This window comes from Argiope bruennichi, chromosome 5 (genome assembly GCF_947563725.1).
Source record: "Argiope bruennichi chromosome 5, qqArgBrue1.1, whole genome shotgun sequence".
NCBI lineage: Eukaryota > Metazoa > Arthropoda > Arachnida > Araneae > Araneidae > Argiope > Argiope bruennichi.
In genome coordinates this window covers 46,799,165-46,871,253 of record NC_079155.1, presented here as the reverse complement: position 1 = coordinate 46,871,253, position 72,089 = coordinate 46,799,165, and the positions used below count along the sequence as shown (strand labels likewise).

General features: G+C 28.6%; 2 protein-coding genes across 3 annotated transcripts; one reads left to right on the top strand and one right to left on the bottom strand.

The window, feature by feature from the left end:
* The first annotated feature begins 22,332 nt into the window (after positions 1-22,332).
* Positions 22,333-31,011, top strand: LOC129968255 (G-protein coupled receptor 83-like). The gene is made up of 4 exons (XM_056082111.1): positions 22,333-22,788; positions 24,751-25,047; positions 28,799-29,017; positions 30,973-31,011. Exons 1-4 carry the CDS (start codon positions 22,333-22,335, stop codon positions 31,009-31,011), a joined length of 1,011 nt encoding a protein of 336 aa, XP_055938086.1.
* A 5,229-nt stretch (positions 31,012-36,240) lies between these two features.
* LOC129969619 (protein smoothened-like) lies at positions 36,241-61,540 on the bottom strand. Of its 2 annotated transcripts, XM_056084266.1 has the most exons (13): positions 61,195-61,540; positions 58,858-59,118; positions 57,992-58,222; positions 55,918-56,127; positions 52,532-52,704; positions 50,531-50,738; positions 48,926-49,043; positions 46,766-46,852; positions 44,973-45,081; positions 44,274-44,459; positions 41,756-41,889; positions 40,600-40,740; positions 36,241-38,202 (listed from the first exon to the last, which is right to left on the bottom strand). In XM_056084266.1, the coding sequence occupies exons 2-13, from the start codon at positions 59,104-59,106 to the stop codon at positions 36,743-36,745; spliced, it is 3,306 nt and encodes a 1,101-aa protein (XP_055940241.1). In that variant the 5' UTR covers positions 59,107-59,118; positions 61,195-61,540; the 3' UTR covers positions 36,241-36,742. The 2 variants fall into 2 exon arrangements, with proteins under 2 accessions (XP_055940241.1, XP_055940242.1); XM_056084267.1 differs by lacking the exon at positions 55,918-56,127.
* Positions 61,541-72,089: the final 10,549 nt, after the last annotated feature.

Genomic DNA, 72,089 nt, shown 5'->3' with positions numbered 1-72,089 from the left:
AAAATAATATCTATCAAACTGAACAACTTAATTATATATGTACTTATCTTTAAAAATTAATAAATCATAGTAAATTAAAATTGTTGAATACTATACAAAATATGAATTTGTACTTACTATCACCATCCATATATTAGCAAGAATAATACTAATGTGTAATGAAATCACCTTTATGTAATCAGAGGTAAAAAACAAATCTATGCATGATATTCTTTCCAATTTATTTTCAAACAAGTTCGAGTAATCCCTATCTGCGTGCTATTTTGAGTTAAATTACTGATATAATAAGTTATTATTTTATATAATATTTTCTGGAAATTACAGAAATTTACTATTTTTTGTGAGTTTATATAGTAAATTAATTAATACTGTTCTACATTTAAATAAATTTATTTGATATTTTTGTAAAACAATCACGTACAATTAAAAATTAATTTTCCAGTAAAACACATCGAATCCACAACGGATTTCGTAAATACATGAATACCGCAAAAATAACTCGTCCAAGGCAGAATGTATAGATTGTCATAATGAATGTTTACAAAAAGAATCATTCCCTAATCCTTCATATACCTGAAATCTTTAAATATTTTGATATCACAATTTCACATAATCGAAGCTGAGTTCTCCCGTTCTTTCATGAAACGTTTACAAGACAAAGGTAGCGCAGTTTTCGTCATTTAATTATTATGATTATTTACGTCATTAATTTATGATTATTTTCTTTATAATTAAATATTATAGACATCTTTAGCTTTTAAACTAAAACAGTATAAAATATAATTAAAATAAAGCTATTTAATTTGCCAGATTATAAATTGCAGACTTTTTCTGATTTTCTAAAAACAAAAAGGAAACAAGAAAACAAAATTTGAAATTTGTAGCATACTAAGAATTAATTCCTCCTTTTCATGCCTAAATTAAGTTTTAAAAAATGGAAATCTGCCATCGCAAATTTCAAGTGATCATGTGTGAATATTGTTATTTTTTTAAGTCACGTATTATCGATCCAGCAACAACATCATGTTCTCACATTACTCATACTTCGCAATCACTAGCTTTCAGAAAAGCGATGGTTTTCTGACCATCACAAAATCAATCGAGTTCTAAATTTTTTTTTCTTTGAAAACCCGTTTAAACCGCTTTGAAACAATCAGATTCGCATGCGTCAATGTTTAGAAAATGATGGTTGGTTTCATCTCAAAATCGTTCGAGTTCCAAAACGTACTTGCCATCTAGAAAAATTATATATATATACTCTTGCTATTTCGATACGTAATCACCTCATATGACATCTAATTAGGCATCTGATTCAATATCTCTTTGTTTTCATTAAAAGCGAATTCTTTTTACTTTTATCAAGAAATTTCAGACTTTTTTTCTCGTGAAATCTTTGATTTTTCTTGATAAATTAAAATAAATCACCTGATTTGGATAAACTAACTAATCTCATGCTCAATATTGTTACCTTAAAATTTAGTCTATATATTAATTTTAACTGTTATGCAAGATAAAGTGAGCAAAAGGTTCAAAAGTGATAAAGTGACGTCATTTTATTTAACTCACAATGTAAATAAATAAACACACATTGAACAATGAATGATGATTATAAAATTATGAAACAAATAAATATTTATTATTTACTTGATATATTCACAAAAGAAAGAAATGCTGATAATTCAGTCTAATGCTAAAAAAAGTACTTGTACGGTAACAGTATCATATTTATTATTAATGGCTAATACTATTTGATACGTATGCAATTTGCAACACTTATACAGTTTGTAATTGTCTAGTCCTTGATTCAATTAACTGGTGATACATTTCTAAGCTGAATTGCAGTCATTCCTTCAAAAGAATTTGCCTGTTTGATTCAGATAAATTTTGTTTGAATATTCTTATTTTCTCCATCAGAATACCCAAAACATGTCAAAAATCTAATATATAGAAATGAATGTTTGTTTGTTCGTATTTTTTGCGCTGGCATACCATTCATCCGATTGCGATAAAACTTTGCCAACTTATTACTTGCATTTAAGCGAAGGTTACAGGCATAGTACAATTATTAGCATTTATTTTGTAAACAAGGTCATAAAATTTACAAACAAATTGTTTCTTACTTTCAATGATTCAGCATTATTTTTAAGTTGACAAGAGACAAAAGACAAACAGTAAACAGCAAACGGCACATATCATTCGCACATATTTCCAACAAAATAAAGTTGTTATCATCGATGTCAATCAATGTGAGTGAAATGAAATGGAAAGTATTTAGTGCAGCGATTCTCAACCTGTGGGGCGCGCCCCCCTAGGGGGGGAGGGCGAGAATACTCAAAAGAAAATATTATTTTAAAAAAAATTATTAACTGACTGAAAGGAAAGCACACATACACATAGAAAGCGAAATACATTTCGACATATTTAATAACTTATTAAAGTAAAACAACTTACTAAATCAAAACTTACTTAATCAAAAAAAATTAATTAAAACAAACTTAATAATTATAAGTGATTTCATGGGGTCTGTCTCGCAGAGCAAAGTTTTTCGAAGGAAGGCTTAATATTAGAAATAGCCACTCTCAGTTCTGTTTCTATAGAGATCTATATTTTGTCTTCAAAGAAGCCACAGCAGAAAATCCAGTTTCACAAAGGTGGGATGTTGAAAATGGTAATGCGAAATGCCCTTGTTTTCAGTGCAGAAAAATCATCCTCTATTCCTGCTCAAAATTCAAATAGTGAATTATTGCTAAATTGTCTTTTAGTTTCGCCACTTGTCGTGAAGTCTATGAATTTTTTCTTCCTCATCAATTGAGAGTCCTTCAGGAGTCTTATGAAATGGGTCCCTAACTCAATCGTAACTAGCTATCAGTTGGTCGTCAGCAAGAAAATACTTTTTAAAATTCTTTGCTAGCATGGCTAAATGATTTTCAGTGGTTACAAAAACAACTTTTACATGTTCTTCTTCAGTCTTGTAAGTTTTGGTACAATCATCCATATTTGCAAACATTGTTAGATTTCTTTGCTTTAAATTTCTGCTCCACAATTCCAATTTTCTACAAAAAGCATTAACTTTATCACTCATATCCAACATATGTGTATTTGCTCCTTGAAGATTCAAGTTATTTAATTTCTCGAATATGTAGACCAAGTAGCACAATTTCATCACAAATAAACCATCGCGAAAATTCTCGGCCTCCGGTCTTTTTTCTTCTTCTAGGAAAATGCGATTTCTTCTCTTAATTCATAAACATGTTGCAAAAATTTCTCACGTGATAACCATCTTGCCCCGCAATGAAATAGTAACGCTGAATGTACTGAACCCATGTCTTTACAAAGTTCGGAAAAGAAAGGCACCATGTCTTTACAAAGTTCGGAAAAGAAAAGCACCATGTCTTTACAAAGTGCGATTTCAGGGGTCTCATTTTTATATAATTTAATACGGTTACTTCCGAACATTGAACGAGCACCATTGAAGCAATTTTTCCATTCTAAGTTTGCCTCGTTCATAAAATCATTTAAAACAGCAAATAATGCGAATGCCGTTGTTTTGAGTTCTATTGCTGTGCAGAAAAGTAGTTCTTCTGCTACTGACATATTATCACAAAATCGAACATAGGCAATTAAATGAGCATCTTTATTACTATCTGTTGCTTCATCAAGCTGTATTGAAAACAATTTGTCACGCAACTTCGAGAAAAGCTGACACTGAATATCTTCAGCTATATCACCAATTCGACGAGCAACAGTTTCATTTGAAACAGGTACGGACTGCAATTGTTTTGAAAAATTATCTCCAAACATAGTTTCTACAATCTCAATTGCTGCTGGCAAAATAAGCTCTTCACCAATGGTGTGAGGTTTTTTAAATCTGGCTATTTTATATGAACTTTGTAAGAAGCAATTAAAGCTTTTTTTATTCACAGACAAAGTTTCTTTAAAAATGATTTTTGCTTTTTATATGATTTTAATGGGGCGATGGAAATTATGATTGAAAACTGGGCCGTGAATACTGCAAGATTAAAAAACGCTGATTTAGTGCAAGCGCTAATTTTTTTTCTTTTCGTTAATGAATAGCCATCTACACAAATATTGTCATTCAGCGTATACAATATTGTTACAAGTCAGTAATTTTGGTACCCAGCACAAATAGTGTCATCGTGGAAAAACTATTGTAAGATCTATCCTGTGCGTGCTGAGCGGGTGCCGCGTCAATGACCTCAGCGCTTCTCGACCATTTGATTTGGCAATTCGGCGAAGAATTTGGCAAGTTTGACAACTAAATGGATAATACTGGAAAGTTCGAGAACTTTCTCGATCCATCCACTAAGAACCGAGATATACCCAGATACGCTCTGATTTGTCTGGAAGATTCTATAAAAGACAGGCATTCTCAAGCTGGAGAAGTCGTGTATTAGAGTATTCGGAGTCGCCGACAGGTAACAGAACTGGAGGACAAGACAGCAAGAAAGCTGCTGCACAAGCGATTAAATGCGCTGCGGTATTTGTAGAAAAAAATTTCGTAACATTTGGTGTCAGAAGTGGGACTGCCAGGACGTCAGTCTTTAAATACAGGAAAGTTCTCGAACTTTTCAGCATTTAGTCGCCAAATTCGTCGCAAAGCTCTGAGGTCATTGACGCGGCACCCGCTCAGCACGCACAGGACAAATCTTAGAACGGTTTTTCCACGATGACACTATTACTTTCACAAGGTGACACTGTCTATACTTATGATGACACTGTCTATACTTTGCCGTGGCCATCTTCGACGAGATTTGGAGATGGCGAGTGTCAGGACTCATTGTGATTGTCTGATATTAGGGTGAGGGTGCGGGGGTACGCTGCCGTTGGGCTTAGTAAGTTTTACTGCTTGTGAGCAGAATTGGCTATTGAGATACTGTTTAATTCGAGTTTGAAATAATAAAAGTTAGGAAGAAAAACTAGAGGACTGAGATAAATTAAAGTAGCATATTACGGGGTCTTCTAAAGTTTGTAGATGGTTTATGTTTAAGGATTTTAGCTATTGCTTCATTTTCATTCTTATCCATGTTTTTAAAGAAGTTAGTGGCTAGTTTTTTAATGAATTTTTTAAGAGGGGGATAGTCTAGGCATAAGTGCATATTTGTATTGGGCATGTAGTATTTCATATTGCAGAAATTTCTAATTAAGTTATTTTGCTGGCGTTCTATAAGTCTAAGATTAGTCTTGGCAGACGATTTCTCCAGCTTGAGAGTGTCTGTCTTTTATAGTACCGCTAGGCGGGGCTAGAATCTTCTAAACCAATCAGGGCGTATCTGGGTATATCTCGGTTCTTAGTGGATGGATCATGAAAGTTCTCGAACTTTCCAGTATTATTCATTTAGTCTCAAAACTCGACCAAATTCGTCGCCATGTCGCCAAATGGTCGCCAAGCTCTGAGGTCACTGACGCGGCACCCGCTCAGCACAGATCTTACAACGGTTTTTCCACGATGACACTATTCGTGAGAGGTAGCAAAATTATAGACTTGTAACATTGCTCCCTTCTTTAAAGACTGACGTCCTGGCAGTCCCACTTCTGACACCAAATGTTACAAAATTTTTTTCTACAAATACGCAGCGCATTTAATTGCTAGTGCAGCAGCTTGCTTGCTGTCTAATCCTCCAGTTCTGTTACCTGTCGGCGACTCCGACTACTCTAACACACGACTTCTCCAGCTTGAAAGTGCCTGTCTTTTATAATACCGGGAGACGGGGATAGAATCTTCCAGACCAATCAGGGCGTATCTGGGTATATCTCGGTTCTTAGTGGATAGATCATGAAAGTTCTCGAACTTTCCAGTATTATCCATTTAGTCGCCAAACTCGCAAAATTCGTCGCCAAGCTCTGAGCCAGATCAGCAGACAGATCTTATAAGATTTTATACAGATCTTATAAGTATACGCACAGCACAGATCTTACAACGGTTTTTCCACGATGACACTATTCGTGACAGGTAACAAAATTACAGACTTGTAGCAATATTTTGGCTACGGCGAACCATAAACATTATTCAGAGTTTACCATTAAACATTATTAAGATTTTATTTATACAAAACAGGATTATTATTACCGATGCCGATCAAGTTAAGTTACATACAATGGAAATTTTCCAGCACAAACTGTAATTTTTCTATTTATTCAGAGAATCGACAAACGATATTAAGGTTATGCACGCATAAAAAAATATGCCTTCCAAATGTTCGTCACTTGTAGATCTACCAGCACAGCAGGTAGAAATAAGCAAATTCGAAATTCTCAAACAAGCGAGGAACTACAAGTGAGCAATGAAGTAGATCGTTTACGAATTGCAAATTCACATGCTTCAAAATCTCAAAATCAAGATGAGGCAAGAATCGAAAAACAACGTTTATGAGCTGATCAATCACTCGCATCAGAATCAGAAGACCAACTTGCGGCAAGAATCGAAAAACAACGTTTATATGCTAACCGATCACGCGCAACAGAATCAGAAAACTAAAATACGGCAAGAATCTAAGTAACTATTCTTAAAGGAAAGTCGAATGGAGATGTGCTTATTCCACGCATTCCCATTATTCCCACCAATATGACTTTTGATTTCAAACTACTGCAGTTCCCCATTCGACTTATATTCCCGATGACCATCAGCAAGGCCAATAACTTCAAGTGTGCGGATTAAACCTAGAAAATCCATGTTTTTCACATGGCTAGTTATATGTTGAATGTTCACGAGTTGGACAGCCAAGAAATTTATTTGTTTTTGCTGAAGACAGAAAAACTAAAAGTAATGTCTACCTTAAAGCACTTGAATAATTAAGTCAACAAAGTAGAATAAATATTATTTATATTTCTCCTTTATATATCCTTCAATTTCAATGAATGTATTCATTGTCGACAAGAAAATAAATATTACACTTCCTATCATTCCTAATTAAACAAGATAGCTATTTCAAAGTTCAAAAGATATTTCCAAAATTATTTCTTCTGATGCTGCAATGCGGCTGGTACTAGCTAGTTCACAAATAAGATTGGCTGGAGGCTGAAAAAGTGCAATGATAATTAAAATTACACTTTTTAACCTGCTAATTCCAAAGAGTTTCAAAATTTCGAAACATAAGAATGCTGAAATATCCAAACTTCCCTACCCATTTCTTTCTCTTAAAAATCTCAAGACCGGCTTGCATTATATGGTAAAGGACTTTCATATAAACGATAGCTCTACGCAATAAATAACTAGGGAGAATTTTTTTACCATGTGTTGGATTTTGTCTTTGCTATAGAATAAAGTACAGGTCTTAAATATTCAATGAAAACACATCAACTAAAAAAAGTACAAATTCCAAAAGAAAGAAAAAAAAAAAAAAAAAGGAAAGAAACCTCACGTTGATGGCCGTTTTAGGCGAGCAAGTATTGCGGGTTCGAGCATTTTAAATTATTTCTAATGTTCCAAAAGAAACTAGCTCCAAAGTAACGACTTTAATTACAACTTTTCAAAAAAAATTATCTATGAATAAATGTAAACATTGTTTTTAAACTATTTCGAAAAAGATTATGTCCGGAAGGACAGTCTAGTCCAAAAATAAATAAATTTGTTCCTCTGCTTTCATACGAGTACAATTTTTTATTATATTCCACGCACATTTGCAAATTACATAATTGTATATGGATCGAAATAAATTTCTTTGAAAATTTAATTTTTTAAACTCTTCTTTAATTCTAAAAAATTAATTAGGGAGAATTGTTTTTGGTAAGAAAATAATGAAAATTTGTTATTTAGATTTCTTTATATGAAAATGTTTTTCAATCACTAGTTCATTTATATTTTTGCTTCAATAAAATGCATTAAGCCTTTTAATTCAGAATAATTTGGAATTAATGGAAATCTCGTCTGCTAAATACTCTAATTCTATAATTTCATTAAAGCGCATGCGCTAAAAAATAAAAACAGCATTTCCATCAATGAAATTGTTCGTCTTTGATATATATTCGGAGGTTAGTCGCGAGAAGTGTTAGAACACTCTTCCAAATTCGATTTTCCTGGATGAAGGGCGAAAAATTTCTTCTGGTATTTATATATCCGATCGCTGTGTTTGAAGTAAGAATTTTTAACTAAATCCAAACTGTCTTTTAAAAAAATATACACAAATATTTTTCTGCATTTGTGTTCGGTTTGAATTTATTCATGGTCATAGTATCATTTTAAAAGAAATGTGATATTTGATTTTGAAAAAAACTAATCATATAGTAGTATTTTATTTTTAAAATTTCTATTTAGAATTTGTTTTACTAGTATATTAATTTTAGAACTGCGATTTTGTTCTTTGAAAAACTACAGTGTAAGAACAAGTAAATCGCTTGTTGTTACAATGTTAATTCATTAAAATTCATTACATTTTTTTTTGTAGTTTTGAAGTATATTTGTTTAAAAATTCTTTTTAGAATATGAAATTTTAGTAAAAATACAACATGTAATTAATGTTTTTTTTTGTACGAATGCTTGTTCTATATGTATTCCAAAGTATTGTATGTTACAAAGTATTATAATATTATTTCAATACTTTGATTTTATCGGGTTTTTTTTTAACATGAATTTAATGGATATCTAGCTTAATTTTTACTATTGAAACGTTTTTTGGTGCAGCATATCTTAGAAAATGATTTTCTACCAGGGAAAATTCACATCCATTTAACAATACTAGCCGTCATCGGCAACCATTTGACTCGTGCGTTATATTAATTGTATTAATTATGTCAACCATAAGTATTTTAGTTATACAACTTCATTAATTTGTGAATAACTAAAATAATTCATTATCATTAAAGATACAGAGATGAATTAGAAAATACAACAGAAAAAAATGCTCAGAAAATGTCTTTGAATTTGAATTAAATTTTAATGCATAAGGAAAATGAAAATGTAATAAATGCTTACGATCTTATGAGGTTTAGGATGTTTTACTTATCTGTTTAAAAAGTGGTAGGCAACATGAAACTATAAAAATGCGAGATTAAATAAAGAATATTTCTATGCTGGTTTTTCAAAATTCTGATATAAATTACAGTAATTTCTCTATTCATAGCTAATTATAAAGTAATATTTTATTAATTCATGGCACCCTAATAAAAAAAACAAATTAATTTCTAAAAATAAGCAAAATTATTATTTTTTTTATGAAATGCACAGCTAAATATATTCAGAAAATATTAAAAAAAAAAAAATCATGATATCCATAGGAATCATTTATCCACTTACAAAACATGTTGTATATCGTATTATTCTAAGATACAAATTATCAAATGCTCATATAATATATATTAATATTTTTTTGAAAAAATCAGGAAGAAAGAAAATCTGATAAACTATAAAATAATTGTTATCTTTTCATAATATAAATGTAAAATAAAATTCTTGACTAAAATATATATCTGAAATATAATGATCGTTTTTTCAAAAAATATTGATTCATTCTTATTTATTTCAATTTACTTATTCTTTTTATATCATTTGAATTAACAAATTTATTGCAAACGATTTTAATTTCATTTGCGTTATTTAATCTCTAAATGTTATTAAAAATTTAGGATTATTATAATGAAGAATCTTTTTTTTTAAAGTTTTATGTATTCAAAAAAATAATAATTTAAATTAAAAATAAAAATAAAAAAGAACTTTTTCTTATCTATAAGATTTGTTAATTGATAAATAACATTTTCATATGCTTTATGTTCTAACAGTGATTACTGAGATTGGATTTCAAAACGATGAGAATAGTTTCCTGTAGATTTTCTCTTGTACTTAAGCAACATAACACGTTCAACTTTGTCATATACGAAGTACAGACAGATAAAATAATTAAAACATAAAAAATACGACCTCGAGATTTTGATTAATAATCACATTTTTAGTCTTTTGAAGACTAATTTTTTTTTTTCTTTAAGAATTATGTCTCTCTGCTGGGCAAATTTTGAACACAGTAACTAAAAATGCAAGATAGAATTAGATATGTAATCATTATAGAAAAATTATATAATTTATATATAAATTTATTTGATATATAATCAAATTTGAATGAAGTCCATTGATTGGAAGTCCGGCATGCAACACTAGCATGTGAGCATGATGATTCAAATACAAATGGGCTAGAAGAATAAAATTTGGTATGCGGGCTTTGCACTAAAATTTAGATTTCCTTCTAAATTTGATGAAATATTTGTTAATGTGCATACGAATTCAATAACTCTAAAAGACAATAATTTAAGTGTATGAACTTTAATAATAGATCTTTACATCAAAATTGTAGAAAAGTATCAAATTTCAACCAAATTGATCAAGATGAAGGGATACTTCTCCAAAATGCATAACTGATTCTCTCCACAGTGGAAATTATAAATTAAAGGCAAAATGCGCCATTTTGTCTTTAATTTATAAATTGGCCTGAAAATACAACCTGTTGTGTTATATAGGTACGTAGTAAAGAAATGAAATCAAGTATCAAAGATATATGAGTGCTTTACGGTGATTTATTTTGATCTAAAAAATAAATTTCGATAAAAATAAAAAAAATAATATTTGAAACAATATTGGGAAAAACACACACACACACACACACACATCGATGTCCATACCTTTTAAGTTTTTAAAAGAATTTTTGTTTTTATTTTGATATTCAAGAAAGATGTTCTTTAAAATTTATATTTTACAGAACATCTTTTCTTTATATGCTAACAAAGCTGAAAGAGAAAGGAACAAATTCGTTATTTCTACAGAATTCACATATTTTGGAAAATCTCAAATGTCCTCCGTCCCCACCAAAAAAAAAAAAAAAAAAAAATCCAAAATTTTTTCAAAATTTAAATTATTTAAAATTTATAAACTATCGTCAAAAAATACAACGAAATAGGGTGGTAAAAGTAGTTAAATAAAAAGTACTTGAATTTTAAAGTAATAACAGAAAGTGAGTAATACAGCCACTAGTGGCCTTATTTTTAAGTTTATGAAATATTTTGTAATTTATGTTAGAATCATAAATGATTTGAAAAAAAAATTGTTACATATTATTAAAGGGCATTCAAAATCTTTTAATATTTAATAGCTCAAGAAGTTCCTTCAATTTAATTACTACATGAAACTAGCTATGAAACCAGCTGGAATGGTCCCCTCGACATTTTCCAACAGACTCAAGTGCAAAGAGAACTTGTAACATCATAAATTACTTATTTATCAACGATTTTTACACGTTTGAAGGCCTATTGGAGTGATTTAAAAGCAAGGATATAGAGTGCTCGCAATTAAAGCCGAAAAAAAAACTTATTAATTGTTGCTTTGAATTGTTTCCAGAAGAATAGGGGGGGGGGGCGATAGGATCCTCGAAACTTTCCCACATACTCTTCAAAAAAGATTATCTTTTCTCTGTATAAAATTCTGACCCTGCGTAAGGTCAGGAATATCTCGCATGGAACTGGTGAACGATAATCATGAAACATAGATCTTTGGCACGATTCCAGCATTTTTACTGAATCTATCGTGAGAATATGTATTTTGGACGCCTTTTTTACCAGTCGATTAATTCCAATATATGACTCGAAACTATAGTTGTAACAACAAGATAACGTACCAAATTTTATTGATTTAAGTCATTGCATTTACGTGCATATGAAAATACGGGCAGACATTTGGCTAACCCTTTGACAGATTTGTTCCAAAATTTGATAAGAAACTATATTTTAGATGTTGAAACCTGTGTAATAAATTTTACTTGTACTTTTTTTAATTTTCGTTTTCTGGTTATCGGGCTGATTTGTTCTCAGACCTCCTCTGAATGGATTTCGTTTGAAATCTACAAATTTGATCATAATTCCATATACCGAATTTCTAGCTCAAAGCATTTTTTGAGTTATCGGATTCACAAGCAGACAAGTAAGATTCTGAAAAAAGCTTTTCCGAAATCAGGTAGGTCTGAAACGTGGAAATTCGTCAAAATCTTGAATGTGAATTGTTTGCGTTACACCATACACCCACTGCAAGCGAACTCGTTGACTTTACGAATCTAGTGGAAGAAGTTCCGCAACAATATCTTCCCACCAATGAGAGTCATTACTTTGAAAAGAGGGATCTACAAACATTCTTAATGAATTTCGAAAGAATTCAGATCCGATCCCCGATCTTGGCGATAAAAATGGAGGCTCTGTAAAGTGCAGGAATATTGTTGATATCTCTATTGGGGCTTGAAATTCAGATATTCTTCTAGAAAATTATATACTCTTATGTCAGAAAATTTATATAAACGTGAGAAAGTTAAATGAAGTAAGTCAGCCAAATGGAATCTTGAATACGGAACGAGTTCTCTAGTTGTTTTAAGCTGAGCACTGCTGTGCCGTCGCTGCTATTTAATAAGGCTTTATTATTTGCATTTGTATGATTGTATTCTGAGAGTGCTGTCTTTGTGTATGCTTCGGCTGCGTTTTGCTATGCGTGCTTCGTGCTTTCTTGCGGAATAAAACGTCGTTTTCCATTCTCCAATGTGTTGAAAAAATTTTCTTTGTACACACAAGGGATGAATTTTCTATAAAATATATATAAGTTACAGTGAAACTCGAAATCAGCCAACACCCGAATTAATTAGGTAAAACGCGTTTTAACTAACAGCGCTAGGGAGAACCCGAATTAACTAGCGAAAACGCATTCTAACTGACAGAGCTTAGGATAACCCATTATATTCGTGTTTTGCATGATTTGTAAGACAATATTACTTTTATCTATCCGAAATTATTGTATTAAACTATACTTATTAAGTTGTGCTTGTGGAAAGAACCTATCATTGAAAGAAAAAACAATACTTTATTTGGATATTGTTTAACAAAGCATTGTCAATATAACTTACTTATTTCGACAAGGGAAATTACTATGATGCTTAGAATTTCAAAAAGAATAATTTTTCATGCTGAAACATCTCTTTGAAAAACAATTTTTTTTACAAGTGACTTACATTAAACTTACGTACGGTTTTAATTGGACAAATCAGAATTAACTAGAGAAAATCGGTTCTCCCTACCGCTGTCAGTTAGAACGTATTTTAACTTGTTAATTCGGGTTCTCATTAGCGCTGTTAGTTAAAACGCGTTTTACCTAGTTAATTAGCGTTTTGACTGATTTCGGATATTCATTGTAACATATATATGAAGAGGAGGACTGACAGACAGTTAGCCTTTTGCTGGATTTCGTTCTACAATTCTGGTGAATTTGATGTATTCTACAATTCTGAAGATAAAAATATATGCCAAGTTATTATTATTTTTTTATCTCGCTGCATTTCTTATTTATTGTATCCACTTTCATATCGACAAATATAACGCTGTCCCATATCTTTGTATCCATTCCCTTTATGGACACTGAACAGTTGTATGGCAGACAAATAAACAATTTTCTTGGGCGGATTTTGTCTAAAATTTAGTTTTGGTTAACTGTTTCAGTGTGAAAGTCAGATTCCAAATTTCCTTCGAATAGGCTATTTGTATTGGGGCTATCATGTTCACAGACTGAACGTATCAATGAAAACTGCTGTAATTTTATATGAACATATGATTAATTAAAATTCAAGTCGAAATTTTAAAATAAAATGCTCCTGAGGTGTACATTTACTTTCTTCAAAGTATATCTTTACAAAATTTAGAAAATCACTTTCCAACAGTCTGCCATAGAGAATACCAACACACAATGACTCATATTTGCTTTTATTATTAGTAGTGATAATTATAAATTCAACTGACAGCATTTACTTTTATGTCTAAATGGTTGTATAAAATTCTGCTGTATTAAATTTAAGTTTTCTGGATATTTTCTTTTCCTTTCCTTTTTTTCTTTTTTTTTCCTTTTGCCTGATTTTTCTAAAAAGAAGAGTAAACAGAAATTGCTGTGTGTTGGTTTGCATTTGACAGAGAGTTTTAAAGGCAAAAATACATAACTCCTCTTTATAAATATAAATACCAATCTTTCCATAAAGCAGCTGACGATTTTATATTCCATAACCTTGTTTACAATTATTTGATGATGAAAACAAAAACCTTAACAAAATCTCTCAAACAACAAACCTCCTCTAAAATACTTTCATTGATACGGAAACACCTGTTACTATTTTTAAAATAGACAAGGAAGATGGGGCCTTTTACAGACTGCATAATGGTTATTGAAGGAGTCGATAGTAGATAAAAACAACTTAAGTGCCAAATTAACGATCTGCGTAAATGTTTCCATTTCAGTTACAGGAGGAAAGAAATAAAGAGTAAATGAAATTCTATGTTTAGACACTTGTCTATATATGCACTTGAGCTGAAGAAATGTAAAAATACGTTTCTGGACGTTCCAAGAAGCAATCAGAATTACAGAAATAGCCTTAGTTTATAGTGAGAAAATGAGAATATGCATTACTGCAAAAGATGAGATGGGCAGCAAAAACCTTTTTTAGGTGGTATTTTTAGAATGGAAACATCTAATAATTGAATGATAATTCTTCCAGACAATGGGTCGAAAAATTGTGTAATATTCTAATTTTTATTTAAAATAATAAAACATAGGATGTTAGAAATTTTGTGAGTCAATAAATTGGAAAATAAATAGAAATAACTCAGTTTCGATTTTTTTTTTTTTTTTTTTTTTTTTATGAATTTCTGTAAGTAATTTCTGACAGCACTTTTACAAAAGGATAAAATATTTTAAAAGTGTATAAAGATATTTATGGATCAAACAAAAGGGCATAATTCAAATCTTTAACTATGGTCAAATTTTTAAATTTTTCTTGTATTATTGTACATTTTGTCCATCTAAAAAGAAAATTCGAATGGAATCGAATCTTATGAAAACTTTTATTAAAACAGTGAATTGAAAATGTATAGAAAGTTTTCATTTTCTTTTTTTGTTTGTGAATATTTGTAAGAAATTCGTGAATAAGCATCTGCTGCTTTTGTACAAAAATTAAGTAGAAATAGGAAGTTATTTATCCATGGATCAAACTAAAGGGCAGAAATTCAGTCTTTAAGTATGACTAACTTTTATTCTTACATAGTTTATCACGTATTTTTTTATATCATCTTATATGTTCTTATACTTTGAAAAGTAATGTCGAATTAAAGAAATTGGGCTTCAACATTTTGCTTACAATTACAATCAGCGGGAATTTTTTCCACTCGATTTTAGCATATGATTAGACAATCTTGGACTTATTTTACATTTTCTTTCTATTTTTGTCTACATCCCCCCCCCAACCCCTCTTAATCCAAATAAGAATATTTATATTAAAAAATTTTGAGTGCAAAGTATATCAGTAGAGTGAGCTATCGAATGTTATGATGATTAATTAGATCAAGAGTAAATTTATAAAATGTGCGAATGTAGAGAAATAATTTTCACAATAGCGAAATTTTTGAAATTTTGCTTGAATGCGTGTTACATAAAAGGAAATACCTGGTAAAAATTGGAAATCGATATCTATATTATATTTGATATCGATTTGAAATCTTCATTATTTTTAAATCTTATTACAATATATTATTTTTTGAAAATTCTAACTTTGTAGGAAAAAAAAACAAGGTTAGAAATAGCGTACCGGGAAAAAGAGATATTCTTTTGAAAGTGTTAGTCTACGATTTCAAATGGTATCAAACTAGTCGATTCTCAAAAAAAAAAAAAAAAAAGAGAGAGAGAGAGAGAGAGAAATTAAATATGATAATACCAAAAATTACGAAAATTAAATATGAAAAATTACGATTAAATACGAAAATTAAATATGAAAAAAAAACACCAGAAAATTTTAAATAATCACGTTTACATGCATGTGATAGTGCAGACCGATCGACGGTCAATCGTTTAATGAATGAGGTTTCAAATCTGATACATATCTGTACTATATATCTTTATACATATACAGATCTATATAGATGTTAAATTTGTAAAGTAAATTTTATCTATATAGTTCTCATCGTTTTGCACTTATTGCGTAATTTAATTCCTATAGTTGGACGGAAAATTTTCCTCATAATGAATTTCGTTTAAAATCTGATAGAAATCTCTAAATCTGGAGTAGAGAGCGTTTACCATATTTCACCCATCTAGTTCAAAGCATTTTTGAATCATCGTGTTCACGGAGAAACAGACGAACATTGTCCAAACAATATGTTTGTTTTTTTTTCAAGTAAATCTGAAACTTGGGGATTCGTCAAAATCTTGTCAATATATGTTTATTGCAATCTCTCTCTCCTCCTTTAAAATTTCTGATGCTCTAAAATGTGTTATTTTTGAGAAAATCGTTAACATTGTAAGGCTACATTCAAACAAAACAAAATGGACTGAAAAATTTGGAAATATATAATTAATTTCCAGTAGAAGAATTGTCAGTCGAACTATATTAGTAACCATAAAAGGCTGTTTTAATTTTTTGATTAGAAGATTCATAAAAGGCTATTTTTAACATGATTTTTTTTCAACGTTTTATAGCATTCTGACTTAAAGACAAAAATAAACTAAATTGTTTTATTTGATCATATTTTTGAATTGATCCAAAATTTCTTATACCTTTAAGGAATCAGTAGTGCAGTTCTTTAATAAGAAGATTAGTGAAATAACGAAAAATTAAAAATTCTTGTATGAATACAAATTCTTGATTCCCTTAGGAAACGCAATTTGTCCAATTCCAATATGTGAAACAGATAATAATAATCAGATTTTAATTTTAAATCAAATGTTACAAAATTTAAAAAAAAATATTTAGTTATTGTAGAAACTTTTGTCATCAAAGTTAATCTTCATTCATATTAAAATAAAACTATTAGCTATGAAATAAAAAAGAAACAATGTTTCTCTCTAGAACTGCTAAATGCTTTACAAAGAAAATTAATGAAACTCTTGGGTAAATGAAACAATAAGATTAATTTTCATAATATATATAATTAATTTTTCAATAATTAATCTTATATGTCAGAAATAATTATCTTATTAAAAGGAAGATGATTTATTTTTTTTTTACTTTAAGAGGATTGTATTTCTCTTTCTTTTTTACAACTGAAAGAATCAATCTTTTGAGACACTTTTTTTTATAATAGTTTTAAATTTTTGCATTATTTTTACAGAAAAATGGTATTACTATTTTTTTTCTTCCAAATTTAGTTTTAACTTGAAATCCAGTTAGAACACATATTTCCATTATTGAAAAAATTTGTTTATTCAAAAGCAAAGATTTAGTTGAGTATTAATGAAAAGATTTGAAATTACAGCTGTTTTGCAGACGACGAACGTCAGCTTAATAAACTGTACTTACTATTCTTATTCGCACTAATTTAATATTTGTTCATCTGCTCGTATATTTTCTGGATGTTTACTAAATTAATTCATGTAAAGAAGGATTACTAGGTTTTTTTCTTTCTTCTTACCAGCTAATTGGAATACCAATTAGCTGGTAAGAAGGAATTAAGAAGGAACCAGCTAAGAACCGGTAAGAAGGAACCAGCTAATTGGAATACCAATAACAAAAGTTGTTCTTCTTTTAATAATTTGCTTTTAATCGTAACTCTGATTATGGACCTTTTTAATTAGATATTATACAAAGTTTGATGCACGAAATTTATATAAACTCTTAGAAAAATATTTCAATTTTAAATTATATGAAATGTAATGTGAACTGCAAATGACAGCGCATAACACCTGCTTCACAGACGAATGCATATTAAATGAATGAATATAATACATCTGCGCATTTTAGAATTATAACAATAGCCCTATGAATTTAAAAACTATCGTTTCAAAAAAGAGCTTTAATGTACAAAATATCGTAGTCCAAAGTAATATAGCATGGTAAAATCTATTTTCATTTTATTTTCAGAATTTACACTTAACCTAGTAGTTGTCACGATCCTCATTTGAGGATTTTGGTATTTTACGCACGCCACTCGATGCCAAAAATAAATTTGGTGCACTTGGCATTTTAATTTCATTCTATAAACATCAGTCAATATTGTGTGTAGCAGAAAGTGAGCATTCAGTGCTTCGTTTCTTTAGATCAAGCGAAGAAATTGGAAATTCGTCTGTAATTTGAACAAACAGAATTGCATATTTGAAGCATTACATTTTTGGTTTGGTTTTTACATTGTAATGAAATACCGTGCTTAAATATATAATTTAGTGATTATAGTAACAATCTGCTATTCAGTCTGCTAATACCCTCTTTCAAAATTTCAAATATTTTCAAAATGAAACATAATTTGATTATAATTATACTGCTTCACAACTTTTTGTGCATATATATAACTTATCCAACCAAAAATTTACAAAAATAATTGTTTAAAGTTCAAAATTAATAATTATGCATGCACCTAAAAATATATTTAATATCGTTCCAAAAGGCTTGAATATAAAATCAGTAACTTAATTATTGTAAACTGTCGTTTCAAAATACGCTTGAAGAACTTATATGCAAATTTAAAATGTTGAAAAATTGTTTTTATAGCAATAAAAAGCTCTGAAGTTACAGAAAAATACTTTAAATTTTGATTAATATAGATTAAAAATCTAATTAAAATCTTTAAAACTTTTCTTAATAAACACTTATTATGTTAAAATTAACTATTTATGTGACAAATTTAGTATCTAAATTCAAAATCTGCTCTACAGATAATTTGAACGATTTTCTTATCATTTAGTGCAACTTACAGATAATTTGACAGCCTATAAAAATAAGGCGAAATTTTCCTTCGAAACATTTTATTTATTCGTCAATTTTTTTTACTCTATTTTCTGAATATGGCCGTTGGTGTGTTTTTCCAAAACTTCGGGTGAAAAAAACAGAATTGCGATTTTTCTTGCAAATGATAATAAAAAAAAAGAAAGAAAGAAAAATTTTAAATCAATTAATTTTAAACTCAAGCTCAACAAACTTTGTCTCTGCAAACACATATTTCAACTTTGAATAGGCATTATTTTTTTTTAACTTATTCTAGATATTTTTATACGCACTATTCGAAGCTAATGTTCTTTGATCTTTCAGATAGAAAGGGGTCGCAAAATAAATGCGATAAAAAAAAGAAAGCGAACGAATCGAATCGAATATTGACTTTAACACATTCTATGAGAGACTTGCTAAAGTTGTTTTTATATTTGCGGGTGACATAATTATTTGCCTGGAAAGTTAAGAGATAGCATAGATCTGAGATGATTCCCTCTTGCAAAAATAGAACAACCAGAAATATATTATATCTGTTAAAGCGAAAAAAATAACATTCGCTTCTGAAAGACTATTCGTTTTTAACATATATATTTATAAAAGAAAGTGCCTTTATGATTGTCTGAATTGCCCAAAGAATCTATTTCACTTTCATTTATGGAATTTTGAACACCTCGATACAATATACCTCGATGCCAAAATTTTGAAATTTAAGGTGGAAAATTTTTATTGAATATTTTATGTTGTTTTGGATGATTTTTGAATCATTTGACTTATAGCATTTAGTGTGATTGTTTTAGATAAAAATTTTGGAATACCATTATTGTTTAAAAAAGAATTGGCACTAATCGTAGGAAAGAGCATTATATAGAACAAACAATTTCTATTCTATTAAATCTATTTTGAACATCTAACTTATTTAGCTTAATTTTAAGAATTCTTACATCCGACATTCTAGTTTTGATTTTGTTTAAAGTTCTTTGAGATAATAGTTGAAATATTTTGCTTAATTAAAAACAAAATATCATTTTCTTAAATCGATTTTTAATTGTTTTTTGGATGAGTTTAAATATAAATCCGGAAGGGATTTTCTTCATTGACCTAGCAACATGGAAATGTTCTAAGAATCTTGAAAATTACTGGTATTTACGTTAAATAAAATCATTTTCTCTAATCATTCTTGTTTCTTTTTCTCTTTTATTTTTAACACTTTTTGCTGTGAAACTTTTCAGAACGCAGCACTTCTGTTGGCATCATTCATATATACTCGTCCTCAAAGATTTAAAATTGCTTCTATTCTAAAAATATTTTTGCTTAAATATCCATATTATTTTAATCTTATTAATGCAGATAATGATCGTCCACTACTCGTCCGATTTTTTAGTGCTAAACTGCAAAGAACGAAATTCTTTTTGAGAGAAAAAAAATGAAAATACTTCAAAGAATTGTGTGTTATATTTCTGGCCAAGTATTTAAAAGAAAGTAAAGCTACTATAATTCTATGTGGTATGAAAACAATAGGATTAAATTGGATTTAAAGTATAAATAATATTTCAAATCCGAATGTATTAAATTTCGAAATTTTTCAATTATATTAAATATAAGTTATTCCTATTAAAAATTTAAAAACATTAATCATCTTCTTACAAAATTAACAAAATTCAATTTTTGCAGGCTGGCTCTGACATGATGTTCGGTCATAATGGCAGACATTTAAGTAAAAAGAAATTGATTTTCAGCGAAAATGAACTGTCATCCTATTTCTTTTCAATATTATGCAAGCGAAAGATTAGCTAGAGAGCGTGAAATTCAAGTCAACACATGTCAAAATTTTGATGTAGAAACTGCAGATTAAATGATTCTCCAATTCGGTCTAGACTACAGATTAAATGCAGACTTTTCTCTCTATATATAATGTTCCATTTGATATTTAATATACATATATGATCAATGCTAGATGTCGATTCATGGTTTATCGCATTTGCCACCATTTGGTGCTGTTTTGTTCTAAAAAATTATTTTCGTACGTAAATATTATAGAGTTTGAATACCTCAATTCTGATTATTTTTAGTTGTAATGAAATACTAGATACTAAATTAATCTATTATATATTTTTACTTCAACGTATACGAAGTTTAAAAATATGGAAGTATTTCAGTCGTTAAAAATTTCTATCCTGATCTTTAATGAATGCCTATAATTTAAACTTCCATGACTTAAAAAATATTTTTGAAATTAGGTCTGTCTATCAATGCGATAATGTAAAAAGGAAACGATTTAGACTGATGAAATCTAATTTCTGGTCTTTGCACCGAAATTGCAAATTTTTTCAAATTTTCGATAAAATATGTCTTTAATCTGTTTGATCGTATATATATGTAAGATAATTCAAAGCCACAAAGAACTAGAGAGATGAAATTTGGCATAGTGATTTATCAATAGAATTATAGATGTGTATTAAATTCTGAAATTAATTCAATTGGTTAACCAATTATTTTTTATTTAATTATTCATTTGTACATTAATATGACTATTCAAAAACAATAATTCCCATGAATCAAATTTGGTATGTGTTCTACGCATTAAGATGGAAGAAAAATTCAATCCATCAGCGTTAAAAGAAATACAAAATTCGTACTTGATTTTTTTTTTAATTCTATAAAATTGAGATCAAAAGGCGCCATCTTGTGATAATTTATGCAATCTTTAAGAAGAGAATACTCTTGATGGCTATATTTATTTTTCTTGCATGAAAACTTAATTTAAGAAAATAACAAAAGCTTATTGCAACTTTTTGTTAGCCATGAATTATCAAATATTACCCATATTGCGTTGAATCTAATTTAAAATACATTACACTTACCTTTTTTTGTATTTTAATTCAAGTATTAAGAGAAATTCATTGTTAAGAGTTCCTTTTTTTAAATTATTCTTTAGACTTCAGATTTCGAGATGTGTCTTCAGTGTTTATATATTAAGTTAAAATTCTTATGCATTTTATTTTTGTTTTATTTTTAGGTCTGTTATGGACATTGACAACTGAAAAGAAAACTTGAGCGAATTGACATTTCATTGCTTGATATCTAATTTAATTCTCTGCTACATACCAAATTTTTGAAATTATTTTATGGATTTTTATAGAATAAATCTAATCTTAATTTTTTTTAGAATATTTGATTTTCGCACATATCTAAAGTGATAATTGTAAGATTGCTGCCCTTTTCTGAAACTTTATAACTTCCTAGGCCGATTTTAAACCTATGTTTTTATTAACTAAAGAAACAAAAAGTATGAATATATTTCAGTTATGTTTTAAAAACTAAAATTCTTAGAAGAATATATAAACTAATATTTGGTTTGTAAATTTTGGTGAGTTGTTAATTGCACTATTTCTTATTTTTAGTTTTTATAAATGGTCATCAGTTCATTCTAGTAACTATATGTTTACTTGAAATAAAAGTTATTAATACAAAAAAACGAAACTCTTTTAAGGATTTTTATGGTAATTTTGAATTAAAATTTTAATTCCTTTTCATTTAGCCGTTTACCAGTTTACATAATAATATAACATATTGCTTCAGAATTAATTTAAGGCAGTAGGGTAAAATTTATTTGTTATTGATTTCCAAAATGAATGCAACAGATGTGCTCGCTAATGTAACAGAAGAATTTTCAGCGAGCACTCAAAAGAACAAATTCTGGACTTCTGTTTTTGGCAAAGAGTCAAGAATATCTGCAAAAGAGGTCCTGATCATAATCTCATATAGTGCTATATTTATAATGAGCACATTCGGAAATCTACTCGTATTTAGTATTGTTATTCGTAATGCAAGTTTGCGGAGTGCCAAATACGTTTTCATCGCCAATTTGGCTCTATCAGACCTCTTGATGACAGTTCTAAACATACCTTTCAACGTCGTCGGATTACTTCTCAACAACTGGCCTTTCGGTGACTTCATGTGTTCACTGGTACCACTAATGCAAGTGACTTTTGTGTATGTTTCAACTTTTACCATGACATGCATTGCTGTGGATAGGTATCGCATTATCAGTAAGCCACTAAGGCCCAAAATGGCACCAATGCAAGTAAGTACTGATTATCTTGAAACTAATTCTTTTTTTTAAATATTTCTTTGAATGATAATGTATAGTATATCATGACTATAGTATAGTATCAACAGATATAACTCCTCATTGAGAACAATCTTAACTTAAAATTAAGAAAATAACCAACCAATCCAAACTAATTATTTTTGCTGAATACCTATCAGTTTAGTAATGTAAGATAAGTGTCTGTACGCATATTTTTGAAGATCTTAATTTTTTTTTTCTGTGGGAATATGTAGCTTACAAGATGCTTCCTGAATGGAACAAATTAGGTAGATTCATATAGGAAGGCTACCTATTGCAATGGTTCTCATGACAAGACCTCGGAGAAAATTTCTTCATTTCTTCACCGATCATGGTTCCTAGAACTCAAATCTTCGTTCAAAAGTAATAGCCTTAGTAATGGCCAAAGTAAAGTTCGTAAATGACCTATCTAGCTCAAAGGGGGTGGAAATGGTGGAGGGTGGAAATTTTCATTTCGTTATAACTTTCTTAATATTGAAGATATAAAAATAAATCCATTTAGACAAATTAACGTATCATTAAGACGAACAATTTTTATATTTTCGTCCTTGATTTTTCAGTTCTTTCTTTAGAGTTTATGCAGTGGGTACAAAATAAAATGTGACTCATTAAACATGGTTAATATATATCAGTAAGCTCATGCGATTTTCCAAATGACTTTGGCATCCAAAAACTCTCAGGAACTTCTAAACTCTATTCATACAAGTGAAGAATGGATGTGTGCACGCTGTACCTGATTTACAAATCGTCATCCTAATCTTCTTCGACAGATCTGTGAATATCACCGTATATTGCCATGTTTTTGATAAATTTCCAACACATTATTCTACTATTTGTATTCTCATCTGCACTCCCTTCGATCTGACAAAACTCACGTCGTATGTGATGAGTCGTGACAAAGTGTGATGAGTCAAACTATGCCGTATGTTGATGGGTTATATGCTTTGATTGCATATAATTAGCAACCAATATGCCTAAGCAATACTTTGATACGTTCTACCCTTTCCTACAGAAAAAAAATTACTTTAATGCTAAGTCCCACATTCGTATAAAGACATCGAAATGCTTATTCTGTGCATCTTTAAGGCTTTGTATTAATTCAGAAAAAAGGACGTTGATAACAAAAATAGCAAGCAGGATTTTCAAATACAATATATACTAATGATCAGTCTTCGGGTTTCAACCGATCACCATATTTTAGTAGTTACAGCAACGATCAGTACGAATGCCTGCATGACATTGGCAAGCAATAGTTACGAAATATAGATCTCCTGTGTGAATCTAGCTTTTTCACTGAATCTATCGTAAGAATATGCTTTTTAGATATTTTTTACGAATTCATTGAAACCGAAATTTGACAAGGAACTAGAAATGTAATTACAAGATCACATACCAAACTTCATTGATTTAAGTCATACGTTTATGGATTATTGTGCTTCCATGCATGCGGAAATACGGACTGACAGACTTGCAAATCTTTAACAGATTTGATTCAAATTTTTGGTAAGAATTTTAGATTCTAAACCTGCGTATCAAATTTTATCTATCTAGCTGTTTCCATTTGTAGTTTTCAATTGCACTTAAATAGTAAGACAGACAAAGACTTCCTATGAACATATTTCGTTCAAAATTTGATAGAAATCTAAAATCCGATTTAAAATCAATATACCAAATTTCATCTGTCTAGTTGAAAGCGTTTTTGAGCTATCGTGTTCACAGACAGACATAATGCCCCCCCAAAAAAACATAGTATTTTTTAGTTTCAGAGAGGTCTGAAGTGTTGACAATTACAATACTTTTCTATAATTCATACATGAGGAAATAAAAAATAGTATTGACAAAAGAAATGAAACACATGATATTACCTCTTAAAACTTGTTTTCAGTCCAATTTATCAATGGTTATTTCTTTATCTAGGCTTTCAAAACAATTATATGCATATGGATATCAGCAGCAATCCTCTCTCTCCCACACGCCATCTTCAGCGAAGTCGATTCCTTCTTCACCTACAGACCTCTCACTCGCTGTCGATCCGTATACCCAGAGAACATGAGCACCTGGATTACGCTGGCCACATTTATCACTCAGTATATCTTGCCCTTGTCAGTCACTGGAATCCTCTACTGCATAATCGTCGCAAAAATTTGGTCTCGAAACACTCTGGGGGTTGTCACAGAGGCTCAGCTCATTAGTCAAGCGAAATCGAAGAACAAAGTAAGTAAACAATGAATCTTTTCTTTGAATTTATTTAACCATTTCTTTCGTTTTGAATAGTGAATTTAACATCCCTCTTTTAAAATAAAGGTATTAAAGGCCTAAAGTCAACGTCTATGTAGTCCAGCAAGGGTGTAGAGTGTAGCAAAAGCTTTCATAAGTGTATCGTAGCTTAATTTAAAAAATTTCTTATTATACACTAATTGTCCTTGGCGACTACCTGGTGTGTCAGAGATACTGATATGTTTTAATTAAATTGCTTGGACATAATTCCATATACATGATTTCGTCAAATGGTCATTTATTAACCCCTTGACACACGAATTTATTTTATTTCCTAATTAGATGATGCATCCTATCTGTGGCATTTACTGTTATTTTAATTCCTATAATAATATAAGGGGCTTTGAGATATTGAAGCATTTCTGAATGATTTTTGCATTTTAAATTACCTAATATTTTCATCTAATTGAAGATTTAAAATTTAAAATTCAGTAATTCAATGTACGTTTCAGACACGTCATTGTATGCGAAGGGGTTAAAGCTGTGTTATTTAAAAAAATCTTGTATATTTTCTGTTATTTCTGTACATAAACATTCGTATTGGAGATCATTTAGTTTCATGGCGTCATGATATTAACCCTCCAGCTGCTTATCCCCCCGATTTCCGCTGGTTGGCAATCAGTCCATTTTCTATTGAATCCCGCGTTTTCGCAGTTTAGAGTGTTTATTTTTACTACAAGTTTTTATTATATCATATTATTAACGTGCAACATACAGTATCAGTTCACTTTTTTGAAAATTATTTGAACTTATTTACAAGCATCGCATCTAAACTGTGATTTTAAAAAATTACCCAGAAGTTCTAAAAAATTATTAGAAGGTTAAAAACGTTATTGTCTTTTAAATATTTCATCTAATTTCATATTATTGTAATTATTTTTATTGGTTACGATAACTACGCAGATATAAACAGAATCCTTCTTCTTCAGCTTATAGCAATGAACGAAAATCTTGTGATTAAATATTTGATGAAACAACGAAAAATATTTGAATTTCAGGGCAAAAATGTAATTTGTTGTTAGAAATTAGGCAAAAAAAATTAGAAAATTATTAAAATTCAGAAAATTCTTCCCCGATTATTAAATTAATATCATTACAAAAATATTTTCTTTTATAAAAAGTCCAAAATGCATTCTTACTTCTCTTTATTATCCAACGAAGCACAACATAAAGGTACCTGGTTAGATAACAATTAGAGAAAATTAAGGAAAACACCCACTGTTTATAGCACAAGTCTATTCTTGTCATGAGAGAAGTTATAATAAAGCAGCAAGCAAATAATCAATTTTCAGGGACATGCTTTAGCAGTCCTAAAAACTTGATATTTTTTTATTGCAATTAAGTCGACTTTTGCAGATTTAAACAAAATTATTTAGTTAATAATAATTATCAAACAATAGCTATTTCAGAGAAAATTCAACTCTTCTTAGATATTAACACACTTTAAATTTCAGATATATAATGTTAGTTTTACCTCTTTGCTCTGTGGCGGAATGTAATGCGCGAGGATAGAACCTGAGACCTTGTGGTTCGCAGTCCAGTAACATAACCATGATACCAAAACAATTGCTCGGTAGCAGAGCTGTTAACTGACTTATATGCTATTCACCACAGCTCAAATCAAAAATATTATATATTCAAGATTTTCATAAATCAATACTTGATTATACAAATTTGAAAAATCTAAGAGACAATTATGTTCCAAAAATATTAATATCAATATCAATATCAAAAATGACGTTTTACGTGCACAAAATTTATTATTTTAAATTAATAGAAGATTTAAACAGAATAAAAAATAATAACTTCAGCTTTGCTGCTTAGCAGCATTACAGTTGCTTGAAACATGCATTGAGTTAGAATGTCCAGTATAGCGGACATGTATTTTGATTTAAATATTTTTACTAAAAAAGATGAAATCCCGCACAAAACATTATATAATGTTCACCAAACACTAATAAATTATCACAAAAATATTTAAAATGGTAAAAAAAAAATAATAATAATAATTAAAACTAATAATAGAACAAGAATTTATTTTTGAGGACATAACTAATGTTTCCAAAAAAATAAATAAATTGCCAATCCCATAACGAGAAATTTTTACAAAGATAATCAATAGAAAAAAAATAGAAAATCAATGAAAAAAATAGCAAGAGATTTCATCAATTATTAAATAAATAACAGCTGTTCAAGGGTTATTTCAATAATTCTGTTGGATTTAAGGTACACATGATTCATATACATATAGAAGTCATACATAGTCTGTTCTAATCTGGTTAATCTGGTTAAGGATTTTCTTCACCGGCGGGTTCTTTTGTAGTGGACGTATAGTGAAGAGAACATACCATCAGCAGACGTCAGTAGAATACAACGACGTTTATTTACACGAAGAGACGAACACAAAGAAGACGAATACACAGACGCCAAATATTTACAGCCGAAAAGAAAACCGAATCCAGGACAGCACACATTAGCACACTACAGCAGACAGCAGCTAACAAGTAATAATCGTCTACAGTGCACGAAATGGTCAGACAGAATCCAGCAGGAAAGGGGATCCTCGGAGCTTCGCTCTACGGTCTCTCCAACAGCTGAACTTCTCACTTTAGCTGCCGACTCACTACTTTTCACAAATGACTACTACACAAAAAATACGACGCTTCTTCCATGGCATGCAGCAGTTGAGCACTCGCTGCACACAACGCTGGCACTCCGCTGTTTCTTCGCTTTCCTCTCGAAGACTCATCACTTATCGGCTACTCCGACTACAATTCACGACGACAACTGTCAATGACACACACAGCTTGAGAGTGCCGGCCTTTTGTGGTTACCGGGAGGCGGGGCTAGAAGCTTCTAGACTAATTAGGCGTATCTTGATTCCTAACGGACGAATCGATAAAATTCCCGAAGTTTCCAGCATTATCCATTTTATTACGAAATTTGTCGCCAAGTTTGTCACCAAGCTCTGGGATAACTGGCTCGGCATCCAGCAGCATCCAATACAGATTACTGTTCAACGGTCTTTCTTATGATGACACTATTCGTGCTGGGAAGCAAAATTACAGGTTTGTAACAATACTTAGTTTCTGAACAATCTGTAGTAGGCATATACATCTAACAAGAAAAATGTTCTAAATATAGTAAAGAATACTATTTTATGTAATTTGAAACAATAAATGTTCTGATGAATAACGAATTTCATAATTTTTTACAGATTCTTGGTCTGATGAATTACATTTAGTAAAATATTCTTGAGAAACCTATATTTTAAATTAAAACCAAGGGTCACCCTATCATGACTAAAACTGAATAAGTCGTAAAAATTTGAATTTTATAAGAACGGGCGATTTCAGCTTATTCCATTTTACTGTCTCGAAGAAGATACGCTAGTAAGGGCTCGGTGTTTCTCTAAGGCTGATTACTCTAAAATTATGAAATAGTGTTTGGATATTTATCTCGATAATGGGGGTGCAAGGCATTGGCAACCGTTGATGAGATATCTAGGGACCATGTTATCTTATGAAATTAAAAAATGACGAACCAGTGGTTGGGCTGGTGGACAGATTCTTTAATTTTCATAATTATTATAAATATATAAATACATTTTCTTATATTCGTAAGAAACCATTATTTTTCTTGCCAATTATTTTTTTAATTTATAAATAATCCCTTTTTTATATTACAGACAATCAAAATGTTGATTCGTGTGGTGATTGTATTCGCCATGTGCTGGTTACCGCTGAATGTGTTCTACTTACTTCACGAATTCAATGCTTTCCAGTTCATCTACAAGTCATCAACTCCCACCACTATTTTTTTCATCTGTCATTGGCTGGCGATGAGTTCCGTATGTTACAACCCATTTATTTACTGCTGTTTGAACGAACATTTCAGAGAAGGAGCTGTAAGCTGTGTTAACTGCATGCGGAATTTAGGAATGAAATTGAAATTTTAGGGTTTCAGAGGTGTATTATGGTGGAAAAGAACTTAAGGATCAGCAACCTGTAGCTAGGAAGCAACATAGGGCTATATTTAATATAGAAAATGTCTTCTCTAAAGTCTTGTTTATATTACTCCAAGTTTACATGGGATTTAATGGAATCTAACTAATGGCACAATTTTCACAGTGCATATGCTATCATCTGTTCACTCGCTGTCCTATGATATCTGTACACTTACCAACATTTCGCAGGACACATCAGACTCTCTAGGTTTCCGGAGGCAACAACGTATTTTTGCGTTTTACCACGACAGGACATACGACGCATTAATAGCTGGATCTGTACAAGACAAGGAACAAGACTTACTCATGTTCCAATAGCTAATTTTTAAACTGTTAGAAATAGATATATAATTCCTATTAGTAAAATACTTTAAATGATGTAAAGAACTTTATGTTATTTACAGTAACATGTGTATTGGTGAAAAAAAATTAAATAATATATATTCAGTCCCCTGGTCTTATCCATTGGAGGATTTAAACATTTTGTAGTTCTAAGCAGTGTACATTAAAACGTCCTTTTTTAAATCATGAGTCAACTTTATTTAACATTAAATTGCATTTTTAATTTAATCTAAATACTAAGATTTATTTTAGTTAATCTTTTTATTTTAACAACAAAGTGAAAATGTTTTTTATTTATTATTTAAATATATATTATAAAAAGTAATTAAAATTATAAAAATTGCTGAAATGAACTATAATTATAAATGTAAGCATTTCATTATTATAAAAGATTATAAAGAACTAAGACACTTCAAACAAATATAAAATCAAAAGATATTATTTTACTGGATTTGTCCAGTAGATGAAGTAATCAATGAATGATTAATATGTATTAATATAGCTCGAACTAGCACCACCAGCTGATTGGTGAATCGTCCTCGAAGCGACAAGTAAAATATTCCGAATAAAAAAGTGCTGTTACTGGAGGAGATAATATCGATGAAGATAATATCGGTAGGTTAACATCGATTAATTGAGGCACCAATATTTTAAGTTTTGAACTAAGAAGGAATCTAGGTGGAACATTAGATACACTTTTTGAGAGGTTTGAGGGCTACCAGGATAAGTCGCAGAAGAAAAGTAAGCTCTGACGCAGCTGTAGCCCACATTGATAAGGTTATTCAATATTTGGGCGAACAAAATCTTACAACACTTTGTGATAAAATTGTACTGAAAAAAAATGTCTCATATACTACTGTCTTCTTTTTAATCTCTTTTATGTATTTAAATATACTTCTCACTTTATTGTTCTCGCGTAGTTGTGGAAATAATTATATTTTCCGCATATCCAGATAGTTGCTACTTTTTATTGTTTTATCTGAGAGGGGAGGTAGAGTCCATACAATTTGATTTGCAACACAAAAAATATTAAAGTTTGGTGAATTTCTCAGCAACTTCACAATTTCTGGGTGTGCCTCATTGCTCTAAACCAGAGGTTCCCAAACTTTTTTTTTCTCGTGGACCACTTTCAAAGTTTTACTATTTTCGGTAGACCCCCTGCTGCTAAATTTCTACTGCATTCCCAAAACTCCAAAAAAATATCACCCTAAATTGGGGGTGTTAAGAAGGAAAAAAAAGTAGCTCATTTTCTTGTGTCCTATTTATTAAAATAATACTTGTGGTTATACAAAATTATAAACATTTATTATTACAAACAATCAACAATTGACAAAAAATCAACAATGAACTCTGAAATGTAAATCAACAATAAAAAATAGTATTACTTTTAATGAGATGGATGTACTTGATGAATTGACAGCAAATTATCAATATTTGGCTTCAGTTTTGTAAGAAGTAATCTCAAATCTCCCCATTCTGTGATGTTCAATCTGCTCCTTTATTTTTGTTAACAGGTTCGTAACGGCACTATAACTTCTTTCGACAAGATATGACGAGGGAAACGCTATCAAAAATTTTCTCGCAATTTCCCACAGCCCAGGATATTTTTCGGGGATTTCTGCTTGCACCCAAAATGTTTGATAGCCTTTTTTAAATTTCACCTTCAGTTCCTCGCTGGTGCTGAACTCAAGTAGCTCCTCTTGTAATACCATATTCGCCTCTTCCGTTTCATCAAATTGGGTTATGATCCATGGTGGTATTTCCATCGTCAGAATATCTTCAAATCTATTTTTGAAGTCATCATGCAGGGCATTTAAATGTCGAGCGTATGTCTGAATATCCTCATCAAGACATTCTATCTGTGACAAGTGCGGAAACTGGGAGAATTCTCGCCGACTAAGATTTTGCTTCATTAATTTCAAGTTATCAAGACAAGCCGAAATTACACCCTTTGTTTTTATTAAATTAAGGCTGTCCCCTTGTAACTGCAAGTTAACGTCATTGAATTTTATGAAAAAATCTGTTAAGTACGCAATGTTCGCTTTATATTTGATCAGATTTTCTTTTAAATCTGGTGCTTTAGTTTCCAGACACTCTATCACTGATTCGAAAAGTGAGTAAAATCTCGATAAGCATGCACCTTTCGACAACCAGCGTACTTCAATATGTAATAGCAGTCGTTGGAAATCTTCATCATTTTCATCGCACACTAGTGCAAATAAACGGGTATTCAAAGCATTGCTTCTTATTTTATTAACTGCGTTAATCACAAATTGAAGCGATTGGTGCAATCTATCACTCAAATTTTTCGCTACAAGGTGTTGTCGGTTGCTGACACAGTGAATTGCAATTAGTCCTGGTATTATTCTTTTAAGATGGCTTATAAACCAAAGATATCGCCCGAACATGGCAGGATCTCCATCTGCTGCCACCGAAATAATGTTTGTAAATGGAATAGATTTTTCTGTAAAAAAATCACTCAGGACATTAAATATCGATTCGCCTTTAGTGTCGTGTAATTTTTCGTTTTTAGTGTTTAGTAATTTTTTGTGGACCCCCACTTACAACTTGTGAACCCCTGTTTTCTTTTCACGTCTACGTGGACCCCCGTGTGGTCTCCTATGGACCCCTGGGGGTCCACCTGGACCACTTTGGGAACCTATGCTCTAAACTCTTAACAATGTGATGATTCGCACTTCTCAATACATGGAATATTTCTTTATAAACATCAATACATTCTTCATATTCCAATGATTCTTGAAAGAATCTAATTGAAGATTTTTATCTTAGGTTTTAAGTTCTGAAGTAATTTTAAATGATAGAGATGGGATTTTAATCAGTTACATAAAATTTGACATACCATTTTGGGAGGAATTTCAATTTACAATCTCCAAATATAGTTGACTTCGTCGTTACGTCACCTACCCTATCCACCATTTTTTTCCCGAGACACTTGATCGGCCACTGATTTCTTTATGCATAAGTAACCTGCATCTTTAAATTGCCTATACTAACGCAAAATGTTCTTGTGACTAGGTAGATAACATGACTTCGAAGAGTACGTGTCAGAGATACGTGTAAGAGTACGTGGAGAGAAAAAAATCCTTTCAGATTCCAACACACAAACAGTTTCCCCTGTTACTGTTATCATTTTTAATTTAAAGAGTAATGTTTTACAAATGTGCTATTAATTGTTAAGCTATGTAAAAAAAAAAGTCAATTTTTTTTTTCATGTATTATCAGTATTTATGTGTGTTAAGGTTGAAAAAAAAGTTTTTAGGTTTTAAAAATGTATTTTCAAGTAATTCCAACATTTTAAATTAATTAAAAATAAATATTAGATTTTCATTACATTGAATTACGTTTAGTTTTGTTCCCTTTCTACAACGTTCTCTGAACCCTTGATCGACATTTAGACTCATTTCTCTCTCTCTCTCTTTTTTTTTTTTTTTTTTGTATCTGAACCACTTAGCATGAGTCTAGCAATTTTGTTTTAATTGGTGTAAAAAAAAAGAGGCAATTTTTCTTTGTTTACATTGAACAAAGACAAAAACGCGAGAGTTAAAGATATGACGAAAGAAAAAAATATATTCCACTTACAACCCAGAAATTTTCTTTAAATTGAATCTTAAAGATTTCTGAAATATTATAAAATTTAAGAAAAACTGATTAGGAAATGAAATCTTTATCATTAAAAAGATAATTTCTCACTCTTCAATTTGGAATATAAATGATTCAATTATAATTATTTCAGAAAATATCGCTAAAAAAGTTTGGATGTTTTTTGTTATTGTATTAAATATCTTTAGTACAGTAAATTTTATAGTAAAGTGATGTAGTAAGCAGTATAGTAAACGGCATGAGGAAATTCCATGTCATTGTAAAAAGAAATCTTACGGTAGACAAATGCATATATTTTCTGCTTCATATTACAGACTGAAATGCAGCAATCATTAACACATTTTTAATCATCAAAATAAAGGGGGAAAAAAAAGAAAATGTTCAAATAAATTTCTTTATTAGTCTAAAAACTGATAAATTATAAGCAGTATCATTTTTGGTAGTAAAAAGAAAATCTAAAACCTTGAAGCTCCAGGCTAATATATGTACATTCTAGACATTCTAAAGTCTAGATATAAGTAACAAAAATGTATCAGAATAAAATCTAAAGTGATTTTTTTTCTGCAAAACAACATTATAACAGAGTAAGAATTAGATATATCACAATATGTAAGGCACATAAGAACAATTAGTTCTTTCTAAGACACATAAAACATTGAGCATATTAAGCATTAAAGAAACAGATCTAAATATTTAAGTATATAATCGTTAATTTTTAACGAATGCATTTTAATAGAGCATATACACAGTATTAAGTTTAATTATAATCAATGTACATTACAGCTAAAAAAACCAATTAACTGTTATGAGATACACCTTAGAGAACATGTGTTCTTATTGAATCTATAAAAGTGCATTTCAAAAGCTCTTTTGTATCTAACAACATATTTTTAAAAAAATCCAATCCAAATGCTTTAAATTTTTTTAAAAGGTGATTTAAAATATAGCACTTCAAAATATAAAATGAAGGGGAAAAATATAAAATGTAAAATTCACCTGGTACATATACAAATACTTAGCTTACATACATGAAAAATATATATAACAGAATTAAAGCCACAAAAAAAAAAAAAAAAAAAAAAAAAAATCAGAATAGTAGAAAAAAAATTATGCCCAATAAAAACTACATTCAAGATTTAAAATTTTTTTTAAAAATAATTTATACATTAACTTTTCAAGGTTTTATAAAAATTATTTTATATTCTTTCGATATATAGCTTATTTCTTTATAAATGCAATAATGCATGTTACAACTATATTTTCTAAAAAAAGTATGTGTAACTAATATTTTTATTTTATCAAAAGCACATGATTTAAAGAATATAAATTGACTGCAATATCTTAGATTGGACTAAAAATATTAAACAATTATTAAATAGTTACAATTTGAACAAATGATCAATTATGGATATAGCAATAAACAATGATGATCAAATTCATACAGAATGAATCTGACATATCTAAACATCCAGGAAATCTGTTGATTCTAGTGATCTTTTGCTTTGAAATGGTCCAGCAATAGTGTGTAAGAATCAAATTATAAAGGTAAAAAGCCAAGGCAATTTTCTTGTGTTTTTTACATCCATTGAACATATCTCTGCAACTTTAACATTGATCACTATATAAGCTCTTTTACTTTCTCCTTCTCTGTTATTGAACAAGTAGGTTATTCTTGTTAACTTTTAAAACAGCTTAAAAATGAAATATGTATGAATTTTTCAATTTTGTATATGTCAATCTTCTTTTTCTTATTAAAATGAATGAATGCATAACAGTGTTATGCGGTCAGCTTTTCCTGTTATTCTTAAAATACTATACATTTGCAATATTCTTAAGGCATTTTACATATACTGACCATTTTGGTGTCAACAGAAATTGATCATGTCTCCTATTAGCAGTGTCTATTGCACGAAAAACAGTAAAATATGTAATAGAACTGTAAAAAACTCTCATGCAACTAGTTTATTCAAAGGAGGAGGAAAGAAAGAGAAAAAAAAATCATCGTAAGTCAATAAAAATTAATAACGCATACACATAAACAAATTATTTTTATACTTTCCTATTATATTTTGATCTTAGTCAAAAAGCTGAGAAGTGATTATATTTTTTTCCATTACTTATAAAATTATCTCTGAGATATTAAATAAAATTAAAATGCACAACATCCCTATTCTAAGTTTTTTTATATGTATATGCTTATTTACTTTCAAATAACTAAAAGATGGCAGTAAAATCCAACATGTTATTCAAGCAAACACGTGCAATTGCTAATTACTTTTAATTATATTATACATGTTGCAGTTATTTTTGAAATTATCTGCTTTATGCTACTACTCTGACATAAGAGTTTCAAGTTTAATTTAGTCATATTACTGTTCTATTTTTAAGCAACACAATGATATTTAGGTATGGGTCATATAATTCCAAACTATGGTCAGATGATAAGGATGACATCCGAGATGGCAACTCTCTTTCTGAACTACCTTTTTATATCAAACAAAAGAAAATTAAGTTCAAAACAACAGCCTAGAAAACATAATAAAACTGCCAATAAAAATTTTGTAACCTTTAATTAAAAATAAGGTATTAAAACTTTTGCTAAGGATTAATTACATGATATGTCACATCAATGCACCAATTTTTTTTTTTGTAAACAACACAAGACTTGCAGATTGCAGTTAATTTTTTCCACAGACAGAAAATTTTAACTCAATCATCTTCAAAAGGAATTAATCGGAAATCAATGTTTAATGTTTGCTATTCAGGTTTGAACGAACTTAAAAATTGGCATGTCAAATTATTTCCCTGGTTAGAAGTACTTTCTTGTAACTATTTATACTTATGAAAAGAAATAAGTCTCACATTAGACTCAGCATTACAGATCTAAATAACATTCATATTGAATCTGTTTTGAAAGCTCACTTTGATCAGTTACATTATATTTAAAACAAATTAACAAACAGCAAAACTTAAAATGTAAAAAGACACACACACACACACAAAAAAAAAAAAAAAAAAATCATTAAAAATATACCTTTCTTATGACAGGGTAAGAACTGCTTTCCATTACTAAATAATTGAATGAAATGAAAATTCAACAGTGTGAAATTATTACTTGAAAATATACTTTTATTTTTAGTTGCTTTATAAGTATTATTATTATTAATGCCAAGTGAAAATATTTGGTTAAAAAAAAAACTATTTCTGTAAAGGGTTTCATTTACAGAAATAGCCCTGAGTGAAACAATTTCAGTAAAATCAAGGAGAAAATAATTCCTGTTTTTTACCAATACATTTTGTACTAATTTTTGGAAAGGCAATAACAATTGCTGAGATTCTAAAAAGCAATATTAGTCTAACAGTACTTAAAACAAAATTATATGTACAAAGGACAATGAATTTTTACACTCATGGCAATTTACACTAGATAAAAATAAATAAAAATGTAAAATATGATTTAATGGTACTTATTGATAATTGCAGCCCTTGAAATAAATTTAAATACACCACCAACTGATGTTACCTGTGATAAATCATTAACAAGTAAAACCATAATGCAAATAATCTTGGTTATATTACATAAAATGGAATTTAGTGTAACTTAAAAATCATCAAATAAACTGTGAGCTGTAAATATCAACAAGTACAGATTTAATGTTCTAGTCATCTAGAAACATTTTCATTTCCATCTTTGGCATCCATTAGACTCAAACCCTCAGATACATCTAGACACTTTTCTTTTTGAGTATTTTTTACAGGTAATGGATCTTTGTGCGAAGATATATTGTCAAGGGAGTTAAAACAAGGCTTAGCAGACAGTTCTAAGCCTTCTGGTTGTTCTTGACCATTTTTTGTAAAAGAGATGGCACGTCGAAATTTTGACTTTAACTTTTGTATAATGCTTTCATCCTCGACATTTTGAGGAAGGGATGACACTGAAGTAGTCTTTTTCTCTTCATTAACAGAGCATTCAAAAACATCATCATCATCTTCATCAACATCTAAGCTCTTGACTGAATCAGCTGGAGATGGGGGTGGAGCTTCATTGTGTGGACTTTGCCTATCATTGACAGGTTCAGAAGTCTGAGTACCAGAAGTCTGTATTTTGCATGTATCCATTCTTTTAAGAAACTGTATTTTGGCACATGCCTGTGGTTCAAGCACAGTTTTAGGATGCTGAGATTCATTCTGAGCTGCAGCAGCAGCCAGGGCTTGTGCTCTTTCTTGAAGCAGGCGTTGAGTTGTCATCAACTGAGCTTCATCATAGGAACGATGACCAGTATCGGTGAATTCACTGTCTGACATTACGATAGGAAAATATTCAGTTTCACTGGCACTTTCAGCTCTAGGATGCATTGGTAACAAGTTTGGTTGATATTGGTTCAACAGCACTTCATTGGTTTGATAGGAATCATAAGGCATATACCCCATATTGCCATAAAGTTGATAGTTAAAATTTGGATTTACAATACTTGTTGAATAGGTACTGTAAATTCCTGGACACATGCCTCCCATATATCCATAAGGCACAGCATTCATGTACTCATACCCCTGACCAAACATGGGAGGTTGAATGAGATTATTCATTGGATTTTGATATCCATTTATCAAAGGATTAGGTGTATATCTTACATTAACACCAACTGTAGAGGGGTTTGGTGTCAATCTCACACTGGCAGTACCAATGGATGATGGCAAATTTCTATGTTCTATTCGATGTGAATTATCTGTCATTCCATGAGTAAAAGGTGGATTAATGTGTTCTCGCTGAATAGTACTTTTTCTAGTGACTGGTTGAGGAACTATAATAGGAGTAATAACTGAAGGAGTTATTAGAGGTATAGGATTGCCAAGATCTCCTGTGCTAGTAGATTTGGAAATCTTAGCACCTAGATTTTTGGCAGTTGCTGCAACAATTGAAGCTGCCAGAGAGCTTTGGAGAGAAGTGTCACTGTCTCTTCTACTGCTTGGAAACCACCGATTAGTTTTCCAGAGTTTCATTCTTTCTTTTCGGGTTTTTCTTCGTTGATGACGAAGGACATATTCTTGTTCACTTATCTGTAAACTTTGTGAATCTATGTTCTGCTGATTATAAGAATCTATGGACACATGACGACTTATGTCTGTAAAAAAATAAAACTTATCATTATAGATGTCAGCAATTTCTAGGAAGAATTTGTTTACCTTGTAAAATTTTGCTCTATTTAGAATAAACATAAAATATTGCAAAACCAAAGATGAATTAAAGAATTAACATGTTTATAATTCAAGCATCTGGTCAGTGTCCAATTTCAGATAAGGAAAGCTGTTTAGAACCACTAAGCTGACAGAGGGTCACAGAAAGATCAGTTAAAAAAGTGTTTGCAGTCTCCCAAATAAAAAAAATTGTTACAAATTGAAATTCTATGAATTATAACACTTGGTCAAGATTCTATCATTTTTATTATGTTTACTAGCAGTCATAGTATTTATAAAACCTAGGTATTTGCTTAAATTAAAATATATACAAACAGATGTCACCATACCATAAGTTAAATTAATTAATTATGCATATTAACAAATTAGTAATTAGTGGACCATACACACACATATAACACTGATTAAGTTTAAAATGCGAAATTGAATCAACCAATTTATTAAGAGAGAGGATTCATAAGTGCACTGTTTAGGGTCACAAAGCACTGTCTAAATCTACCTAATTGTAGAATCTATCTGTTCCGCAATAAGTGAACAATATATCTGTTCACAGTTAGAGTATAAGATGAAAGAGAAAAATTACAAATTCAACTGTATTTGTTGAGAACTAAAAGTATTATTCAAAATTCCTATTCTGAGAACAGTATGAATTATAATAACAGGGAGGTTGACAACATCAACTTTTACTTTTAAGAAAAGACAGTAATAGGATATTAATTTTATTTCTAAGTTAATAAGATATCATATAAGTTGCAAAAAAGACCAGTTCATTAAATTATGATTGGGTAAAGATTACAAAACCAATTAATGAAAGATATTATACTAATAAATAAGCTGTTATATAAATCTAAGTGATATAACCTGGTAAATTTATAATGATATCAGGAATAAAATTATTCAATTGCATCAGTTCCAAAAATAGCATATAACATAAATGTTATTTTTTACAATCATAAATAAAATTTTTAATTTAATGCTCGAAAAATAAAAATATTAAAAATAATTTTAAAAACAGACTTGTTTTTGAACAACAAAGATAAACTTTTACTCTATTAATGCTTGCCACATTTTTTTAGGTGGAAAATATGGTTTTTTTAAATAACTATATCTAAAGGCCCATTTCATTAACCTCTTAACTCTATAACATAAAAATAAACTATGAATCATACCCAAAATCAAATAACCAGGAGAAATAGCTTTCCCAAAACTTTCTTGCATACCACTAATAAAGAATTTATCCCCTCCCTTCCTCTCCCCCCCCCAAATAAATTTGCACATCTTGGGCAAGATAATACAAAAGTACTAAAAAATCAAATATGTACTTTGGGGACCTCTATCTGACTGCATGAAATAAAAATTTGACAAAGAACCACAACTATAGTTACAAGACCACATATTAAATTTCATTTGCCAAAATTATGTTTTTGTATTTATTTGAATGTTGAGACAGATGACCAAACTCTTAATGGATTTGGTTCCAAATTTAACATAAATCTACCCTTTAGATGCAAAATCTGTGTATCAAGTTTTATCGATATAATTTTTTGTAAGAGTAATTTAAATATCACAACATTATTTGCTTAAATGCATACAGGTCTCTGCTTCCAAAATGAAAGTACATTATTTGTCTATCTCAATGCAAATTTAAAAACAAAAATTTATGATTACAGAAAGTGACAATCTCTTCCAAATTCTTGAAGTGTGGAATATAACAATATACACAGCTTAGCAATTGTCATTAACATTTCGTTTTCCCAATAATCTTATCTCACTGAAATAAATAAAATAATAATAATAAAAGAACTTAGTTTACTATTTAATTAGAAAAAATTAAATCCATTAATATACCAGTTATCTATGATATCAGTAAACTACAATTACAGAACTCAAACGTATGGTAGAACAAATTTTAATGCTGCAATAAAATGAACTAATATCAAATGTTTCATACAGCTTAAAAATTCTACCAATTTCAAAATGCTATTCATAATCTTTTGAAGAATGAAAATAAAACTAACCCTCTATCCCTTCCCTAAATCAACTGCAAAAATAATTTGTGCACTTACAAATTTATAGGCCACATGTGATTCACTTGATTTTTTTTTTTTTTTTTTTTTTTTTTTGGAATGCCCATGCATAGTTTATTTTTTTAAAAATATAAAATTTGCAGCTTGATAGTAATTGATTTTTGATTTTAAGTATTCAATAAAAAAATGTGATTAAATGACTTTCTGTCTCATAAAATAAAATAAAAATAATTAAAAAAAAGTTTCATAACACAAAAATAGACCTTACATATTCATAAAACAAAACAATCTATTTACCTGAAGCTGAGGAGTAATGTCTAGGTGCATAGAGCATGATATTAGGAACAGCATTTCTCCGCCACATTAACTTAGGAAAGGATCTAGCCCAAGATGACGTTATGGTCCCTGATGCAACACTAGATCCATCTAAGTTAATACCTAAAAAAGTAAATAAAGAATGGCATTAAAAGGTTTTTTTTTTTTTTCTAGGAAAGAAATTATTATATTAAATCTATTAGAGGACGAAAATTATATAAATTTAAACATCAAATAGGAAATATCATAGTATAATAAGTTTTTCAGCCTGACTTCTTAAAAATTAAATTCTAAAATTTACACATAATTATATAACAGTAATAATGTGTATACAAAAACATGTAATATTGTCACAATGCATGTAAAAATTATTCCAGTATTTAAAATTTGAAAATAATGCAAAATATATTTAAAGAAATTTTTTAAAAATTATATAAAATTATATAGAGCAAAAAAATTATATAGAAATAATATTACTGAAAGATTATTAATGTACCATTATTTTAACATTGTGCAAAAATTATGTTTGTGCAATAATATGATGGAAAATTGAGGGAAAACAGTAAAATTAATTTTTAATTAAAAATCTAATAAAACTTTAAAATTATTTTTTAGTAAGCAACTACAACTCAAGAAATAACTATGTGCTAAATTTGATAACTCTAGATCCAATGGTCTGCCTTGTAGAATGCCTCAGATTTTTTTCTTATCATTTGATATAATTAACAAATGATATACCAATTTTAAGCAGAATACTAAAATCTTTAATCTGCAAACACATTATACACATAATGCTGCTACTATACAATTAAATAAGCTACTAAACAGCATGATGAATTACTGAAGATTACTTCACATTTTTACTATGAATTTTATAATGCACAAAATATTATAATTGAATTTTACGTAATCAAAAATGTATTCAAAGCCATAAGAATTAAAAAGAACTTCATCATGTTAACAAGATGACTCATAGTATATGCTATCTCTGATAACTGAGAAATAATTATTTTTTAATTATCAGACCATGATTAGAGAGGCTACCTTGTACCCCAAAATTCAAATAAAACTAATAATTATTCACTTTTTATTTGCGCTGCAGAAAATCAAATATAAAATTGCTGAGTCATTTTCTTACCAACTGGATCTTCATTATGGCTATTCATGCTTAATGAGATGTCACCTCTGTTAAGTTGATCACGTTTTCGAAACACTTCAGATATCAGAGTATGCTTTTTCAGTGTTGAACTTTTATCTTTTGGCGAACAACAACTATAAAAAACAAAGAAATTTTTTATTTATAATTATTTGGAAAGTTTATTCATTATTTCAAGACTTGTGAGCAAGAATCAGAAACTGTAACACTCTCTAATAATGCCAGTGCGCTCAAACTACGCCAACCTCCTCACAATCCAAAGTACGGAAGTACGATGCTAGCTGCAAAACTGTGAACATATAAACCTACTGACCTCGAAAATTAATAATGTTAAGCTGTAAATTTTAAGTATTGGCTAGACATAGAATAATTGTTGTGTAATTGTAAATGTAATGCATTGTATAATTGGTTGTCTATTAAATTCTTTTAAATTGTTAGAGCCCATTTTCATGCATTGTTCTTACAAAACAAAAATTTGTTAACATGGAAATGTTATTGTAAATAAATGTAATAAAATTCAACAATAAATATCAAAATAAAGACAACTGTCAATATAAAAACATACAACAACATTAAACAATCACTAAAAATTACTTCCTCTGTTCTTTAAACTTTTTCATGCTATCAATACTGCCAAATAACAATAATATTATAAAGATTAAAATGGTAGTATCAGATTTATTAAGTAGATGAATTTGCTATACTACTTTTTCTTCAGCATTAGCAATGTCTCATAATTAAGAAATGTGGAATTTAAGAAACCCCACATTCTACACATTGATCAGTGTATTAAAGCAAATGGCATTTAAAGTAAAGGTTTTGAACAAAGAATTGATCATACTGAAATTATAACCAGAAATTGAATTGCTTAATATACTTCATTAAATATATCTACAATCATTTTAAACCAAATTATGCATAAGTTTAATGAATAATAAAAAAAATAAAAAAACACAATAAACATGTATTTCCTTGTCTTCAGCTTTGCATTATAAAGTATTGATGATGGATTTAATTTTTCATTTTTAATATACACAACACTGAACATTTGATGTTATTTCAAGAAATGAAAAATAAAGATAATCTAGCAGAATCTACTACAGTTTAATATACAAGACAATATTAATAAGTAGCACACACAAGTTTCGACACAAAAAATGCAATGAATGATAATATGAAAAAGGTATGAAAGTATCATCAATTTACTACTTTTCAACATAACTGCCATTCATGTTGAGGTATTTGACCAAGCAAAAGATCAGTTTGAAATTCAGGCCTCAACGCTGTTCCTCTGGAGTAGGCTATTGTCTTATGACCTATTTGAGGTTGCCATCAGAGTCAAACTTCTAATTATCAAGGAAACTTCTTAATGAGCTCAAACAGATGAAAGCCAGATGGATGCATATCCAGATTGCTCTTTGGCAAATTCTAGGAGCAGATATTCCTATTGGTGCAAAACTGCAAAGACTCAGGAAATTTAGGAGAACCTATCGTACACCTTGAACATGAAATCCTCTAGCCCCCCCCCCTCTTTGGACAAATGAAGAAGTTCCACAATGATCGGATGCTTGATTCCGACAATAACTTGAAATGGACCACATAACAGCATCTTTAGTCATAGATGACAGCATTCTATGAGATTAGAATTTTTAAACTGATTCAGTGCAGAGACACATGCCTCAACACAAATGGCAGTTATGACAAAAAGTGGCGATACTTTTATTTTCATTTCATATTGCCATTTATTACAACTGTGTTCAACATCATGCATTACTTATTATTAAATCCTGATAAAACATTTTAACTAACAAATAATAAGTGATCAACAACCAACCTATGTTTATAGCATTTAAATGAAATCATTAGCAAAAATTTCAACATTTGTTTTAGTAAATTCATGACAAGAATAATGCACCAACAGACAAACATACATTTAAAAAAAAAATCTATAGCAGAATACTGCAGCTTTGCATTAACTAGAATGCATAATTATATGAGATGATGAAAATATAAAATTTGACAAACAAATATCACTATAAAATTAAAGCAGAAATTTTACTGGAAAGAATTGGACAAAATATTGGATTAAATTACATCAGCGAGAAATTGAAATGAATGCAAAGCCATTAATGAAAACTAAATTAAAAAGCTCATTATACAAAGGGTATGGTGCAAGATTTCCAGATATCTACATTCTGCAGTAATACACCATTTATATAATTAAGTATTACTAATACTGTACATCCTACAGTACTGTCACTATTTTATTAAATAGTCTAATTGGTTTTCAAAAAAAAAAAATTGCCAACTATTTCTTAATTTTGAAATTCATCTGTTGATGTCTAATTATTTTACCCACACAGAATGGATTCTCACAAATCCATAGCTTTCAATAATGAAACAAAATTTATAACTTTACTGAAATATTAAAAAGTTAATTAAATTATGAAACATTATGTAGTAAGATTAATTTTGTTATGATATAAAAAAAAAAACATACCTAAAAAAACGTCGCTTCCAAACTTTGATGGAGACTTTACTCCAAGCCCAAGAAGACATCAGCATTGAAAAAGCAAACATGCAAAATATATGAAAACGCACAACATTTATATTTGGTTTGCTTTTCAAACTGCAATCAGAGCTGGATAATTCTGAATACAGCTGCCCAGAATTCATTGCAAGACATCTATAAAATATAGAATTATATTCAGGTCATTCTATAAACTTGCTAGGTTGTTTTTTTTTGTTGTTTTTTTTAAATTAAAAATAATTTTCAGAATTTCTAACTACAGTAGATTCAATAATATAGCATTTAACAAACACGGATCATCTAACAGCTTGACAATTTTAAAAGAACAAGTGGAGAGCAAAGGAAAAAAATCCATTGCATGCAGATGTCAAAGATTCTGCATTAAATAAGATGATCAATTTAACTTCATAGTATTGTTCTTTCTTGTTTGCTATGACAATTTACAATAATTAAGAAATAAATTCAATTAAATGTAATCTTTTTTAAAACTAAAAGAAGATAGTTGAATAACCTTTAAATAGTTAAAATAACTTTGAAATAAGATCTTTCTGTATAGAATTTTCTAGGTAAGCATTACAACAAAATTTATGTGATGTAAAACGACTTGCTAGTTAAATTTTTCAAATAAAAAATAGTAAAAAAAAAAAAAAAATGCAATGCAATACTTACACAATAAATTCCCTAAGACTTTCTTGCCATTCATCTCGATAAAGAAAATCATAAGCATGACAAGCAAAAGTACAAATGATAATAATCAAACAACAAACAGAATACCCACCTATAAATTAAAAATCAATTAAAAAGATCACATATATTTAGGCAATAAATAAAGAATATTTAGAAGAAAGCAGAAATGATAGTAAAATATATTAAGTACATATAAATAAAAATTTAACATCTTTTTTAGATTTTAATAATAGTTAATAAATAACATATAATTTAAAAATAATACTAAACTATACTTAATATTATAACAGTAAATCAGTATTATATTACTAATCTTAAATAGCATTTTACTTATCATAATATCATGAATTGTGATGTTTTTATGTGATATCTTGCATAACATGGGTATTAAACTTTATTCTGACTGATCAAAGAATTTCTAAAATTCGACACTACCATTGTTGATAAAGAACTTCAAAGTGAGCTTTTTACATATATACAAAATTAACAGTATTTTCATGGCTAAATGAAATGTTATAAATGAGATACCAGTCAATTTAATAATTTGCATGAAAAATCATTTGAAAAAAATTAACAGAAAAATAAAAAATTAATTTTTTAATAAAACATAGAAGAATGTATATGGTCGATATTCATAAAAATAAATGAAATTTTTTTAATAAAAATATAGTAACTTGATAAAATGCAAATTTAACTACAAAAATGTTTATATTTTCATCCCTTTTCTTTTATTAAAATATTTAAAGTGCTTAAAATAAATATTTTTTTAAAAAAATGAAAATGCTTTTTATTAAGTAATTGTTGTTTTTGGCAATCAATAAGCTCAATGGATTGGTATGCAATTGGTTGTATTTAATATCAATTAAATGCATCACATTATATCCATTATTTCCTCAATTAAGATTTTCCAAATTTCAAATACAAACAGAAATTTAATCCTTGCTCTTTTAGTAGTGTTACACTTATTTTGATCTTTTCAATGTGAACTTTCCAAATTGAGTCAAATCAAACCTCAAAAACACAACTCCTTGCATTACATCATATTTAATTGCAAATATACTTAAGAAATATGTAGTTATTTCTTATTCATCATGGCACTGTTTATTCTAACATTCAATTTATGCATATTAATAAGTCTAATAACATGTTAGCTGAATTGATATAGGCAAATATTAAAAAAAATACAAAAAAGCAATTGTTATTATTTATTATACCAAATTTCTTTTCCTAATATACTTAGTGTCTTAGTGGATTAGTCTATATAACCGGCAAAAAAACGAGAAAATTAATGAAATAAAAACTGAAAGCAAAAATTTATTACACCGCCAAAGAACATGAGCATATAAAACAAAATATTTATTCCTTGACCTTGCATATGAGGAGAAAAAATGCAATATTAAATACTTGATACAATAGGAAAAGTAGTTTGAATTTCATTGCAACAATGAAAAGTTTGTTGCAAATTATGAAAAAAGTTTATTGAAATATATTAACATTAGGTAAAATTGTATGACATCTAAATTATTATTATTATTATTGCATTTTTAAATGGCATAAAATGTTTTTTGTGTGTGTAAACCAGAAGTAATTGTCAAAAAACTTTAATAATTTTACTAAATCCTTAATTAAAACCATTCTAAAATACTAATGCACTAAATTTGATAGCTGTAGGTGAAATGGTCAGCTTTGTAGGGTAGCAACAAAAATATACATATACACACACAAATTTACCATTATGATTAATAGCAAAATAAAGCAAATATTAACTAACTTACATATTTTATATTTCAAACTCCGCAACTTTTTACGATATCTGTCATTAGGCATTTCTTGGCTCTTCATATTTTTGAGGCAACACAAAGCTGGAAAAAAATGTATTTATCAAATTTATTTCAAGATTAAACTAATATAAAATTATTAAATTACTGTAACTTAGTATTCAGAGATACAATATTACCACCATTCAGATTTGTCAAAGTACCAGGAATAAATGAAGTGAAAGTTCAAATTGTACAGAATACACGAATGCTTAGGAAAAGAGATATAAATGTCATTAAAAGCAAACTAGTAATTTTATAAAATATTTTGTTTGCAATCCTAGTATATGTTAATGAAATATCCCGAATTAAACTAAATGCCCTCAGCAGAATGTCCCATGTAAATTAATTGCTGCTATTATTCAGCTTTTATAATTCTGCTTAATCAGTTACTAAGTTGAAATTTGTGTAATATACTCTTTTAATTCTGTTAACTTTCACAGTCTATGGAGTTGTATGATGTATGAAATATTTTAATTTAAATAATTAATATTATATTCAATCACAATATTAAAAATTTATTTCTGATATATAATACAATCACTGTTTCCAACTGAAATATGTAATCCAAAACGGATTTTTGTTTGAATTTCTTCTTTCTGATGTTCCATTTGTCTTTTAAGTTCACAAAAAAAAAAAAAAAATTATTCTAAATTTGAAAGTTATCAAAACTATCTTCATCCACCTTCTCTACACATGCCTCTTTAAAACTTTTTTGTAGGTTTTGATGCTATTTCTTCTTTTCTGTAAAGAGGAAAAATTTTCTCAGATTCAAATAGTTTATCATAGCCTAAATAGCAGGAAGCATAAAATTTCTTCAGCATAAATTTGATGTTAAAGTATTCTGAACAATGGAAATCTTAAAATTCCAACAAAAAGTGCTGTAAACAATAGAAAAAAATAGGGCAGTAATCAAAAATATAATTCTATACCATGTTTTAAAAAAAGAAAAAAAAAAAAGCTTGCATTGCTTTTATCATCATAAAATTTCTACTATATATTATTTACTTAATAAAATATATATTAGAAATTTATGTATTATATTAAGTAAATGCAATCAAACTGCAATTTACCAAAAAAGATGATTCCTGGGGAAGGGGGGGATACAAAAATTTTTTACATAGAAACCTTATTGCAGAGAAATATGAATCACAAAATTTTCCTGTTCTTATTAAAAAAAATTATACATAGTTGACTGTGTTAAGGTTAAAGAAGAATTTTAAAAATTAAAACTATCAAAGATTTTTAAAAAATACATGGATAATTTTCAGAATTCTTTATATTGAACTTATTAAAATTTCATCTTTCTTATCATGTCTTATTTTTCCCATTCTTTCTATACCAATTAGTAAGCTTAAAATCTTTTGCACATATAAAAAAAGTTTAAATGTCATCTCATAATAGGAAATCTAAAGCTAAACTAAACCTTAAAACAAAAATAAAATTGCAAGTTAGTAAAAAAATTCATACAATAGAAGTACAAGAGAATAGTGCACAAATCACCAGTAAGTGTTCATTGCTTTTACATAAGCAATTTCTGGTCTCAGTTGAATTTCTACTGCAATAAGAATCAGTAACATAGTTCTGTCTTTATTTAATTTATATTCATCTTTATAAAGGGGGAAAAATCAATTGTTACTTTTTTACTGCAATAGATGTACAGATTTTTTATGCTAAAAAGTTTGCTTGATTCACAGAAATTTTATCTAGTGTACAGAAATTGTTTTTCTATTAAAAATTCAAGGTTCAATTAATCATGAAATAAAAGTTGTCTATTTTCATGGTGATATTTCAATAGTTAATACAAGCACAGAAACATGCATCAAGCATTAACAATTTGATTACTTGCAATTTTTTTACACACAGTCAATTTGAATTGTTGCTGATTATATATTGGATTTCATTTATTTTATAAGGCAGATGTTCCATTATCAGCTACAATGATCTAATAAAGAACTATGTAATTATAAATCTACTAAATGATTATTATATATAAATTAATCTTTCTGACAAAATAATCAAAATTTTTAAATCTATTATTCATTTCTTTAATTAATGTATATATTTTAGTTAGAAAAAACAAGCAAATTATATATAATGAAAATTTCATATACTTACAAATAATGAAGAAGCAAATCAATGCACCTGCAACAACTATAGGTAAAACAAGAGATAGGCGAGTATTGGAATTAACATATCCAACAAAACATATACCACTCACTGAATCTCCATCAATCTATAAGGGATAAAAGAGAACTTTTTTCTGAAATTTATGACATTAATATTTGAACAAATGCAAATTTATAATAATCATTAATACTAAAAATCCTTAAAACTTTTGACTAATTAAAAATAATTTGAATAACAAAATTATAAGCAACTTAAACAAAATAATTGAAAATGCAGTATTACATTTAATGTAATATTAAATTACATCTGATGTAAGACATAACAATTAGAATGGCAATTTAGTAAAAATTCATAGCTGTGCCAAAAAATTATTACAACAATCAGTTGCATTTTGAATTTGTGGTGAATAGCATATAAGCCAGTAACAGCTCTTCTACCAGAACAGCTGTTTTGGTAAAATGGTTCAGTTATTGGACTGCTAACCACAAGGGCCCAGGTTCTATCCTACACGCATCGCCTACCACTTCATTGGTGACCTCGGACAATGAACCATCAACCTTCGTACAGCTGTTGTGGCACCATCTACCCGCAACCAAAGTCGGCAGAACTCACTTGATGCAGCTAAACCAAAGTCGTCAGATTCACTTGACGCAGCAAACCAAAGTCGTCAGACTCATGTGATGCAGCAACCCAAAAGCCGCCACACTTGGCGCATCAGCACCCACAAAACGCTCGCCATAACGCTTGGCGCTAATCAACTGGGTAGGCCCATTAAAAACAACAGTTACTAATAATACATCACCACTCAACAACCATATCATTCATCTCACCTCTGACTCACTGGAGAGAGAGTACTGTGGTGAATAGCATATAAGCCAGTAACAGCTCTTCTACCTGAACAGCTGTTTCGGTAAAATGGTTTAGTTACTGAACTGCTAACCAAAAGGTTCCAGGTTCTATCCTAGTGCATCACATACCGCTTCAAATAAAAGAAAGCTTAAAAATTTCAAATAATAAAATTCTTGACATCAAAAACCTGTCTTTTTTTTTCCAACAATTTGATTATCAATTATCTTGAAAAGTTTCTAATGAAATTTTGACATAATTATCAAGTTCACTAATATTATATTTCATTTAATGTTAAATAACATAGTATGTCAAGAACTAGCAGCTACAGTACTAATACAGCAATTATTTCTGGCTCAATAAAAAGTTATTACAACCGTCAGCTGCATTTTGTACCAAACAATTTCAAAAAAAAAAAAGTTTTTCATGTCAAATATATATATATATATATTTGGCAATTGTAAACTCCAAAATCAACTAATTTAGAAAATGTTTAATGAAAGCTACTCTCAATTACTAATATTCGCAAAACAATCTTTTCATATCTTAATATGAATTTCAGGTTTTTGTGACTATAGATACCAGCTGCAATCTCGCAAAAAAGAAAAAAAAAATTAAATGAATGAAAACGATCAACAATCAACCACTCAAATATTTTATATCTCTTTTAACATAATATATATAACTTTTAGAAAAAGTAATAAAGATAACTAAATCCAACAACAGTATATAATTAAAAATTCTTACCCCTTTCAAAGTCCAGATGAGACAGATGAATAATGCAGGAACAGACCAACCAAGTAATTTCAACTTAGTTGAATACTTCTTCAGAATATCTTTCGAAGAACCAGAATTGCGAATCTGGATGTACACGACATACTTTAAAATTACACACCATGTAATAGCGGCCATTGTGGAATAATATATAAAAATAAATTGGACAGCACAAGCTGGTCTGAAAAGAAATTTACAATGTGATTAAAAAAATTATATATAAAATTATGAAGTTTGAAGTTTAAATTTATGAGAGAAATTATTAATATATAACTAAAAAACATCAAGATATTACTTAAAGGATTTTGAGCAAGAAACAGGAAAGTGCTTTCCCAATCCTGAAGTCATTAGGGAAATACAATTTATAGTTCTTGTCAAACATCTTTGAAATTACTTATTACACATTAGCTGCTTTTAAAAACTAACTAATTCACAGTGGGGATATTGATTACATTTTATTTTAATTGCTTAAGACATAACTTCAAATCCATGATTCCCTCAAATTATAAGACATTAAAGCCATGTATTTCGGTAGTTTTACAGGGTGGCAACAAAAACTAAAAAAAATTTCCCTACCTAAACTTGTAACATTTCACTGATAACAAAAAAAAAAAAAAAAAAAATCCATTTTCTAGTTTAGTCCCCATCCTGTTTTACATATATTTCATTCACTTTCTAACTAGACAAGTAATAAGCCATTATAGCACTATTAGAAATATAATTGTGTGATTCATTTGTTTTCTTTTGTGGCAATGCAAACTAATTTAATATTTGGTAAAAAAAAAAAAAAAAAATGGTTTGAATTTCAAAGCAGCAATATAATATACTGCTAAAGATTAGGCAATTTTTTTTTTTAATTGCCAAAATTCAGAAAAAAATATGCATAATTATTCAATTAGTAAAATTAAAAATATAATTTTTAAAATTTGAAAGAATGTAAAATTAATTTTTGTGCACTAATATTTCAGGAAGATACCATGACACCCCACACATAATTCTACTTAACTTTTAATTAATATTTTTTAAAAATGTAAAAATTGCTTTGAGATGCACATTTTCTCCAAGGTATTAAAAAAATGCATAAAATGTTTTTTTTTAATTATTGAAAAATTTATTTTACAAATGTTTTAATATTGGGTGTTTCTAACATAACTTAAACAAAATTTATCAGAATCTTTACTATAAACTAACTACCAACTTGTTAAATTCTGATGACAATGAATAAATAATATTATAGGCATCATGATTCAAAATAGATACATAGAAATTGCAATGGATAAAAATGGACATAGAAAATAGATTTCTTTACTATAATTGAGATTTTTCCTTTAATTGATTATAATTCCAATCAAGTAATTTGAGCATCTGGACAGTTAAAAAAAAAAGTTCATTTTAATTTAATCTTGACGTAAGCAATTTTAGGTAGAAATTTTTACAAAATATATTTCATTGCAGGTTACATTCAAGGGAACTGGTTTCTTGCAATAAAAGGAATACTAGTTTGTTGCATACAGAAAAAAATGCCCAACATTTTTTAATTAAAAAATAATTTTAAGCAAAATAATTTTTTTAAAAATAGATTTTTTTTAAAAACCTAAGATAACATAAAATTTGTAAAAGATATTTAGGAATATTATTAGAATTATGTTCTACAATTTAATCAAGACTTGGACTTAATAAGTTTACAATAAGTTTTAGTGTACAATCCTTGTTTTTATATAAAAGCACAAAATTAAATTATTCTGAATTACTACAATAAAACCTGAAAAAAATTAGGTCTTCAAATCTTTAAAACTCTTAATCTCTAGAAAATTATTTATTTTACTTGTAGTTAGTCCATGGCAATACTTTAAAAAGTACGATAAATCAAATCTAATCCAGTTGCATGTAAATGATTCATGAGTATTTGCAAAAGAATCTTTTATATTCAATGTATAGAAGGACAAATTATTTAATAAAAACGTTTTCACTCACTTTGGTTGCTGTTGCTGCAATGTTCCATCTGAATTACAAATAATACCATCTCTGAATCCAGGAACAAATTGTGCAAGCCATCCTAAAGATGTCACTATCAGGCATACATTAATGTAGAGTATAATGGATGAAGGCAGTTTCTTTGTTGCTTTAGAACTGATAAGCAGAGTGATCTACAAAAATGAAAATATGTTGTAAATCAACTAAAATTACAGCTGAAAAATTCTATAAGAGGTTTCAAAATATACTGATTTTTCAATTCATATAAAAACATACACAAGAAAATAAAGTTGAAGAAATTACTAATTATTGATAATTTAAAATAATATTTATGTAACAAATTAAAAAAGTTTGAGGAATTAATTAAAATACTTTGCCGTATTTTTACAGATGAAGAGGGTAACATATCAAATTCCGTTATTTATTTTAGTTAAATTGCACTTTTCCTTGCTTTTGATTAGCATTGTTTCTTTGTTAATTTAAATTGTATAACCCCAAAAAGATGAGATGGAGTCATTTTAACTTCTTGCTCAAATTAAGAACATGCCATTCCTAGGGGAGGGAAAATCTCTCCCTTCCTCTTCTTTTATGTTATTGCTATCTATAGATATTGAAGCAAAATATGCCATATTTAGGTGAACAGTTGGGCTGTGAGATGACTGAACTTCATCATTAAGATATATCATCCAACACATATAGATATTTTTGGATATATCACAAAATCATTATTATAAGTTATTAAGCTGTTACAAGTTATAAATAGCATCTTTTAACATATTGACTGATCAGAACAACTCCAAATAAAAGGAAGTTTTAATTTATATAATAAAAATATTTTTTTTTCTTTTGAATAAAAATAGTTAGAAAATAATTTTGTTAAACACCGTTTAATAAAGTGTGTCAATGTCAAAGCAATGTCTCAATGTTACAATTTATAACACTGTGTTTAAAAAAAGTATTTTTTTGTATATTAGAATACGATAGTATTTATAAAAATATTAACAAAAATGATATATGAAGGTCAATAAAATGAAGAGCAACAAAAATAAATACTAACCGGTAACCAAAATGAAAGCGAAAACGTAAAATAATTGTTAATTTCAATTTATTGTATCGCGATTTATCGTGAACCGCTAGACAAAAGCAGAAGTATAATGGAATTTCTTTTTTTTTTTTAATGTAAGAATGCTTAAGAGTGAAAATGCGAGTTGCAATTGCCAATTTGATCTGAATTAATCCTTTTTCTTTTATTTCTGAAGATGAATATTTAGATATTAAACAAAGGACAGTCTACAACCTTTTGATAACCGTAATTATTTTTCCATAATGGTATCATTCAGTTAGGGAACAGAAAGCAGAAGATATTAATTCCAAAGTGACATGCTTAAAATACTTTTATATATTAGAATATGACAGTGTTTAAAGAAATACTAAAAAAAATTCTGTATAAAAGTGAAAAAGAAAGAAGAGCAAAAAAAAAATTACTTGAAAATATCGATTATTGTATCGCAATTTATCGTGAACTGTTATTCATGCTCATGATTTCAATAGATCGATATTTTTTAAAAAACTGGCATCAGAAAATTGATTTTTTAAAAAATACGGATCCCCCCCCTGATAAATCGAAAATTGGCACAGCCCTAGTCAACAGTTAATTTTTAAAATACTGAGAGTCAAACTGTCACCACATTTGCAATGACGAATGTAAGCCACAGTCAATGTGACTATCTATCCTATCTATTTATCATCATGCAAAAGGTGTTAGTTTTACTCGTTTTCATTTTGTATTCTCAATATCAATTTGCTTAGGTTTATATAATTTATTAAATTAGCTTCATCCTTTTTTTTTTTTGTAAAGTAATATAATATATACTATACAAATATTTTTTATTCTCTTTCAAAGAAAATATTTTTAAAAAATATATATTGTGACACTTTTACTATTAAAAAAGTTGCAATTCTGCTGTTGAATAGTATACTTATTAACAGGATATTGAAAAAATAATTACGATTTTATTAATAATTTATGACAATAAGTCCTTACCTATAATTTTTTTAATATAAGATTAAATAACTTATATTCTCTGTTCTTTCCTTCAGCTTTTTTAATAGATTTTCCCCCCTTATAAACGTTAAGAAATTACTAATTTATTCAATTCCTTTCCTTAGATATACCAGCATTTTTACATATTCTCATACTATTATATTATGCATAATTTCATTACTCAATATTCTTTTTAACATCTATACTGGTTATTTCAACAAAAAAAATTCTTGAATTTACAATATTTGAAGAGAAATAGTATGACAATTAACAATATTAATTGTAAACTAGCTTTTATTTAAATAAAATTAAAGTTTTATTTTAACTATGCATTATAACATTTACTGTCATTTTAGAAAAGGTCAATTCATCTTTCCTCTGCTTTACCTATTATTCTTTAAGCCAAAAATGTTATTATTTGAATTAAAATATCAATAATTGGAGAGCCTAATATGTATTGCAAGTGAATTAAATATCAAAATGGATTACTCATAGTCAAAATAATTCCAAATTTCCAATAAAGGAACAACATGAGTTTTTTTTTTTTTTTTTTTGAAAAATTATATTTGTAAGACAAAAGAACATACTTTCCAGTAAAGAAAATAAAACTAAAACTACATCATTTTATATTGTTCAAATTTTATATTTTAAATTATTTGATATAATTTCTTGGTTTTTTTTTTTTAATCATATCTTACATATTAAATTTCTTTCATTATCCTATAGTAAAATTTAAATGAGAAATTATTTTTTGCATCAATAAATAATTTCAGTCTTAAATATTGATGAAATTGGACACTTTAATTTCCTTTATAAAATGTGCCAAAGATTTTTCCATCACATCACTTAAATGAAATTAATTTCATGGTTGATCATATGTATTCTTTCTAATCCTATCTCTTTCATTACACCGACACATACACAAAGGGGGGAAAAAAGTTAAAATAAAACAATCTTTCTAGAAAAACATGTAATATTATATTTTAGGGAATTTTTCACAGTTAAAACATAACACAAAGTTCATATACTGTAATATTAAGTTTAAGAATCATCAATCAATAGCATGATTAAACCAAACTGTATAGACTTTTTTCATTTGTAATATCCATTATTATTTTGTTGTTGTTATTGAGGATTAATCAGAGGCTCCATTGTATAAAAGGAATACACAATTGCTAAAAAGTTTTACTTTTAATTAAATTAAAATTTAATACAGCCATTTAATTAATAGTCAATTATTATAATTACTTCAATAATTTTTTAGTCCTGAATTAGCACACACATTTTAATAATAAATTTACAATTGTGTATACTTTATAAAAGCTTTCTTCAAAGAACTCACCACAGTGAACAAATTTGCAAAGAGAGCCACGCTAAACAAACAACCAATAAAAAAATGAGAATCATCATGTTCTTTGTCTGTATAAAAAGGATTCTGACACTGTAAGGCACAACCATCTACATCTTCATAATAAATATCAGAATTATCAGTTTCTACTAAGGGTGGAATGCACTTGAAACTAGTGTTAAATTTTATTTCTTGAAGAGGATTCTATTGGAAATAAAAATAAATACATTTAAAAAAGTACCCAAAGAAACAAACAAAAAATAAAAATAATAACTATATTCTAAATACATAACAAAAAAAAATTAAAAAATAATATAAACTAATTACAAAACCTAAACCTTTCAACAAGGTTATAAATTTTTATTAAATAAAATGTATCCTCAAACACAAGTATGACTAATAAAATCAAATAGAAAAATTAGATTTAACGAAAAGGCTTCATTTGAAATTCCATACCAATCACAAATTACACAGTTCATTAAATATTTTTAAGAATTAAGAACTGGGATTTGTTATATTTTTTTACTTATATTTATAAATTTCAAAATTTCAGTTATTATTTCAAATATTTTATTGAGCAACCACTAGTATAGTCTTGGGTTGATCATGCTATATTAAATGTTACAGCTTTCATTGCCTTCTATTTTCTCTAAATCATAAAAGCTAGCATTGTAAAAAGGAATCTTTTTGATAAATTTGACTTCAGATTAAAAATTTTTTGTTGAATGCCCTCTGAAACAACTCACAAGAAATTCAACATTCCATTATGATGTCATTAATTTATAAACCAACATATCAAATTGATTATTGCATATCGATAATTATAAATTGGTATAATAAAGAATATTTTCTGAATAGGTTCTGGCTATTCAAAGATACATTAAGCAAATATATCAAATAAGAAGACATACATCAAATATAATAACATGTACAGTTGTAGGTCTGTTTAGGGAGCAATTATATTCAACATGGGTATGATTTGCAAAAAGTGGCCTAATTTTGTATACCAAGAAATTTTGTGCTTTTGTCATCCTGAGATGATAATTTAGAATATCTAAAATGAAATTTTCATTAAAAACTGTTAAATTTGATACAAGAACTAAATCCCAAATGATTCATAATCTATCTAAGTATAACAGCCATTGTATTAAATCTGGATGATGCCTTCAAAATCATACATTTTTTCAGAGAAGAAGATCTTTTAATAGGAGATCCATTGAAGGAAGAGTCATTGGATGATACATTTCAAATGGGCAACAATAGAATATTTTAGAGATTTTAAGAGTACACCAATATGGTGATCCTAAATAGAAAATTGTAAATGTATACATCTCAAATCCCCCAGCTTTAATAATAGAAATATACAAACTTTAAATAAAAAATATGAACAAGATATTTCAAGCAAACCCACCAGCTTGACTATTAGCTGAAGAATAAAAATGGAAAACTCAATAAGTGTAGGATTGCAAATCTTACAGGCTAGATTTGGAATTTGCTTTAATTTCTAAGTCAGTGATACTTAGTTAATATCCTATTTACATTCCTGCCTGTTCAATCTATATATGCTTACATCTTTCTAGCAGACTTAATTTTTATTATGCAACATGACTATCTCAAGATAAATTTAGCGAACAATCTAATACTCAAAACAAGCTAAAAAAACAAGTGAAAAACGTGATAACGACCCATAAAGGTTAACATAGCACTTGAAAACGTTCTCACGATGATTTAGAGGAAGTTCTGTCATTAACAAGATCTACCAATGCATTTTTTTTTTAAATTTTAAACAAAGAGTATGTTGGCATTTATATCGATTGTCAAGTTGAAACCTTTGGTATTCATTACATTCTGATGTAAGGATTTGAGGGGATAAGGGAACACTTATTGCATTTTTGGTTTTTAATTATAAAATTTCTATCTAAATTACTTTTCTTGAAGAAGAGTAAAAAAATATCAAATGGAATATCATTTTATATACAAAAAATATAAGTCATATCCAAAAAAAATATTAAATTAAATTGTGAGATAAAAGGCTTAATCTAGAAAATTTAAAAAGAAAAATCCTTACTCTGCAACGCGGTGGAAATAACTTCTTATTTTCACAACGTAAAAATGATGGCCAAGCATGTTTTTTTTGTACAGCTCTGCATGGGCCTCTAGTAATTCTGCACATCTCTTGTGTAGGTAAGGATATTAAGCCATTTTCACATTTTGGCATATAAATAGAACATAAAAGAGGTTGAACAACAGCCCAACATCTAGGAATGCTTCTCAAACCTTGCCAAAGAGCAAGATTATCCTATTTAGAAAAAAATATATATATTAAAAACTAAAAAAATTCATCATTTTAAAGAATGAAATGAAGGATTCCCACTTTAATTGAAAGAAAAAAAATCAAGAACTATTAAATTGCATATTTTAGACATAAAAATGTAAATCATAAATTCAAATAAAATACATTCTCTATTAACATTCAAACAGGCCATCATTGTCTTACTTTCTGCTTGTAGATACTTCTAAAAAAGGGCATTAAGGATACTGTTGTACTTATTTAGTAGATTAAATGAGCTTTAAGATTACAAATTGAGTATTCTTACCATTAACTACAGCATGGCTAGTACTAGATGCTAATTTCACACAAACTATTATTGGACACTTACATCCCAAATACATTCACACCTTAGATGAAATAATATTCATTAAATAAAAAAGAATCTAACTTTATGTTGACAGGTGTTTGGCCAAATAAGGAGAAAATGCAAAAGATAAATACAAATCAATTATCTGAATTAGAGAAGAATTGCTTAGAAGTCTTTTAAGCAATTAACTTTATAACATAGATTTTAGTATTATTCGTTTACTTCCTAAGAAAGAAATTTATTTAATAAAAATTCAAAAAGTATAACCTTATAGTAAATAAAGGAAAATACATACTTGCACTTCCAAATGAGATTCTGAATCTTCAGCTAAAGCTAATGAGGTTATAGAATAAGGTAACTCTGTTCCAAAACACGTTAAATTTTGGCTACTTTGCGATTTCTCGCAAGTTGCTTCCATAGAACATATTCCAGCATCATATCTCCCATCTTTCGTAACAGATTTATATGCCAGACCATTGAACTGATTTTCAATTCCATAACAACCGATTATTAGCAGAAGAAAACATAGCACAATGAATTCCATTTTTTTTCAGCTCTGGAAAGAAAAACAAACTTAATGATTAATATGAATATTGCAACATTAAAACTTCGCTAAAAATAATAACAGCTTCATTTCTTATATTATATATGATGTAAAGAAATAGATATGTACGCAAATAAAACATGAGAATAAACAACAAATCCATAAATGCAGAACTCACACCTATATTGAAAATAAATAAGTTTTCACCTAAGTTAGACATTTTACTATGAATACTTATGATTTATTGAAGCCTTAATGAAGTTTAGAAGTTAACTTCAAAAAAATTATGTTGTATAAAGAAATTAAAGATTAAGCACAATATGACTGAAGATAAATCTACATTTTCAAATAACAAAATAAAATGAAGCTTAAATATTTAGTTTTTGATAACAATAATAATAATAAAAAAAAAATTTCATGATCATAATATTTTATTTTAGTAGAGGTCTGCACATTATCCTTTTTATTGAATTAAAGAAATTCAAATTAAAAAAAGCACGGTGATCTAGAATAGTTCAGATTTCTTTAATCACTGTCCCTAAAAATGAGCATGCATTTATAATTTTATTTTCAGAATAGAATTTACATTTATAACTTTTATTTTTCATTTTCTATTGAATTCACTTATTTTTGCAAATACAAACGAAAAACCAGAAGTCATCAGCTATTGGCAAATTGTCAAGAATCTCAATCTAAAACTTCCCAAAGTAATATTATATTATAGAACAACAATCTATAACTGATAATTAATAAAATAATGTGTCATATTTGTAAATTTATAATATATTTTTTAATTGTAAATAATAAGTAAATTTTAAATGCTGTGAAACCATAACTTTGTAAAGTTGAATGCAAAAACACAAATATCATTCTTTTCCCTCATAGAAATGATATTCAACTCTTGCAGACACATCAGATTTTAAAAATTTTAAGTTTGTCCTTTCCCCTTAAAAATATGACTATATGTGCATTCAATTTATAAAAATATAAAAAATTTAATTTTTTTTTTTTTTTTTTTTTTTCTAAATAGATACTGACCATCATAAATATAAATTATTTGGCTATAAATTTCCAAATTCCAAGTGTACATAAACAGATAAAAATATAAGATACTCTCTAATTACAATGAACATAATCTTTGTTAAGTTTAAATGTTACTGTTACACCAGTTGTTCCCAGCTCCAAATGTTAAGAAAGTTATGATTTGACAAGCAATTTAAAGATTCAGAAATTGCTCTAAAGTACTGATGAAGAATACAACCATTGATATAAAATTCTTCTAAATATATTTTTAGAACATTCCTGATAATTTATATTCAAAGATAACTAAAAAAAAATCATGATAAATAATTTTCAGGTTCCAAATATTTTTTAAATATGAAGATATCTTGAAACAATAAAATTAGAAAAACCATGGCATACATATATGTCAAATTCTTCTGTAGAACTTACAACCTTAAATAAATTTATCTGTTCTCCCAGTAGACACAATAAAGGAGACTAGAAAATATGAAAACTCCTAATACTTACAAAAATAAATAAACCTTTTATAATTGAAAAAATACCATTTATTTGACTGGCATATAATTTATCAAACTAAATTTAAATAATAATTTATAAATATTGACAATGTATTAATTTTTTAGTAGGTATCAATTAGTTCCAGGTAGAAACTTCAAGATGTGTGAAACAAATGTTACACATTTTAGATAGAGAAAAAAGAATTGAAAGGTCAGACTCTGAGATCCTTGTTTTTGGAAATTAAGTCTCTATTTTAAAGAATTACACCTTTGTAATTCCTAATAATACAGATACAATACTATATTTTTGAACGAAGTTTGAAGCATGATCAATAACATTATCGGAATTTACACAATATATCAGTCTTACTAAAACATTTTTCAAGTTAAAAGTACAATTCAATTATTAATTCATTGCTATCATAGGAGAAGCTTATTAATATTATATTCCCTTCATTATTAATTCAATGGGATCTTTGATGAAAATTAAATCAACATTATAAAAGCATCCAAAATGTCAGAAAATGTAATCATAAAATTCAATAAATATAAAATAAATTCGTTTTACCTTGTCACAAGTATGACAGGCAGTACTCTGCCTCAAAATCAGTAAAATATGCAGTCTCCGAATTAAAAAAGCCGCCGGTATTTACAATAACTGGAAAATATTAATATCGACTTAAAGGCACTTCTCAAGAATAATATCATTATTCTTCTCAAATATTAAGTACAAAAATTTTTTCAAATGTACGAATTATTTAATTTTTATATTATTTTATTTCAAATGTTTTCTTAGTTTACCGAATGACTTAATCAACTGTTTTATTAATAAAATTATACACAAAAATAAGAATAGACGGTCTAAACAACAAAAATTATTTAAATTTGCTACGACTCAAATAACAAATGTACACAAGAGAAATAAAGAACGGTTCTTGAAAAAAAAAATTCCGAAGACTAATAAAAAAAAATTGTTTTTTTTTTAAGCATTTAAGCAGTTACAGTTAAAAAAAGAGTCAGAAAAGACCAATAATAACTTTTCATTTCGTACGATTTGACTGATGTCGCACTAGATCTCAAGCGATCAGAAGATTTATTTATTTATTTATTTTTTACTAAAATAACTAAAAAAACCAAAGCTTTGATTTTGATAAAAAATAGAACTATAAAGTCGGTAATTCAACATATATTTCATTTGATCAGCCTCTCTATATTATACAGATTAGATCATTAATGAAAAAAAAAATGACTTTAAAAAACTATGCGACCACTCGAGATTCCAAAGAATGTTGCGCTTCCAAGGGGTGTATCGTTAAAACATCTTAGAATTCTGCTGAAAAAAATAATCTAAATGTTGCAGTTTTAATTACATGATCTGAAAATTTCAGGTTCTCAAAGAAATTGAAAAAAAAAACCAGCGGGAGTGGTATCCCAAAAACTTTCTCACGCACTCTCTAATAAAGGTGTTATACCAGAGAGCGTCTTACATAGCATTCCCTGGTATAATATCTTGGTGCAATAGTTACGAAATATTAATGGGCCATGGTGACCTGGTGGTAAGGTTTTGGCTTCGGAACCGGAGGGCCTCAGATTCGAGACCTGATTCCACCGTAAAACCCTCATGTAAGTGTGCCTGATGCAAGCTAAACCCATCGGGACCAAACGTCATCTCACTGGCGTAGTATGATGTGAAAGCTTGGAGAGGGGGTACCAGCTCAGGTGTTTTCCTTGTCACCTGACTACGATTCAAAATTACGTGGTCTCTGTCCCAAAATTAACCTAGTGTTGCTTTATAATGGGACTTAAATATAACTAGACTAAAATAAGCTATGATATATTAGCCTTTGGCAAGAATTTAGCATCCTTCCTAAATCTATCGTGTCATCCTTAGAGAATTTTTTGGCGTTCCAGCCTGGCATGCGGTTGATAACATTCAAAAATCTAACCTATATTTTAGATGCATTTTTTTCCAATCTATTGAAACAAAAATTGGCGACTAAAAAGTTTCACTTGTAGTACAAAATTCTGCATTGTTGTTGCTTCTTATGGCACTTAGACAAGCCCGCTGTTACGAAGACAGCGATTTAGCTGATAGGGGGTGCGTCTCTTGTTTTAGTAGCGCCACCTATGGCCAAGAGTATGACTTTGCCACTCACACATCACTCATTCGCTTGCACAACCCCTTTTTACAGGAGGCACATTCACACAACTCACAGGTAGAACAGAAGAAGAACAACCATGGCCTAACCGGCACTCGAACCCAGGACGCCCAGATCACGGGGAAGACGCGTTACCCCTATAGCAGGACGCATGCACAAAATTCTGTTCTAGATTTAACATATTTAATCATGGCATTTTTCAGTTATTGCGTTTATTTATTTCTGAAAATACAGACCGACAGACAGTTAACCAATCATTGGGTTTGGTTCAAAATTTGAAAGGTGTCTACACTACATATTTTAAATGTGTGTACCAAATTTATCTATATAGTTCTCTTCTTTTTCGTGACTTTTGAAGAAGAGATATCTCTCTTTATAAGATATATTTCAAGTTTTTTTAGTTATTGTGTTAACTTATAATTAAATACGAGCCAGGTGGACTCCCTGGGAACGGATTTTGCTCAAAATCTGATAGAAATCTATAAATCTTTTATAAAGATATACCGTATACCAAATTTCATCCATCAAGCTCAAAGCGTTTTTGAGTTATCTTTGTTACAGACAGACAGACTGACATTTTCTAAAAATGTGCTTTTCGAACTCATGTGTAGCGAACTCAGGGAGGTGTAAAACATGCAGATTCATCAAAATCTCGAGTTCGAATTTTTTGATGATTGTTATACTTTCTCTATAATACGTATACGAGAAAGTAAAAATTTAATCATAATTTCCAAGAACACCTTACTCAATTTTCTACAATATTTATAGACAATGGTCCTTAGAATAACACTTAAAGCACCTATCCAGATTCCTAACATTCTTTTAATAAAATTATCAGAGCAAGAAATACTCTCGAAAAAAATTAAATGCCCATCATTTCAATTTTTCATTAGGCTATTGGTAAATCATTCCTTTTTTTTTTTTTTTTTTTTTTTTAATCTTGGTTTTAGTATCCTGGTGGTAAGGTTTCGGAATCCAGATTTGAGACAAGATAAGGTTTGAGGTGGTAACATACAGGAGAGGTCTAAATTTGAAACAAGATTCCATCGAAAAACTGACATGTAAGAGAATCTGGTGCAAGTTAAATCTGTTGATACCAAAAGATTTCACTCCTGGTGTGGCGCGGAAGTTTGGAGATGTGGCACCAACTCAGATGTCGTTCTCGTCATCTGATCGTGAATTCAGAATTATGAGGTGGTCCCCAAAACAACCCTAAAATTGCTTTAAAACTAGACATTAATATAACTAAACGAAACCTGATTGACTAATAATAATGACGATTTGAATTTAAATACTTAACTGCTTTATTTTCTTTACTATCTAATAAGATGACTCCTTCTATTTTTGGGAATATTTTCTTATTTTGATTCAAATGGAAATCCATTGACATACATATGTATTCGAAGTAATTTGAATATTGAATTATAATTGTTATCAATGATTTATTTTTTGCTTACAACTATCAAAATTCGATAAATCGATGCACGTAGGGCATTCGGGCAAAACAGTTAAGGGGTTAAAATTTTTTGAAAATGATAAAGAAACCCAAAGAAATGCAATTCAAAGTTTCAACTATTCTCCAGAATCGAAATAACACACTCTATTGTATAATGTAAAATTTGGAAAGACAATATTATTTTACGTAATATTTAACAATATCATTTCTTGTCTTATTGATTAATATTGGATTTCGATACTGTGTAGTATAGTTCCCAATATTGTACAGCATAGTTTCTCTGTATTTGGCAAATTATACCCAGTACTATATATCTTCAAAATTTATTCCAATTACCTATTAAAATATTTAAAAAAATTAATTTTTAGCAATTGTCTTATTGCTGACCTGTATTTATTAGCAGCATGCCTTCTTAGTTACTTTAAAATTTGAACCTATGACCTGTTGGTTTACTAACAACGACTATATACTATACTAGTGAGACCTTTGTTCGATTATTATAAATATATATTTGATTCGATAGTAATACATCTAATTCGGATTGTTTATTCAATTTAATAACTTTTATTGTAAATAAGAAAGCTATTTGAAATCATAAAGGAAGAGATTTCACTTGTGACTAAGATTTGCTGCATAAATCTGCTGGTGACATAACTAAAGTACATGTGTTAAACGTTTTTTCCTGAAAGTACAAAATGGACATTTAATAATGGGGACGTGGCGGCGGGAAGAGAAGGGTAAGGGGGTGACCACCGACCTCACTTATTTTTCTGAGTTGGCCAAGTTTGAGTGTGATATTTTATTCTGCACATAGATGACAAATGGATAAATATGTTTGCAGTGTTAAAAAGTGGGATGAAATTCTTATTTTTAAGTCGTTATTTTTGATATTGCAAATGCGTTGAAAAAATTCAGTTTTCCACAGAAAAAATTATTTCTGTGAAGCGTCAACACTATGTTTGCAGTGCAGAAAAAATGGCGACTTCATTTGATGTGAATGTAGTATACGTATTTCCCAAATTAACTTTTTGATATTAAAAAATTTGCTATTTCTTTTTATAAAGACGAGCAAAGAGCTCATAATATTGTTGTAAATATCTATCTCTTCACTAGAGTTGGCATATATCGGGTCATATTAATCATATAGCGAGTACAATTAGTCAAAGCGTTTTTAAATTATCTTTGTCTCAGAGAGACAAACAAACAATTTCCAAAAATGTGTTTCTCGAATTTATAGTAGTCTAAAACGTGGAGATTCGTTAAAAGTTCGACTTCGAATTTTTTGATTACAAATATTTTTCTCTATACTGCTTATACGAGAAAATAAATAAATGCCAACTAAAAAAAAAAAAAAAAAAAAAAAAAATGATAATTTTTTTTGAATATATCAAATGCAATTCTTAATTAACAATTATCATTTTCATTATCTTTAAACTAGATGATTTTTCGATTCGTAGAAGCACTGATTGATGAATCAAAATAAGAAAAACAAGACAAAATTTTAATTATTAAAGCTAAGTTCATTAATAATGAAAATAATCAGATTCAATGTTAGTTATAGATATATTGAAGAGGTTGGTCCAGGAATTAAGAGAAAAGACCGCTAAGTGTCCTGGAAGCCGATCTCAGTATGCTATTTAATGATTTAATGGAAAATGTTTGTTTAAGGTTTTTAATGTCAAACAACAAAAATGTCATCAATGCTATCTTCCTCTGATTTTAAAAATTGCTCAGGTATTTTTCAGTCCTTCTAAACGATTCAAAGCATTCCATATGCAGTGACATTTAGCTGATTGGAAAGTTTTTAAATCAAATTCGTCGGTAATTCAAATTGTTTTTTTAGTCCTTCGAATTTCATTGAAAAATAATATCAAAACATATATTTTGGTTGTTTCAATGTATAAACTTTAACATTTATTCAGTTCTTAATTATTTTTTTCTTATTTAAATATATCCATACAATGAGTCTTCAATGATCTTAAGGGAATAAGTTTTAAATCACTCGAAAGTTCGCTGGAAGTTTTATAATGCAATTAGCGAAAACAAGAGATTTCCAAGAGATCCAAGAGGGAGAAAGATTTCCAAGCGATCTTTAGTGCTTGGAAATACAGTTTCTGCCATATTTCAGAGTTTTTTTTCTCTTACACCGTAAATTTTCAATTCATAAAATTTATTTTTATCTGAATTCTGTTAGAGAAAGAATTGAAAATTTTTTGGCCCTTCATGGATACATTATATTTAATACTCTTTTGAAAATTTTATCATCTCTATACATCGAATGCATTAATTTAAAATTCATTAAAAAGACGTATCATTAGCATATTGATAGAATAATTTGAATCTTATTATCGTTTGAGTAAATTTATTCTACATTTTCAATCTTTAAATCCTTTGACTTCTTTTAAACCATTTCCAACAAAAAGAAATAATTATACAACCGAATCAGTGAATTCGATGCAGCATCTCATTTCAGAAATTTTTCATCAAAGTTAGAAGGTCAACCTTTTGAACTAAAAATGCTTCTAAATTCAATAAATCAGTGAGAAGAGTCAACCCCAAAATTTTTCGTAATCTCTTTTTAAAAAGATGTTATCCCCCCCCCCCTCTCCTCTTCGTATAAAAATTGTGGACCTCGAGCAATTTCGCGTCCGCAACAACTGTTAAGATTTTTATTTTCATAGCCCATACCAAGAGAATTATTTACTACGTAATACATTAAAGCAAGCCGAATATGTGTTTTCTACACACTTTTTCCAACCGATTCAAATCAACATTTGATACAGAAATACAATTCAAATATCAAATTTAATTTATCTATGCTGTTACATTTTTGCTTGTATATGAAATGGCTGATCGGTGGACTGTCAACCCTTCAGCAAATTTGGTTTCAACTTTGATACGGATAGATACTTTAAATGCTAAATCTGTGTACCAAATCTCATTCATCTAGCTCACAAGTTGTAGTTATCGTGTTTACTTGTACCCAGATACCCAGACAAAATCTGAAGTTCAAATATTTGACGATGCCAATTCTTTCTTTTTATGTATTTCGAACCTTAGAAAGTAAAACATGCATAAATTTTGTAGATATTTTTAAGATAGTTTTAAAATTGTTCATATCATTCCAAAATTATCTTCAAAAACCTTGTGAAAGATTGTTTTGTGCCCTGAAGATGATTTTCAAATGAAGAAAATATGGGTTAGTTAATGTCGCTTCTTTCTTTAGAAGACACAGTGTTAGATGTGTCATTTGTAATGTTGTAAGAAAAAAATCTCAATTAAATTAAAATAAAGCTATAGACCAAATTTTTTTTACAAAAACAAATTTACATGAGATTATTATATAGTTCTATAATATTAGTCATAAAAATAAGTTATATTCTGATATAATTTATTTTGCTCATAATCATTCTTGAATTTTTATTTTTACATAAAGAGTTTCATTTAATATTTTCTAAGCTTTTCTTACTACTACTCTCATATTATTTTGTTAGCTCTTTGAGTTTATATTATATTGAGTTTATATAATATACTTTGTAATATATTTTTTAATTTAAAAAAATAAAGTGATCAAAAATGATATTATATCTGTCAGCATATGAGCATGAATATAAACAAGAAAACATTTTTTTTTTTATCAGCAACATTTATTTCGAGAGTTGAAATTTTTACTGTATCACTCATTCCTCTCCTTCCAATCCTTCCTCTTTTTTTTTCTCGTAAAAAAAAGTATTGTAATCATCAAAAAAAAAAAAAAAAGGTGCTTGTAATTTTTATAATTTTTTATGTTTTAAACCCCCTAAAAATAAAAAAATAACCAGTTTTTGAATTACTCGGTCTTTCTATCAACGCAGTTACTAAAAATATCCACCAGGGAAAATTTAAAATTTGCTACGTAATCATATCGTCACAATTGTAGCTTTCTGTTAAATTTTTGACAAAATACATCTGCGAAAACGCACTATTTGTTCGCATGCATGCGGGCAAAATAATTCCATATCCTTTAGAGCTAGATGAATTAAATTTAGCATATGGTTTTAAGATCACAATTGCAGATCAACATCAGATTTGGAGCTAAAGCCTCAAAAAGTTGTCTATCATTTTTTTCTATTCTTGAATATACTAGCACATTTAAAATTAAAAACGCAAATTCTTTCTATTAATTCAAAAATAATAGATGCATATCACATTTTAATTTCTATAAGAAGAAAAAAAATGTCTAAAATAAACTCTCGTTTTTTCTCAATATCACAAATAACGAAATACTCAAAGTTAAGTTAATATAATAGAAAGTTGATGGAGGAAACCTCGCTGGATTTGTATTTTTAAAGTAAAATCATAGTTTCTAGAAAATTAAGCAAATAAATTATCGCCCAAAAGTAGGGACCCCATATCTCTTAATATCGGTCCTGCATGGAGAAAATGAATTTAAGAAGGCTAATGGAACGACCATCTCGTTTAAAAATCAGACGCATGCAGTCCCTACTTTTCGGGGGGGGGGGGATCTAAAATCAGTACGAGAGGCTCGTTTTTTGTGAATTAGTTTTGCAGTTTTCTGATTTAAACAGAAAATCTGTTTTTCATTTCAATTAAATATGCCTGTGACGTGAGGAAGTTTTCAGAAAGTCAAAACGCAAACGATATTTTGTCGCTGTCGAAATAAATCGTTTGCAGTTTTTAACACTGTAAATTTTATGGGCTAGATGTTACGAGTAAATAGCATGACGTGAAAATCGTTCCAAAATAGTACAGGGTGGACCGCTGGATCTAGAATTACAAAATTTGGTTAATTCCTTTTGAGTTCTACTTGTTCACTAGGAAAATATTTTTAAAGATTTATAATTAATTTTAATCAAATTTTAATTTTAATGTCAATTAAATAAAAAAAATTTCCTCAATAACTTCGAAATATTTTATCGCGCAAAAATATTCTTATACTTATTTATTTCTTTAAAAATTAGTTTTTCACTTCATCAATCTTATATCCGTACAATTTTTGACTAATTTGAATAAATTTCTAAATATATTTGTAAGCATATTTTACAGTAATCCTTTTCATTGTTTTGTTATGGCTTTGATGAACACATGCATTATGACAATATTAATAATTTATATTATATTGTTAAAATAAGGAGGCAATTTTTAACATTAATATTAAGACAGATGAATCACGCTTAAGATATTATCATACTATGACGTTCCAAACTAAAAGTTCAAATTTTCTTTAAGTAGTTTCATTATAATATGGCTATTCTTATAAAAAATGTCATGAATCCAAAATTAATATTAAGTTAATAATATTTTCTTATATGCTTTTTCCAATAAAATTTAATATATCTAAGTTTGAAATTTTGCTATCAATTGCTTGGTTATATCCCCTGTTATTGCATGAAAGAAACTTTTGTCTAAAGTTTTGGCGGCAAATTGCTGAAATAACTTGCAGCTTCCCACTTTAAATGCTAAAATCTTAATTAAAATTCCTAACACGAAAACCCCACACAGAAGGTGTACCCACCTACCAAACGATATTTTCTCTTAACGAAAAATAACCTTCGTTCTCTGCCATCGACTAATACCGCATTGCGTCCGAGAAACCATTTTTGTTCAAATGAAAAAAAAAAAAAAAAAGCATGTCCAGCCAGTCAGTCTTGAAAGGGGAAACAAGATTATTTTCAAGGCGGGCTTACTAACACAGAGAGCGATGCGGGTGGTCTCTACGTTGGTGGTCGGATTTGTGCCTAGAGGGTGTTCCTTTTTCTGCACGTGTAGAAGAGAGAAAGATACGGAGCATCGGAGAAGAAAGATGAACTACGGCTAAGTGGAAGATTTGGTTTTTAATATTTTGTCTTTTTCCCTCATATTTCAATCGTCTGTGAAAAATGTGCTATGAAAAAGAATATCTGAAGTCAAGGGGGGGGGGGAAGGGGGGATTCGCAATGCTTCATTGATTTCAAAAAATGGATTCAAATTAAATTTTTTGAGTGATGTTGAAATGAATGAATGGCTGATAATGTAAAAGAAATAAAAGAAAATGAATGTTTTTTTTTTTTTTTTTTAATATAGTTTCGGTAGCTGTAAAATCGTTTGCCGGTTAAAAGTTATACTAACCTTTTGTATGTTTGAAGGGGCGAATAAAATATTTTTGAATGTTTTTAGCCGTCGTGATTTTTATATAGAAATACTAGTTTTATTTCCATGAATTTTACTTCATTCATTAATATTTCATTCATAAATCGCTAACTACTTTATTAATTAATCGTTTATTATTAATACTCCATTAATTAGTTATTTACTATTATTCATATATATTGAATCTTCCAAGAAATATTTGTGAAAATTGGGGCGATATACAAGAAAAAATAATAAAATGCATTTTATGGTCTTACTGTATCTAATAAACAATGTCGTAACATGACTGTATGGGACAGTATAAATTCATTCTAAAAGTGGTAAATGTTTCATTTTAAAAGTGGTAAAATAAAAACCGAAAGAAAAGGTTGAGAAATCCGGAAAAATAAAAGAATCGTATTTTTATGGGCAACTTCTTTACACCCTATTTTGAACCCACTTAGAAAATTACCACTTTAAAATAAAAAATATTTTGTCACTTAATATCATTTATCACTTTTAGTCTTCAATTACAAAAATGCAGTATCTATTCAGATGCTTAGTTTCTCTTTCTAAAACTGTCTGTTGAATTTAAATAATCATATAATTTAGAAAGAGTAAGGGAATGACTCAGTATTTACTTACATTTTTATGTGGCACAATATTTTCCTTATTTTTTTATTTCATTGAAGTTTTTTAAATTTATTTTATAAAATAACGATATTTTGCAATTAACAATGTATTACAATAATTTTCATTACTTGAGGGTAAATTAAAAGAAGTACCTTTACAACAAACTCATACGAGCCCCTCTAAGACTGTAGACCCTCTCCTTAACCTTTTACCAACTCAGAGGATGACCAATATTTAATTACTACTGATAGATAGAACCTATACATTTCATCTGAAATGAGTGGATAGCAGTTGCATCGCGATAATTTCTGCAATATTTCATAATTGATTATATCTTGGGAATTATAATATCTGAATAAAGAATATCTTCAATTATCAGTTATATGCAGTAAAAGGAACAGTGCAGAATAATTGTTGTAATGAGGTTTATGTTGGAAACAAGACAAAAATGCATCGTGAATCTTTACAGTTTTTGTAATTAAATATTTATTCAAAATGTGCGTCTGAAAATTACTTCTTTTGAATAATCATGAAACGAATTTATCTCAGCGTTATAGATACTCTGGATAAATAAAGCGAATCATTCGACATTTTTAAAAATTATTCTTACAATGCATTAAGTTAATTACAACGTATTTTTATTAATGCACATAAATAATAAAATTAATCGTTTGGTTATTTATTATTAAAATCATTGTTTTAATAATAAATAACCAAACGATCGTTTGGTTATTTTTAAAATCATTGTTTTGATAAATGATTTTCAATATATTATTAAAACTGTTGCATAGAAATGGTAAAATACATAATTAGGAAACTTTTATAAATTTTTGTGTATATAAATTTTTATATGAATTTTTTTCCTTCAATATTTTTTTTTAGTCGTTTAAGTTCAGCGTAATTAAAAATTAAAATCTATTTATAAAAAAACCCATCACAAGCTGGAAAATATGATCTGCCCATTTTGTTAATAATAGAATGCTTCCCTTTGAAAGAAAATATTGCTACGGATCACCGGGTTCGCTTGTAGTGGGCGTATGGTGTGAAAACACAATCAGAAGGCCTCAGTAGGAAACAACAACGACGTTTATTAAACACAAAGACACA

Bases quoted from the DNA above. Each gene is read 5' to 3' on its own strand.
- LOC129969619 (XM_056084266.1), bottom strand. From the start codon at position 59,106: ATGGAATTCATTGTGCTATGTTTTCTTCTGCTAATAATCGGTTGTTAT. The intron at 58,223-58,857 runs GTATGTATTTTC...TTTTCTAAATAG, and splicing joins AATCTCATTTGGAAGTGCAA to GATAATCTTGCTCTTTGGCA. The intron at 41,890-44,273 runs GTATGTTTTTTT...TGTTTTTTATAG, and splicing joins TGGAAGCGACGTTTTTTTAG to TTGTTGTTCGCCAAAAGATA.
- LOC129968255 (XM_056082111.1), top strand. From the start codon at position 22,333: ATGAATGCAACAGATGTGCTCGCTAATGTAACAGAAGAATTTTCAGCG. The intron at 22,789-24,750 runs GTAAGTACTGAT...TTCTTTATCTAG, and splicing joins CCAAAATGGCACCAATGCAA to GCTTTCAAAACAATTATATG. The intron at 29,018-30,972 runs GTAAGCTGTGTT...TTTTGTTAACAG, and splicing joins AACATTTCAGAGAAGGAGCT to GTTCGTAACGGCACTATAAC.